Consider the following 69,238-nt stretch of genomic DNA (forward strand, 5'->3'; position numbering starts at 1 on the left):
TCTAATAACAAAGCAATTGATTTAATGGTTTTTCCTCTTGTTTAACATAATAAAATTAATACTTTCTCTGCCAGTGTAGAAAACTGGTGATTGCTAAAATAAAAACTTGAAACTCAAAGATGACAAGTCTAAGGTAGCATTGCCAATGCCAGCTGATTCCTTTCCGCTTTGCTATTGACTTCGGCTCTGTGCTGCTGGAAAAAAACCAGCCAGTGCTACTGGATTCTGCTAGATAGTGCTTTAATCCCATAGATGGGGGGTAATGAGAACTGACAGCCAATTCGCTAAGGAGTACAAATTGATCTAAGTCACAGTGCTCAGCAGGAAACCGCTGTCAGCAAATAATTGAACTCTATGAGCGCCAAAATTACTTTAAACTGGATCAAAATGACAGGTGATGGTAAGGTTAGTGGTGCTGCCTTCTAGTCTAGTCTCTTTCTGTACCACCATCGTCATGTCTCAGACCTTCTTTCTTGGCTTTAGCAGCCTCATTCCATACCTAGGATCAGTGTTTAAGTATGAAATATGATTTCATATCTGCACTGACAGCTGTAGCTTCTAATTATAGACTGTGTCTAATTCTATACCATTTTGTTCTCAGTTTCATACCTGTATTTATGTTGCACATTGCTGTAAGGCCTAAGCCAGCTCAGCTGACTCTGGAATTTCTAGCTTTCCAGTGCTATGTCCTTGCTGCAGGCTCAGCTCTGCACTGAAAACACTGATCTCCAGTGTACTCCTTACTTGATTGTTTGCTTTGTGCTCCTGCATTGCTCTAACCATGATAATACATCCACAACCAATATTTTTTTTCTCTTTTCCCCTCTCCCTGATTGATATCCTAATTTTAACCAAGTCGAGAGTCCATGGATGGACATGGGCTTTCATGATCTCTCTGTCCTCTTCCTGGTGGAAAACCTTCTGAGTCACTTGGTGGAGTAAGCCAGCTTGAGAGACATATTGTGACCTATGGTGTCTATCCCATGCATTGTTCTAAACTGTCCTTGAATGACAAATGGATCATCTTCTTTTACCATTGCTATTCAGATTATACACATATCATTTGTTTAGCTGGAAAGCTAGATGTGATAAAAGCAGAGGAGTCCTCTTTGATTTCTTATTTTTACATTTTTCATCTTCTCTGGATAAAGGTAAGTTGTACAAATAAGATAAGGCCTAAATATTTTAATTTTATGCTTATGCACACTATGTTAACTTCAGTCTGTTGTCTGGCTCTGGTTCCCTAAGAGTTCTCAGAAACAATCCTACCATACTCTTCAGCAAAATCATGTTTTTCCTTATTAAAGCTTTTTTTTTGCTTTGACTAAAGGATGATGCAGGCTTTTTTAATTCTATCCCATCTCTTTCCCAAACAGGACAGAGTGTGAGTCAGCCCTAAGTATAAGGCTTGTATAATATCTCATTAAAATACAACCTGGTGTCTGTAATATGGCTGTAGGTTGCTCACTGCTAATTCAGCTCTGTTTATTTTTCCTTTTAGTGCTCCTGATCAAGTACTTGAGTTTTAAGCAGGACACATTACAAAACTAACTTCAGTCCTCATCACCACTGGTTTCAGAACCAAAAAATGGAGTTCCATTCTCAGACCTTTGTGACATTATCTAGTTAATGAACTTACCACAATTTTCATTTATACTGAAGTCAATGAATCACAACATCTCTCAAAGGACTGGGTCTAATATTGTTTACAACAAATGCAAAAAGGCAGCACAGAAGCTCCAGGAATACCTTTTGTGCCAGATACCTGAAAGTCCTTCTCACTGATGTATGAGTACCCAGTTTTAGCCTAGGGCAGTGTCTGAAGGATGTCTTTTCCAGACATCTCCTGTGACTCATCTGCCCATGAGTTGCTCATGCTTCGTTCCATTAATAGTCAGCAGAGCTAGATGAACACTTGGGTAGCATGAGCCTCAAGTGGACATCTGAAGTACTTGGATAACTCTGCTCTGGAACTGCCTATTCTGTTCCACAATTCATTTTTATTAATGGATATTAATTTACACTTATTCGAGTTAAATTGCCCTTTTTCTGCATTGTTCCTGAAGGCACTGAGAACTCTTTGAATTCTCTGCCAATATGCATCCTTTTATGGCTGAAATGGTTGCTGTGACAAGCAGTCACTGCTAATTCTTTCTTCTGTCCATTTTCTGAGGTGACATTCTTCCTAACATCAGCCTTCCTGGAAATCATTCATCTATGTTGATTCTTTTAATGTTTTCTCATAATTCTTGATATTTTAAACTTATTTTTAACTATTTAACTAATTTTTAACCATTTTAAAATTTAATTGCAGAGAACACGTGCTACGAGGTGAAAAGTTAGGTCTGATTCCTCTCTTTCCTGTTTTGTTTTCCCCTAGAAAGAGGCCTCTCTTTGCTAGGCTATCATCTGTGCAACTATAGCCTGACCAAAAACGTTTTTAAAATGGTTGCCTACCAAAAGTCCTTTGAGAAAAACACTTCCTGTGGTGGATGGATACCATGGATGGTATGTCCCCGAATGTACTACAAAACACAGTATCGTACAGTTGAAGTCCCTGAGACCATCAACTTTACAGATTGCTGTGAAGGATATGAGCAAGTTGGGCTCTATTGCTCTCTAGGTAAGTTTTAGTCAGATTAATTGTTGAAATAAATGCTTTTTCTGAAAGAGAATTCACTTAAACTGAAACATGTAAATACTTATTTCAGTTCTGGGCAATAGATTCACTGAAAGAAGTAAATCTGCAAAAATCAATAGTAAATTTAGTCCAATGTGATAAGGAGTAGAGCTGGAAAACTAATGCTCATGGTTCTTCCTATATGCCACACTTATTCACAAATTCACCAAAATTCCAGGTGAGCAAGAAGAAGGTACTTGCTTGTTATCACTCAAAGGGCTCATTATTTGTCCTGATTCAGGCCAATATCTGCAGCCAAGTGGGGTAGCTCATGTATACTTGCAATGTGCTGTATCTGCTCTCAATGTGCTTGCATTTACTGCAGGAACTTTTTTCTTAAAAGTAATTTAGGATGCAGTTAGGATAGCATTTCCTTTGATTTGGAGCACTATCAGTTTCCTGGCTGCTAACCCAATTTTGGTGTTAATTTAAGACAACCTGAGGCTTTGGGTAAGATGTTACCACCTGCTTTCCTACCAAAAGTATATTAGGATCCATTCTCTCAGGTACTGCCTTGGTTACTTAGGACTGTTGTTGAAAACAGTGACCATTTTAGTGGATCTGATCTAACTTCTGAGTTACAGTAAAACTCTACTCTAGAGGACTTAAACACCTTTGACTGAAGATCGAAGCTTTTCCCACTTCCCACATGAGTATTACCACATTTCAACAGGAAATTCTTTACTTTTAGCAAGAATTGACTCAGAGTTGGAAGGGATTTTTTGAGTAAAATGGGTTTCTAGAGAATCTCCAATAGGTTCCTCTGACAAAGTCCCAGTATTTGTTGGTCTACCAAAGTAAGTTTGTGTAACTTGACACGTTTCCAATAGCATTAAAATGGAGCAAAATGTTTTCCTGATCCATTTTTGTAAAGCAGGGATTTACTTTGATTTATATTAAGTTCTTTAAGAACTTCTGTTATCCAGCTGAAGTTATGCTTGCAAAAAATTTGTTCAGGTAGCATTTTGCACTGGATTGTATGTATTTGCTTGAGAAGACTCAAGTTATACTCATATATATTATATATATTTTTTTAATTAAATGCAGCTTTTTCATAAAAATTGTATGATTTTAACCTGAACAGGCATGTTGGATTAGATAGGATAGTACTAGACTGTTCCAGCACCCAGAAAACTTCTATAAGACTGAATTTTGTCTCTGAAATTGCTTTTTCTTTGTTTCCCCTTTTCATGGGAATTTACATAATGTCATCACTGTGACAAAAGATCAAATAGGAAAGGTCCTATTGCAGCCCTGGCTCTCCTTTTGAGTCACAAGATTTAAGTGATTGAGTTCTATGGGAATGCCCCTGAACTCGTCCGTGCATTGGATCATATAATGACACATGAGAGGCTATGAGCCGTATGTTTTGTCATGGGATGTGTCAAGAAGAACGTGTTCATCCTACCTTAAAATTACTTCAGAGCACTACAAAATGAACCTCCAAACATTTTTTTTACAAGACTCTCTCAACAGTTGATAGAAGAATATTGTATCTAGCAGGAAAATGCTTTCAAGAGAAAGGTCAGAACCCAGAAGTAGTCGCTGTGTTTTGTTCTTTAAACAGTTTGCTAGAGAAGAAGAAAATCATAATGAGGCATACATCACCCCTTGCTATTGTATCCTGCAGGTTTTTTTTGTCTCAGTGACTGTGGTGGAGTGTCAGTCAGGGCAAAATGTGACCTGCAGGTTACAGTATTTCCAGGCAGTCTTGTTTGACAAGCAAAGGACTCACCCAAAATAACGCATATTTTCCAAACAGCAGTTCCAGGCTTGAGGAAGTCTCTAGTATGTCCAGTTAATGTTGAATAGTCACTTCAGTAAGGTCTTTTCTATATACACACATGTGCAAGTGTGTGTACACATGTATAGAGTAAATAAATTAACCCAACAAGGCAAGGTTGAGAAGCAGTTGGAGAAAACTGCTTTCTAATTCCCTACTGCAAGGAAATAACCATGTCAGCCAGATGTTGGAGAGTGACTGGCCAGTTCTGGTTGTCTCTATTCACACAAGAAACCCCCTGAGGAACCGTGATTTTCAAAATGTTTCAGAACCTCTGGTAATCTTCCTGGTTGGATAAAAACTCATCCTGGTTAACACTTTAAATATTTTCCCCCCATTAATTACATGCCTTTTAAAAGCATGTCCTCAGAAACTGTAGGCCTGAGAGGTGTCAGCAAGTTTATTTCCTGTAACTTTAACAAATCTCTAAATCTCCTGTAAAGTTTAGCTGCAAGATTTCTAATCTGCCCTTGCCACATTGTGGATATACACTCTGGGCAGGTTTGCCTGTGAAGCACTGTGGTCACCTTGACTCTTTTCCTGTCAAAGTTAATTTCGGAATATTTTAGAACATAAAAGGATTTGTCTGGCCTCTAGGTGATTTCTCTGTTTAAATTATTCCAGTATCTTTGCTTTTCAGGGCATTAGTCATATATATATTCAGTGAATGGTAATGCACTGTCTAGACATAGTCTTAAATAAATGATGAAAAGAAAAACTGTGACTGCTGAAATTACTGCACAGCATTCTGCTGAACTTCTGTCACTTTCTTCTTGATGTTATCCACGCTGGCATGCTCCCCATCCTACCAGGAGCTGAAGAGGCTGCAGCACCTTTCACAGTCGTCTGGTTCTGGCTGCCCCCAGCGTTTTCCTTCCAGAAGGAAACATTTACCCCTGCCTGGGATATGGCAGGCTCTGCTTTCTTATTTCTTTACTGTTGAGGCAAAAATAACTTAATCATTACTCAAGTCAGTCTGGTAATTCTCATTAACTGCCCATCAGTTCATTAGGATAGTATTAGACATTGGCATGCATACACAGAAACTGCTTCATTTATTTCTAAAACCAAGTCTCTAAAAGCGAGGAAGTGCTAGAATTCTAAAATTAGAATTAGATGAAAACAGCCATTGTTTCCTCTCCTTTTGCCTGTGCATGCAGACAATTAACCCTCTTCATTCCCTGACCTGCTGCCTTGCCCCAAGGACCATATTTCCAAGGGCAGCAGAATCCCCCTCAAGAGTATCCCAGCAGTGCTCTTGGTTCACTGTGTGGTTCAGTGCTCTGCTAAGCCTCTTTCTGAACAGAGAATTATTTATCACCTCCTGAGGTGAATCCCAGGGTGATGTCCAGACAGCACTTTATTTTCACACTGCAGTAGGAGGGAAAGGACGCTATCTGCCTTTTGCAGCTGCAGCAAGGCTTGGCTCTCATCATTGTGTGCCCACTCTGAGACACTCAGTATGTGATTCCTGTTTTTCACTTAATTATTTTTATCCCCAGAGCACTCAGTGCTGCCTTCAGCACAGTATGGAGTGTGAAGCCTGCTGCCCTTGACGGTGACAATGAGTGGTCCCCAGTCATCAAGTAGATCTTGAGGTTCCTCAAACTTTCAGAAAACAGTTGTAAAGCCAAAAACCCATTCATTTCAAGCATCCAGGTAGCTCCCCTGCGGGGCTTGGATCTTTCAGACCTGTACGCAGATGTCTGCTTGCTGGATGTCACTCAGACAGATAAAGCTATGGCATGGCCCTCCCCTGTATTGCCACCAGAAACCAATGGGATAGGAGTGTTACTGCATGCAGGCAATGCTGCAACATACCCCCAGGGTGGGCTGAGCTTCAAGGACATGCTCCCACATCATCCCACAGTTATGTCCTGGCCAAATTTTCTCTATCATGAGTGTGTTCTGGTAAATATGTTGTAGTTTTCATAGGAAAGGGCATTTATCAGATTCTGAGCTGGCATATCTGCATGCTGCCCACTGCCCTACTTAAGCCCTGGATAGGCAATCAGGATGGACAACATCCATCTGAGCAGGTAAAGCCTAGCAAGGTTTAAAGATGCCCAAAACAAGGTTGCATGATGAGAACCATTGGTCTGTCTATCATAGAATCATTAAGGTTGGAAAAGATCACTAAGATCACCTTGTTCAACCACTGGCCCATCACCTCCATGCTGACTAACCATGTCCCTCACACTTCCATGGATGGTGACTCCACCACCTCCCTGGGCAGCCTGAGCCAATGCCTCACCACTCCAACCTGAACCTCCCCTGGCACAACTTGAAGCCATTCCCTCTTGTCCTGTCACTGTTACCTGTGAGAAGAGGCTGACCTCTACCTCACCATGACCTCCTTTCATTCAGGTGGTTGTAGAGAGCAATAAGGTCTCCTCCAAGACTCCTCTTCTTCAGACTGAACAATCCCAGTTCCTTCAGCTGCTCTCCATCAGCCCCCTCCAGAACCATCACAGCTTCACTGCCCTTCTCTGGACACATTCCAGGCCCTTAATACTTTTCTTATAGTGAGGGGTCCAAAACTGAACACAGTACTCAAGGTGCAGCCTCACTAGTGACAGCTACAGAGGGATCTTTGCAGCAGACTTTGGCAGGAGCTTCTTCTGGAGCATCATATATTTGTCTCCCCCTTTTGATGCCTGAGAGGAATGCAGTGTTTTGGTCCCCAGCCCTCTGTGTGACACCTGTGTGGATGGAGGCTATGGCTGAGCCAGCAGTGTTGCTCAGCACCCACTGCCTGGGACATGCCTGCAGCTCTCCTGGGCACAGCCTGGTGACTTCAGTTGCTAAGCCTTGGATACTCTGTCTCTTCTTCTGCATGTTTATGCAGAAAATGAGGGAGGAAAGCCTATCTGTTTTCTGACTGACGGACCATTTGGCCGGCTTGCTCCCCAGCTTAGTGGATGGCATAGCTCTGGGTGTCCATCCCTGAGCTGATCGAAGGGAAAGTGTAAATCAAATTTGCAAAGTGAGTTAGTTGCAATTAGGTGGAAATGTGATGTGAATCCATCCTTGTTTTTGCTGATGCGAAAATGATGGCCTTTAGATTTTAGATAAATGGCTTGAATGGCACCCAGCCAGAACTCAGCAGTGATTTCTGAAATTGCATGTGACCCATTAGATTGCTTACACCATACATGTCCAACCCATTAGTTGTATGTGTTTATTGCCTTTTTTTAATTTTTTAAGAAATATATAGAATATATATTTAAAAAATAACTATTGTTACTATTTACATTAACTATATTATATATTTTACATGTGGCCCAAGGTAATTTCCTTTCACTCAGTGCAGCCCAAGCAAGCCAAATAGTTGTACACCCATGGTTTATACTGTGATTCAATATTGCAGAAGAGGACCTGGGTGGAAGAAGCTGCTTTGAACCTCAAACTTGTTCAAACTACAGCTGAAATCAGGAGGAGGCTTTCTAGCAGTAGGATCCTCTTGGGGGAAAAGCTTGTGAAATCAGTCCCAGAGTCAGCAGAGGGTCCTGGTCCATTCTGGGAAGTAGAATAGGACTACTAGACTTGCTGGACACAGAAGAAACTTGGGTCAGATTGCACAGGATAGAATTTCTTTAACTGCTGCCCAAAGATCTTGGGGATCTAACACTGTCTCTACTTACATGCTACTCACAGCCCCAGTAAAGTCTGTGTTCACTGATGGTGTGCACACAAAGTATACACGTGCAATATAAAGGGGTGGAAATGTGGTTTCCCATATATGCTGCGTACAAATCTTTAAAATACACATTCACTTAGCCTCTGAACTTCCAAAAGATCTCAGCTCAGTGCCTACACTCTTCTCAGCTTGTGGGCTTTGGCAGGTTTTTCCTCAGAGGTGTGGACTCTCATTAAATGATGTTTGTTTTTCTTAATTATCCTTGAGAAGCACATTATGGGATCTCCAAAAAACGCAGATTAAAATCATTGGTTATAATGGACTATTTATGCAAATACAACGATAACCCCTGTTGCAGAAATGGCTGAAAATTATACATGTTGAGTTTTGTGTGGTGTGTTTTGAGCTTTATCCCTGGACTGGAGATCAAACTGGGGATTTGGAGTGCTGAAAATGAGATCTGTTCTGGAGTGAACCACAAAGTTAAAGCTCTCCGTATGCAATAGGCTTCAGTCTACCACAGATTTGCTGAGAAGGGAACCAGGCATGTGCACGTAGCAGCAAGTGTCAGAGATTTAGTCTAAAACTTGACTAATCAACATAATTTGCTTATTTAAGCAGCTTACTTTGCTGAGGCCATAAGGCATAGATTCAGTATTCCCTTCTATTTTTTGGACACCTCAGATTTAGCTTTATTCAGAGCCTTCAGATAGCAAATTGAAAACCCACAGAAATGGCATCCATGACGGGTCTGTAATTTGCTATAGACCTTTCATTTACTATGGACTTTACTATGTCAAAAGTGGTTTTCCTGAACTGCAGCCTTCTCCTACAGTGAGAATAGTTCTCATTTTTCTCCAAGCTGACTTTAATTGCCTGATAAATTAATCAAGAGTTTATAGGATCAAAAAATTTTTAGAGCCAAATGAATGGAAACGGTTAAATGAAAACTCCAGATTTCTAGCATAGACACTACCTGTTCACTTTGATCATTATGTATTATTTGGATTAGTCATAGCTGGCAATGAGTATGTTTTCTGTCATGTAGTGCTCCAATTTCTCCACAATTAGAATCTATCTTTCTGTCTGTCTGTCTGTCTATATATTATAATTAATGGAAAATTATCAGTTAAAAATATTTTTATGTCCTTTAAAGGAAATAATGGCATTTAGACTGCTGTTTTTTCCTCATGAAAATCTCTTAGCAGAAGGACACATTTCTAAAATGTGAGAGGACATATTTGCTATAATTTATACAGCAGTTTTATGGAAACAATTTTCTATATTTTTGTCCTCAGAAGTGTTTTTGTTCCTTAGCGCTCAACAGGACCAGTGTATTTGCCTCAAGACCTGGTATTTGTCCAATGGAGAATATGGAAACATCTGATTATTCTTGCACGTTCGATGCTGAATGTCCAGGGCTGAAAAAATGCTGCAACTCATCCAAGGGAGCAGTCTGTGTGAATCCAAAGCCAGAGGGTATGTTACTGATAAATTCAAGACTGCTTCTAATAGAAATGTGCTTAATTTTTCCTTCTGAGGGTGGGAGTGGGCAGAACAACTGTTACCATAGCTCTTCATAAAGCAAACATGGGAATATGCCTTGGGTCAACTCCAGGAAATTTGGTTTCTGTGCTTGTGCCTGTGGGGCTGAACAGGGTGTGCTATAGGTCCATTGGACCTTGCATGGCTTCTCCTCCTCAGCTGGCACTGCTGCCTGCAGCATACTGGAGCAGAAGCCAATAGCTGCACTTGGACCCTTGGTAATCTCAAAGTTAAAGCTGGCTTTAGTTTCTCAGAGCCTTCCTACAGCTCTGTAGCTTTCTATGGCATCACATCTCAGATGACTTTGCTGTTTTGTTTTGTACACTTCAGAAAAGATGTTCTGGTACAACGTGACAGTCCTGGTAAAAATGGACTTTAATGAATTAATTAGAGTGGATTCCCACCTTCTGAATCATTCACGCCTTTTGCATTCCATGGTACGTATGAACACAAGCACTCTCTGTGTTGCTCATCGTGTCCACACATTTGTTACTCGCTGATTACCACTTACTTCAGTCCAGGAGGGAGCCCATGGTCGCGTGAGCTGGACACCACCTTGCCAGCTGCTCCCCCTATAGTTTGGGCCAAATGTATTCCTAATTGGTGAATGTCAGCCTCATCCTCATGCAGCTTAAGTAAAATTGATCGAGTATCTCCTTAAGTAAATTTTTCAGGTCTTTGCCAAGGAGCAGAGAAAGCTTTCATGTTCTCAGAGTTTTCTTCCTGTCTAAGCAGTGTGTGCTTCAGCTTAGCTTTGGATTTATGACAGACTGGGTCTGGATTTCACGATCTGCAGGGGCATGATGCTTTTGTAAAATGTGATAATAAGAAGTGCTCACGTTGCTCGAATACAGACCTTAATTTTGCTTATTTTCCGAATTTACCGAATTGGTGCTTTTTACACTCAGTTTCTGATGATGATCACTGCATAGGTTATGCCTCCTTGGCATACATCTGTACTGATGAAGGTTTGTTCACCTATTTTCCAGATTACTGGTGCCTTACAGCCCTTGAATACCTCTGTGCACCATATCCAGAGTAACTATGCAGAAATGTATGCTGGGACAGTGGCCTCTCGAGTTCTGATTGGACTGCATCAACCAGCTCCACTAGCAGAGGTTTCTTCTTCCTTGAAGAACATGGTTAAGCGTGTGTATGAAGTGATTGACACAGATGTGAAAGGTTATTTATTATAATCCTGGCCCTGGGGGAAGCCTTTTCAAGGAGTTTCATTGCACTTGGGATTTTATCTGTATGACTATCAATGTATAGAATCACAGAATTATTAAAGTTGGAAAAGATCACTAAGATCACCTAGTCCAACCATCAGCCCATCCCCACCATGCCCACTGCTCATGTCCCTCAGTGCCACATCCACATGGCTCTTCAGGGATGGTGATTCCACCACCTCCCTGGGCAGCCTGTGCCACTGCCTCACCACTCTTTCTGAGAAATTTTTTTTCCTAATATCCAACCCGAATCCATGGCTTCATAGTCATAGTGAGTCCTGTAAACTTTGCAAAGATTACTGAAACCACATGTTATAGGGTGAAGATAGATTTGTAATTAATTTTGGAGTGAATAGTTTGGAGGGCTTGATCATGCTTCCTCAGTTGTTTTTTTTTCCCTCTTAATAGGTATTCAAGTACTCATGTTTGTAGCACAAATGTTAGTTGTATTAAGCAGTCTCTTAAGTGTTTGCATTGTTCTTGGGAAGCAGATAAACTGTTTTTTTCAGACTTGTGATGCTTCCAGTAACTCACATTAAATAAGGAGTATTTGTGGTCTGCTAATTACTGCTGTTCATTAATCTACTTCTTTGAGCATTACATAAGTATTTAAATGTGTTTTATTATTGCATAATTATTTTCACCCCTGACACGCATCCATAAATACTGTTTGTCATTAGTTCTTATTCTGTACTGACTCAGTCCAGTTTTCAGTGTGATCTCTGGGCAGATTTTCTTCCTCCACCACTGACTTCACTCCGGTTTGAATGACACCCTGGAACTATCAGAAAGAACAGCCGCTAACTCTCATCTTAAACCAAACACACTGAGTAAAAAGTGGTGGGCTTATAAGTGAATGGGGGCTAGTTTCAGGAAAAGGCAGCATTCTGATTTCATAGAATCATTAAGGTTGGAAAAGACCATGAAGATCATCTAGTCCAATCATCAGCCCATCTCCAACATGCCCACTGACCATGTCCCTCAAATTCATATTTAACTGCATAGATATAAATCTGAAATTGTACCAGCAGTTACTACAGATTTACACTGAATTTGTCCTATTCAGAGGCAGATCAGCCTTGATGCTGCTATCAGTATCTGTGTAAGCTGTATTCTTCTTCCTAGATGTTGATGAATGCTCCTATGTGGAATTCAATGCTTGCCCTGAGCAAAATTCCTGTGTAAATCTGGAGGGTTATTACAGCTGCAGCCCTGAGCACCAAGAAGCATATGTCAGCCCTCTCCAGCTGAGCACAAGAAAAGATGGTAAGCAAAGTAGGTCTTACCTTGGGAAATACTGAGAATGCTTCTGCAGGAACCGCCTGCTTTTGGAACACACAGGGCCACTTCTCCTATTGGCAGGAGGTGCTGCATGAGCCATCTTGCTAGCTATGTCTGATTAAATGCAGTGTACTTATTTCCAAGATCCAGGCTGTTTCTCATACCTCACCCTCAGCTGTCCTTTCTCACCTGACAAAGCGTCTGGCCTCAGGCCCTGACAATATGTCACTCATTGTCAGTACACCTCCCCAGTGCCATGGGCAGCTACAATTAGTGACTTTACTTGTACTTGAAGTCTCCTTCCCATTTTATGTGACTGCAGCCTGGACTCTGGCATAGTACAAGCCCATCTTCAGCTGCTGCTCTGTTGCTGAGTCCTTTGCTGGAAGCAGCTGGAGTTGGGCAATGTGAGAAATAATTCTTTTCAGAAAAATACATAGGCATGCACAGACACCAATGGGCCTGCTAACAGGCTTAAAGATAATGGAATAAGTAAGCATTTGCAGATTCAACAATTTAGTTAGAAAACGATTTTTCAATCCTTTCAAAAATTAAGATAATGTATTGATTTATCCTTATGTGATATGAAAATATGTTTATTTTAATTTCTATTTATAATACTTCTATTGCTGCTTTTCAGCTGCTGGAAGTGCAAATGATATTACTTCGGATTTGCTTTGTTAGGAATGCTTTAACCCTTTGATAATGCTGTTTCTCCCTTAGGCACAGCAGCATCCAGTCCAAGCTCAGAGTTGGATCCCATTAACATCAGCAGTAGCTCTCCATCTATAAGTAATTCAAGTCTCTTGTCCATGACTAACCAATCTACTGATGCTGGATGCTGTAAGTGACTTTGGATTTGAATGAACATTGCCTTGCTTTAACTCAGGCACTCTGTGATCCCTTTTTTCTGGAGCTGGTTGAGTTACAGGAGGGCGTTCACAAAAATGGTGGTAGTTTTGGAGTGAATCTCCTCCTACAGAGAAGGAATGAGAAAGGATCCCTCAGTGGGAGATACAGAGCAGGAGCTGTGGTGCTATGAACTGACCCCTGGAGTAGCTCCACTATTAACCTCGTGACTGATTAAGGAGATTGGCCTCCTGGAAGAGGAGGTGACCACGCTGAGCTCACTGAGCCACTGATGCTTGGCAAGCTGTCCAATTGCAGGACCCATCATGGGACTTGGTCTGGGTAATCCAAATCCTGCAGCATGAAGAAGCATACTAGCAAAGGCAGTGGAAGGCTAGCACCACTTATCCCTGGGCCTGAATGCATGTCCTGAGCTTATACTGTATAGAGGTGCAGGATGGAGGTGCTTGTCCTGCTACCAGTGCAGGAGCTCCTCCTGGCCAAAGACTCGGGGACACAGTCCATGGAGATGGGTCAGGGAAGCTCTCCACATCCATATTACAATGGAGTTAGCCTTTGTGAATACTCTCTGCTATGCATTATGGCTGTCTGGGGGACTGTGATGGAAACAAAAACTGAAAGATTTATCTTTATATCAGTAACTTGGGTCCTTTCAAATGAGAATGGTCACAATCTTTCTTTAACATCCTGTTCTTCTTGTGGGAGGAAATAGCTGTCAGTGGTTCTTTGCCTAGTTTACAGAGACAGGCCAGGTTTTTTTGATCTTCATCTCTGCAGCTTCTGATCTGAGATGTAGCTAAAGAAGTTTGACTGAAGTCCCCTCTAGAGGAGGGAGGCATCACCATGTGGGTTTTTGGCAGACTCAGAGACCTGACAACAATGATGTCCCACTATAATAGCTGAAGAAAACAACCCATTTTCCTTAAGGTAACCATTAGCGTGAAGGAACAGATGCTGTGGCAGCAGCATACTGAGGTCTCCAGTTTAGTGTGTGGGCTGATGTTTGACCAACTTGACCCCATCTGTTTATGGGAAATGTGTCCAGTTTAACACTGTCATCTCAGCTCTCCCTCTAGTTAGTGGAGGTGGAACAGCTCTGCTAGAGGGCAGTTCACCCTGCCCCATTTAGATACCTCCTACTACTTCAAGGAGAGGAATCACCTCTGAAGGACCTTGTCTTTTCCCATTGACATGACGGTGATGGCATTGGACTAGCATGACATAAACAGGTAAAATACATGCCCATGCTTCACTCCCAGCTTGTAAAAGCTGCAGACAGTGGTGTTTTTCCAGGCATAAATCAAGGCAGCCTTTGCCTGAGGAGGTGCAATTTGATGATTTAAGTGACAAGTAAAGCAGATGTAAACTCACATAGAGTACACAGATTCACTCTTACAAACTTGTTTCTTCTGCTGGAACCTGCAGCAGTCTGCCTGATTATTAGTGTTACTACTGATTTAACACAAATATGTATGCTGAAGGGAAATAAAAGCAATAAACATCCAGCAATTAATCACTCTAGTGGGATGGTTCACGGATGAGCGAACTTTGTACTGTGAAAGGGACAAAATCTGTCTTGACATGATGTAAAGAGGAGCTTCCCCTATTGACTGTAAAAGTGCTTGTGTATAATGGATTTAGGATAGCAGTGTTTTAATGATTAAATGTCGTTTTTGATGTGTTGTCTTTTCCTGGGATAGATCCCTCTGCAATTACAAACCATCAAATCTTCAGCGTTACCAGCAACAGCTTTGAAATGTCCTGGCATGTTGCATCTACTCTAAACCATACTTTCCAAGTCCAAGTGTTCAAGGACAAGGAGATTGTAAAAAACATGAAAGCAGATGAAGTGAAAATGAGTGTATCTGGACTGGAAGCAGGTGTGATGTATTCAATAGAGATCAGCTACGAAAGTTGTGGAAAATCCATCCTTTCCCATCAAAATGTTAAAACAGGTAAATAGATCCTTAAATATATCTTTATGGGCCTGATATAAGTGCATGGGAGGCTATAGCAGAATATTGGCTTTATTTTCTTGGTTCGATCTCAAACTCACTTTCCAACAAAAGCAAACAAAATATAAAGAGGTGAATGAACTTCTTTTGAATACCTGTATTTTTATCCAGCTATATTTCTCTTAATACCTGCACATTCAGGTATATATTTGGGCCTAAAAAATGCCTGAAATTCACTTCCAGATTTAATCCTTTTACCCAATCTGTGCCCGAATCAGGTGTGCTGACTGACACCATGTTCTTGTGGACTCTCTGCATTTCATATTTTGGTCTGTGTGCATCCATTTTGACTGAACCATCTCCTCCTCTGATTTGTCGTTGTGCATTTTGATGTTGTGTACTACAGAGGCTAAGATATTTGGTGTTACTATGAGGATTCTCAACTACAACTTCACCGAAGATCTCCATGATCCCAGCACCTCAGCATATGAAGAATTTTCAAGGATGCTGCTTACGGAGGTAATGTTAAAATATCTCCGGGTAAAATATTTTTCTTCAATTTAGAATTTATTTAAGGTAATGGAGGATTTTGTGCCCAGCTGAAATAACCCTTGGAAACCATAATATTGTTTCCTTTGACCTTCCTTTTTAATTAACACAAAATCCAACTGATGAAAGAGATCAAATCCTTGGTCTTATTAGCAATGGAGACAAGAATTTTCCCTTACAGAAGAGTGAAGGAATTAAAAATCCAGGCATGCCATAAGGACTCCTTTTCTTGGATCTTTAGCAGTAAACTCTCACTAAATTGACTTGAGGCTTTTTAGTGGATTATTGAAATGACAGTGCTGGCATTTGTTTCAGTGCTCTCTTCTCAGTAAGTGTTGGGCTGCTTGCAAAGTTTTCTTTAAGGAAAAGTGACTGAGTCAGGCTTTCTTCTCCAGCCCCATTCACTGTATGTGCACATGCAGCCATTATCAACGGCTCAGGCCACCAAGAAGGCCTCAGTCATCAGCTCTGTTTCCAGTGCTCAGCTTCCTAAACCATAACCATATGTCAATATAAATCTGAGGGGAAAAAAAGAGCATCAACAGTGGAGCTGTATTTCCAAAGACAGTTCAAAAGAGGTGTTTACTCATGAGAAATTTCAAGTCTAACCTCTTGATGTAGTTTTATTTTCCATAGTGCTCGTTTTTGTTGCACAGGAGCATTTTTTTTTAGTGCATCTCTTCTGAGGCTGACTCAGACATAATCACATAATCGGAATTGCACAGTTGGGAAGGAAAGGCAATAATGTCTGTCTGTGTTGTTTTTTCTGCACTGGGAGCATGGTATCCCCTTCTCTCTTTTCTCTCTCCTCCTTTTTTTTTTTTTTTTTGTGTGTGTGTGTGTGTGTGTGTGTGTGTCTTTGCCCAGATTTGAATGTAGACCACTTAAATAGCTTGTTTGTAGGATTTTTTTTGAGCAAACTGGCTGAATGGGACCGAAGCTGGCTTGATTTATAGTGCTACTTTGCACATTCAAAGGCATGCTTTGAGCTGGAGATAGGAATAAAAAACTCAAGCACACACTCAGCCTATATCTGTGCAGTTGGGTCTTCTAGTCTTCTAGTATACGGTGGTCACATTCAGATTGCCTACTGGGAACAGCCCCTGGCCTGTGCTAAGTGTCAAAGTCTACCTGAATATTGCCTGAGGGACTGTGGCTGCCAGATGCCAAAATCACCAAATTCCAGCTCCTGAGAGTTGTCCCTCATTTCCTGTGTAGCTGAATATAGGAGAGTCTTGGGACATGAGAGCTTGCGTGACCTGCAGAGCTAACTTGAAGAGTATAATGCATGCAAGCTTACCTTGTAAAGAATGATTAGTTGGGGCAGAAGGAAATCTGCTTATCTGGAGGAGAACAGAGTTTGGTTTGTAAGATAAGAGGTAAGATGTATATCATTTTCAAGAGTGCATCAAGGAGATACACACTTCTATGTACCTAAATAATAACTGAAACACTTTGAAACTTTTCTTTTTACCACATTTCCTACTAATGTTTAAGAATGTAAGTCTTTAGAAATGGTACCACCATAGCTCAGTTTTAAAAAGCAGCTATTGCTGCTGAGTTCCTAATTGCCAATGTTTCTCTAACTCAACTCAGATTGGGAATTCCTTTCCACCCAACATTTCTGCTTTATACAAATCTGGGAAACTGAAACTGCAGATTGAATCCCTGCAAGCTGGGAGCATCGTTGTGAGACTCAGAATTACAGTGCAGGATCCTGGGTTTCCAGTTAACGCCTCCACCTTTGCCCCAGTGCTTTCATACTTGTACAATGGCTCCGTACTTTTGTTGGATCAGCAGAACTCTACAGTAGAAGGTAATTTTTAAATTATTATTATTTTAATAGCAGAACAGTGTTTGATATTTTGATTGTGTGCAGCATCATCAGCATTCTTCCTGAAAAATAGGGATACAAAGTGTGCAGAGCTAATGATGGTTTGTTGGAAGGGAAGCCAAGAAGGAGAATGGGCTGTCCTCAGGTATCTGCAGGCACCACTACCCTCCACAGTGCTTAAGGAGCAGAGGATTCCATTGTTTCCCCATTGATTTTCCTTTCCTCTCCCCTCTGTCAGCTGTGGGAAGTTTGCCATATCTTCCTTGCCCTGAAGTGAGGACAGGATTACTTTGGAGTATCTGTGGCCTTTAGATGCTCATGCCACCTAGACAGTTTTGCACTTCAAGGCTGTGGAGCTGAACTTGGGCCAGGGTTTAGGAAATCTAGCTGAAGAAATACCCAAATGTCCTCGCAGTGAATAGGACTGAAGAAGCACACATGGAATTTAGTTAAATTGGGCCTTTGTTTCATCTTCAGTAATAACGTTTTTATCTACAAAGGACTCGTTTCTGGCTTCAGGTTTCCCAGCTGGCAGAGCCAGACAGAGCCCAAAGAGTTGCCAAAGTCAACAAAATGGGCTATTCTTCTCTCTTGGTGCACTGAGCACTTAATAGCTTACTTGCTGTGATTAGGGAAAACTCTCCTTGGAGTTGCAGAGCATATGGATGACAGGAAAAAAACAGAAGAGAAACTGCACCTGAAGCCTACAAATATCACAGCACCAGCAGGAACTGAATTGCAAGATGCAGATGTGCGCCAATATCCCTTACAAATATTATTGATATTCTCCTGGCTGCACATGGAGTCTAAGTGTCCTGGGGAGTGTGCAGGAGTAGAGAAGGCAATACTTTGGGGATGTTTTTTAATGGCAGGAAGCCAGATGGCTTCCAGTAGCATCACTCTAATTCAAATTCTCCACTCCTCCTTTATCCTCTCTAGAACTACATTAAAGGCAACTATTTCCTAGCTCTGCCCAAAGAAGCACTTGTTTGACATGAGTTTCTTAAAGTCAAATGTGGAAAATAAGACCAAGGAGTGCAGTGCTTGAAGAAAACATGGAATCACACAATGGCTGAGGTTGGAAAGGACCTCTGGGTCTATCTGGCCCATCCCCTGCTCCAGCAGGGATGCCCACAGCAGGGTACCGTGGGCCATGTCCAAGCGGCTGCTGAAGATCTCCAAGGAGATATTGGAAGATCTCAAGGCTGTATCATTTCCTTGCCCCTGAGAATCCTGGTGTGTGGCCTCTAGTAGTAAGACCACACAGTACATATGTAGAGCAATGCCACCTGGACCTCTGTGGAGCCTGGCCACCAGTAGGCTAGTGTGCTTGGCTTAGTGGCAGTGACAGAGCAGGGAGTTTGCTTTGGAACTGCAAAGATGAAAAGTCAGGAGGGACTGACTTTTAGAGAGCACAACTGCAGGGAGTGGAGCAGTTGCATCCCTCTTTGTAGTCTCATACAATTATGAAACTTCCTGCCAAGATTAATTGAGACACTGAAGAGGTTGTCTGTTGTATGAGGCATGACAAGGAAAGAGAAGGAGACGTGTGGAGTCAGGCCCAAGGTCAATATAGCAATATCATGTCCTGGGTAGCACAGGAGTCAATTCCCAGAGAAGTGAAACAATATGGCAGGTGCAGGAAGAGTGTGTGTGTGTGTGTGTGTGTGTGTGCATGTATACAAGTGCATGTATATTAGCACCCTGGAGGACAGAGGAGACAATATCAGTGTTTGGCCTGATGTGTAGTTGAATATGGTTTCAGAAGTAAAGTTTGCTTAAAAAGCCCTACTAAGTAATGGGAAAGGAAACCCTCAGAGCCAGTGGAGCCAGTGAATGTAAGTTACTTGGTATTAGCATTTGAGCATCTGTCCGGTGGTGTCTGAAGCCATCAGGAGTCACATTTACCTCATGGCACAGTAAGTCATGAGGGAGAGCACTCCCACTGCTGTTGTTTGAGTCAGTCCTGTATGCTCTTGCATTCCCCCGAGTGGTTCAGGCTGTAAATTAATAGCCAGATGCTGGCCACAGTCACATGGAATTACCTAATGGAAACAGTAATGGATACACCAACTATCTAATGAGAAAGAAGGGGAAAAGAACTGAAATATTAACTTGGAGGAAAGAGGAAGCCTGCGTGCAAGCAAAGAGATGCACGTCTGTACGTGCATGCACACATGCTCTGTGCTTTCTCTTTCTAGACTGGGGCTTTCCTTTGTTTCTGAGAATTAATCGCAGTGACTAATCTCTGCATGTTTGCAGAACAAGCACTTACAATAACACATTGTTCAGAACAATATTCGAGCCTCTGATCAAAATTATTTAACCCAAGACACGGCACTCAGACTAGTTTTCTGCTTTCCTTCACTCTGCCCAGAGGCAGCAAATGTATATGCACAAATGAGTGCACACAGGGAGTGGTCACATGGAATTCACTGGGATTGTTCATATGCAAAGCGTTAACTCATCCTTTGCCTGTGTGCTGGAACAGTGTGCAAGTGGTAGTATGAGACTTCAGAGCAAAATTCTTCAGGAGTGAAGACACTCAGCCATAAAACTGATCTGTGACCCTATGGAAGAAGCGTCTCTAATGCATTCACAGTGGTGGAAATTAGACTTAAGGAACACTCTTATAGCATATTGATGCCTTCATGAGCTAGGACGTTTTTTTCTGAGACTGTCCCAGAGGGAATCACATCTGTTCAGTGTTACCTGTGAAAATAAATTATTTATAAAAAGAGTTTTTTTCTCCTAGCGCTTCCTCTGATAAGAAATGAAGAGTGCTTATTATTTGCATTTACCTTTTATTTGAAGCAGAAAATGATTTGGATTCAGTCCCTATTTACTATTCTAGCTCATGAGAGCTAGTGGTAACAGAACTATCCATTACTAATGGAGTTATGCTATGCACAACTGTGTATTTATGAGGTAGCCCTGGTACAAACACACAGAATTTTTCTCACTACAACTAAGTGTTTAATTCTAAAACAACAAAAAAAGTCTGAATAAAATCAGTACCTGGAGAAAATATTTTTAAGCGTACAAGGACAAAGGTTGATCTTTATGTGACAGGACAAAAACGCCGTTAGTGTTCTGCATTACTTAGAGCCTGTCTGTCAGGCAAATGACAGATCACATTCTTAAATTTGAATACTGAATAAAGGATTTCTTGTGATGATTTCTAGCTCAATGCAGACAGGGGGCTGTCTGACTGATCTTCTCATTTTTATCTTACAGACTGGGATGAATGTGCTTCTCCCATGGACAATGACTGCTCCATGTTTGCACATTGTATCAATCTGATGGGCTCATACCTCTGCAGATGCAGGACAACCATGGACACCAATCCATCCCGGCCTGGAAGAAACTGTGAGGGTGAGCAGAAGACTGCCATGTCATTTCCCTTTGCCGTGGAAAGTTGAAATAAGTTATAATTTTCTACCTGTGCTTTTATTGCAACTGTTTATAGAGCTCACAAAATATACAGAGATGCACCTTTAGAGTCTCTGGCCAAAGGAGAACCTCTGTATACATGCAAGTAGGCCTCATACATTGGTTGTTCTGAAAATAATGCCTCCTATTTGTTTCCAAGAAATACACAAAAAGCACAATAACACTGTTTGATAGAGCAAATTCTAAGCTACACAACACTATTTGTCAACACTGTCACTGACATTAGCTCTCATTTTTGCCAGCAATTAACAACAGCCCACATGTGGCACTCATAACAGTCTGAACCAGCAGAGATGACACACTGTCACTGTCACTACTACTGAAACTCACCACACACCCCTCACTGTGCTCACATTCATTGTTTGGTCAGCAAGCATCAGTGAATGTCAATGGGTGCCATTTTTTCCACTGTATAGAGGAATTCAGTGACACACCTTAGCTTCATATGCCCTTCCATGTCAGACCCTCTGCTGCCATCTGTCACATGGCAACAACATGTAATGGGATATTGGCAAGAAGGTTCAGCCTCTACTGCCTCTTCCACAACATCCTCCTCTGAAGTCATGGGCCACCATAATAAAATAGGAGGCATTTGTTTTGGAGCTGCCTTTGCATCTTTGCATGTAGTCTCTCTGAACTTTTCCTTGATAAGCCTAAAGACTGACTGCAGATAAATATTATTTTGGTATCTTTGTGGCTAATTTCTTCTCCTGCATTGATCCACGGCCTGCTAACCAGAAGAGATTCAGGACTCGAATCCGCTTTTATGTGTATGCAGGTAAAGAGGTTCAATGCCACAAAAATCACGTGGGTTACAATGCAGTTATGAAATATCCAATGTTTCTGTAAAGCTATTGTATGTGGCTGTGTGGTTTCAGCCCAATTTCCAGGTCAGACACAGCATGCTCTGATGCCTCCTTGTCCGGTTTGAGGTTCCAATGCTACATCTATTGTGTTGCAGGTGAGATTGTGAGCCCTCTGACTGAAAGAACAGCCCTCGAAGTAGCAAGCAGCACACAGCTTGCTCCTGAAGCAAGCTCTGCAGCCTCTGCCTTCCCCACCATCACTACAGGCTCTGAGATGAGCACCATTGCACACCACCTTGCTATACTGCCACTGGGTGAGAGGCAAGCACCCCCTCACCATTCTACCACCAGCACTCCTCCAGCTCCTTGGAATAAAAGCCTGACTCCACACATGGCCAGAGACAATAGCCCCACAGCTGTGACTGCAGAGCAGCAGACCACCACAAGTCCATCACAGCAGAGCTCATTGGTTGAGTCTTCCCCTTGTACAACACAGAAAGTGGCCATTCTCACAAATGCATCCATTGACACAGACAAGCAAGAACAACGTAGTTCTCCATTGCCAATGTTATCAAACCAAACAGCCTTCGATATCTCTGGAAGTCATGCAGCTTTTGAAGAGCCTCAAATCCACTCTCAAGATGGCCCCATCACAGCTCTGTCAGCCACAGGGGATGCAGGAGCTCCCATTCTCATTGCCACTCTCAACACACACACAGAGACACAAAGAGAGAACAGCTCTTGGGCTGAGAATCACACCACAGCCAAGGGGTCACCAGCTTTGCCAGGCTTCTCCTTGCCTCCCAGCTCAATGCCAAGCCCAGCCATGCACCACAGTGAGTATGCATCCAGCTGGGCATGCATGCATGGCAGTTTGACTGCATGAGAAGGAAAACTCACCCAGACTCCAGAAAGATGCACAATTATCTCAGTGATCTAGGATGAAGGTGGCTGAAATTAGTTTGTCTATGTCAGAATTATTTCCTTGCAGGAACTGGCACTTTTTTTCTAAATTAATATGTCATAATAATTTCACTTACAGGTGATAGCTTTATCGATGTTACACTTCCTCTTCCCAAAGCAGATGAAGCAAATCATACAGTGTTCTAAGTGTGGCTCATGGAAATATACACTATTTGCTCTGCCACTACTTGCTCTATAGCAGCAGCCCACAGCTACCTCAGAGACCTAGGATAGCACAGCACTGCCATCCTGTTACCCTTCATGGAGCATGGACTAAGCAGAGCTCTGCAAATTTTTCATGGGATTTCCAGGAGCTATGTGACAACCTATAAACCATTTTTTCAAGAGAGTAACTGGACTGGTAGGGAGGGCTTCATCTGCTTGGGTTTGAGCAGATGTAGTGTCTCTCTTTAGAGGATTTTTCTGCTGATTGGAGCTGAGTCATATTTCAAAGTTAGAAGTCAGATTTGATCCTTAAATTATGATTTTTTTAAAACTTTTTTATTTATTTACTTTTCTTTCTTTCTTTCTTTCTTTTTTTTTTTTTTTTTTTTTTTTGCTATAGGGATGCTACCATGTCTGCTTGTCACTGAAAATACTTTTTCTTTAGTGAATTAGCTACTGGTACCTATTTATGTTTTGTTACAGCTTATCCTTGTTCTTTCCATCATGCCTTCCACATCTCCCTGGCCCCAAACCATACTTCTCTGTTCTTTTCCCTTCCCTACAATCTCCTGTTCCTGGAGGCCTCCATTGACCCAGCCCCACTTCTGGTTTCTCTGTGTTCTTTTCTCCTTGGAAACTCTGTTTTTTGGCTATGCGGAGCCAACTCTGCTACTTCTCCAACTATTCTTGTGCCACCAGCACATCACCAGTCCTGATCACTGGTGCCACAGAGTCCACATATCCCATCCTGCTGTCTTGGACAGCAGCCATGCCAGTGTCTCTTTTCTTCTCTTGCCTTCACTCTTGTTGTATCCTTTGTTGCCCAGCACTGGCAAGACCAAGGTACAGAGCCAGGCATGTAACTTGTTTGGGAGCTGGCTGGCCAAATGGGGGAAAGAATAACTTTGAATTCAACATATTGATCTCAATTGAAAAGCTCCATCTACTGCTTAAGTCTTTTAGTCTTTCTTGTTCCTGGGGAGCAAGAGGAACACCACAGGGGTGTCCCACCAGCTGGAGGCAGGAAATTGAGAGGGCAAAGCCCCACATTTGGTGAAGTTTAACATAGAGCTCCTCCTTGTGGCAACATCTCTGACCTGGAAGATTAACAGCCAACCCTTCATAGTCTGTTCATGTCTTTAAAAAACCTATATATATATCTGTATATAGCCATTTGAAAATTGTTCAGAACATTTTCCCTTCTCTCTATTAGATAAAAGTGGTTTATCTCCTAAATACCTATGAAATACCTGCGCTTATGGCGCAGCACAATTCACAGCAGAAAGCAAACCCCAAGTCTTGCTTGTGGTGGTGGTTGTATGGGTTCCTTTGGAGATCAGAAGTATACTGGGACAAAGGAACCCTATTTTTGTGGCTTCTTTAAGGAGGCACGACTTTCCTCTCCTCTGCAATGCTTCACTTGATGACAATTTATTTTCTTCCAGTGCTTGTCCCAGCTCAAAAACTGTATCCAGTATGACTAGGACTGATTTTGATACAGTGTGATCCATACAGTCTATGGAGAACCCTGCTTTTCCATTATTGTTTCTTCAGAAAAATCAGTTAATATGGAGAGTAGAGCTCAGTGTAGGAGTCTGACAGTATCAAGGCTGGAAATTGATGTCTTATGCACTCTTGAAATCAGGACAGAAATATGTAAGGAGGAAAGCAAGATGGTACAAAAGAAAGTAAAACTGGTAACTTGATTCAGAAAGAATTTTAAGGTGAATCCTTAGCTAGATGGTTGTGTTCCTGGAGTCTTTGGTGAAAACTATCCCATATTCATAAATGACATTATTGTATTAGAACTCGCTAAATCTAAGAGTGATTTGTTAGCAGATGGAAGGCACTGTGAAGGTAATTGGGTGGTGATGGTCATGGGATTGGGTGATATCAGTCAGCTTTTTTGGTCAGCTAATAAAAGGATGCTAGAGGTATGAATCATGTCTTCAGAAGTGCTTTCTCTTCTGCCTGTGATCACCTTCAGTGTCTGTGGTAACAGTGCCAAAACCAGTGATATCAAAAAATGACCTAAAATATTTGAGACCATTTTAATGTGATTCAACACACACAGTTTCAGAGAGGAGATGTTTACTCTGTTGGATTAATCTTATTTTACACTGTCTAAAATGATGCAGTCTAATCCCAGGCAGCTGGCAAGCCTTCCTGTGAGGCTGGAGGGAAGAACTTGGAAGGGTTTGCCCTCCAGAGGGGCTGGTGTGTTCCCTTTACAAATAGAGAGAGCTGAGATAGGAGCTGAGGTTGGAAGAGAAGTTCAGTGCCCAAGCATTGCCATAGAGAAACATTCCAGAAGGCCCACAGCATGTGAGGTAGAACTGACAGCTCCACGTCATATGGGAAGTCTGTCCTTCTTGAGAGGCATCCAGAAGCCAGAAAAAGTAGACCCTACTGCTGGACACCTGTGTTGAGGCTATGTTTTAGATAGCTGGTCTTTGGCAGTTGTGTGTACTCATGTGGCCAGGCATGCTTGAGACTGTCAATAAACCATGGAATATGTAATACAATTGTCTTCTTTTTTACTCTGCAGCTGTCCAGAAACTTAATGGAATGGTGCGGATAACAAATGTGAAATACTCACCAGGCTTTAGCAATGCAAGCAGTGAAGAATATCAAAACTTTGCACAGCTCTTTGTTGATGAAGTAAGTGGCTAAGAAGGATATGACCTTCTACTGGTCACCATGTGGTAATCTTCCCATGAAGGGTGTATGCCACATAAGCATCCCTCAATGCACCTATGAGATCTGACTCCCATTGAGTGAGCCTGCAGCGGTGTTTTAGGCTGAGGTGAGAATCTGGGATTCTCTGAAGCCTCTGTTTCCTCTGCTTCCTGTGTCTGGTTATACAGGTTTATTTATTTCCTCCAGGGATACACTGAAATGTTAATGAATATTTGCACAGTGCTGCATTAACCTTGCCCTGTGCATCACTGTATTAATGAACGTTGTGATCATTATTACCCTTTGTCACAGGCTGACATTCCTTCCAATCATCCTTTGTTGTAGCCCTGTATCTGCAAAGGGTGTGGTTTCTTGTGAAGTCACCTCTGCCCTCGCCTCTAATTAGAGCATAGGACATCAAAGCACACAGCCATGTCAGTTCCTCCTTCAGCACACTCTTAATGCCTGGGTATTGCCTCTGACAGCATTGCTCTTATCATTTCTCTGTTAATTTTATCAGAAGTGTGTTCCTGCTGATGTTTGCTCAAACACATCTGTGCTCGGAAAACCTCTGGTTATGCTGGGTTGCTTTATTGCTTTCTTTCTCCTTTTTTCAGAGGACTGAAGCTGTGATAATAGATCCAATACTGACCATTGTTTGCCTCTTCAAACACTGCAGAGGTCTCCTCAGCCTCTCACTGTGGTCAGGGCTGCAGTCTGACAGCAAACACAGCTGTCTGCAGGACACTCACTGGCAACTCTTGGTAGTCAGGCAGAGGTCAGGCCAACATGAAGTTGGAGAATACTCTAAGGAGGAAAATGTGTGCTCTGTTTAGCTGTGCATGGTGTTTTCTCAGATATCATATAGGTTTCCCACTGGTTGTTACTGGTTTGCACCTTTCTGGATGTGTTAGCACACCACAGCTTTCTCTGTGTTGTTTCAGCCCCAAGCTGTCACATCAGAAAAGCAGCCACAGAGTGAAAGGGATGTGATTAACAAAGTGAAGAGGGAGCAGCTCTCCACTGACCTCACTTCCATTTAGCATCACTTGCTGCCTGAGGCTATTTTGCAATAGCACGTTATTAAAAAGGGCTAAAATGAATGTATTTTCTTTGTGAGCTGCTCATTCAGATGCCTTAATCCAGCAAATCATGGATCCAAGTTGGTATGGAGAATCTGTAACATGATTATATAAAGGAACCAGAGTAGGTTTTGTGTGGGTTTTACCCAGTTCTCAAAGTTCCAGTTGGAAAAAGAATACTTGTGATTATAAGGCACCCTCTCCTTTTTATAGCACTCCAATTCTGTGGACCAGCCACAGGTGAGCTGTGTTAGTGATGATTCCATCTACCCCTGAGCCACTGTCTATTGCTCTGACAACCTCAGAGGAGTTCAGGTTGGATATTAGGAAGGATTTCTTCTCAGAAGGAGTGCTAAGATACTGAAAAGGCTGCCCAGGGAGGTGGTGGAGTTCAAGAACTGTGTGGACATGGCACTGAGGGACAAGGTGGCTGTGTGGACAAGGCATGGTGGCTGATGATTGAACTAGGTGATCTTAGTGGTCTTTTCCAACCTTAGTGATGCTGCGATTCTATGAACTTTGTCAAAACCTGCCATGAGTGTTTTATTACAAATGTTGTTTGACACCAACGTAAGGGAAGTTCAGGAAAAAAAGGTCAGCATATTTCTTTCCCGGATTACAAGGGCCAGAAATTGATTCTTTTAAAGTAGGAAGGGAAAGTTTTAGAGATTTTAAAAGCACTCTCAAATTCCAGTTAAATAAATTTTGCTGAAGATTTTACTTAAACCTCTTTGGAGTTACCATCTACAATTGAGAGGATTTATAAGCCTTAATGTGTATAATGGTCTTCTGCGTAGAGCTGCCCTAGCACTTAAATGCCACGTGGTTAAACTGGCAGCACAACAAAAAGAAATGCTGTTCCTTAAATAATGTGTAGATGAAAGCAAGGTAATAACTTGATGTGACAATTTGCACTGTCATTATCCAGACTAGCTCCATCATCCTACTTGTACTGCACCTGAAGAACAACGTAGCTAAGGGTAAGAAAGTGCTTTAGTCTTTGCTACAGCCAAGAGGAAAATCATGAGAACTAAGGCTTGCCCCCAAGAAAATGAATGAGGAATACAGAAAGTCTGAATTGAGAATGCGTTCACTGATGGGCATTAAATTCCTGAATGCAAAAGCTTGATTCAAATTCTAGTGTCTTAAATACTGTCTGACACGCAGTGGGAAATAACTGGCAATGCCTTGTCAAGGTGACCTCTCATTTGGAACTGACACAGCCTTCATTTTATGTAGCTTAATGCATTTAAAATAATTGCATTCAAAGCTATCTGAGTGTGGAATGAAATTTGAAACAGGGATTAAGGCATCTACGCAATTAGAGTGTAGATGTCTTATTTTATTAGGGTCATTCCCTTCCCTTGGTGCTGGCATTTGTTCTACTGGTGTTGCCTTGCTCTCCTAGGGGTCTCTTCTGGCACACCTGTTTCTCCTGGTTTGTGTGTGCTACAGAAATAGTAGCAACAACAGATACAATATATTTCATTTTTCTAGTGAGAAAAACGGAGGTTTCTTCTAAAAAGTTCTCTCTTTTCAGTCTTTTCAAGCCCTGCTTCATCAACCATTATGTTGGTAGCCCAGGGTGTGGTACCTGTAGTGAAGTCCTGCAGTCTTCTGAATAAAGGGTTTTGCAGTGTCACCTAGTGGCTAAATACAAGTACAGATGAATATCACAGTGAAGCTTTTTGAGCTGAGTCCTCAGTAATGAAAAATGTGGATAAGGGTAGAAACAAACAAACAAAAAGCAAGCAACAAACCAAACATCCCAAACCTAAGTCACAGGGAAGCACCAATAAAATGAAAACTTCAGGAGAAAGCTGAGAAGAAAATAGAGGTGAGATTGGGAATGAACTAAGAATTCTCTCTGAAATCAGCGGATGTCCAGAAGTTCAGAAAAAAAAAATTAAAATACAAAAACTTAGGGCTTACCACCAACCATTCAGAATGGATATTAGCAGAAATTTCTTCTCAGAAAGAGTGGTGATGCAGTGGCACAGGCTGCCCAGGGAGGTGGTGCAGTCACCGTCCCTGGAGGTGTTCAAGAGCCGTGTGGATGGGCACTGAGGGACGTGGGCAGTGGGCATGGTGGGGGTAAGCTGGTGGTTGGGTTGGGAGATCTTAGAGGTCTTTCCAACCTTAATGATTCAATATGAAATTGTTGTGAAAGGGCAGAAAGGAGAAGGGACTGTGTCCTGAAGCCCTGTGGCCTAGGAGATCAGGGATTTTGGAGCTGCCCAGGCTTTCCCAATGAGGTTGCCCCTTGCATTCTCCCAGCTCCGCCTGCACACCCCCATGGGGCACTGCAAGCTTTGTTGCATAGGGCTTATTGGTATGTGGGAGCCCTCTTGTGGGTGCAAGCAGAGAGTTTGCTCCATCCAATGCAATTAATTCCAGCAACTCAAAAAAGGGCTACAGCATGCCTGCAGAGCCTGTTCTGCTTGGCTGGATAATACACAGTGGACAGATGCATCTGCTTTGATACATGGAGTTGTAGTCACCTGGAACAATCCAGGGGGAAAAACAACAACAACAACAACAAAAATGCACATGGGCTATATGCACAGGTGTGAGAGAAATGAGGATTCTGACAGTTCTCTTGTCAGCTCCCACAGCTGCCCCATTGACTCTCCCTAGGCTTTCTCTGGCAGCAATCATGGCCCATGCCCTGAGCATTGCTCCACTGACACCAGATCTGTTTGAACTCATGGCTGAGCTCCAGCCCTTCTGCTGCAGATATTTCCTGCAGGAGATGTATAGAGGAAGAAGGGGTTGGAGGTGATCACAGCACAGTCCCCACCCACCCCCTTAATGCTCTAGAAAGCTGAGCAAGGGAAGGAAGTGCCTGTTGTATCCTGAGGAGATGGTCTAAAAGTTGAGCAGGGATGTGAGCTGCCAGTTTACTGTTGCACTTCTGTTGGCAGTTTCTAAGCACGATTAAAATACTGACAGCTCAGGACCACCTGATTCAGGCTTGGAAGTGATGAGCCGCTCTTTCTTTTGCTGCACCTTTTAGTTGTAAGTGTGGAAATGATGCAGTAAGACTTCCCAGACGTGTGGGGAAAAGATGTTATGAAACAGAGGGGATCTGTGAGCATTCCCTAGACCTAATGGAAAAAGTCACAGTTTTGATGGGTGGTATCACACAGCCTGTGCCTACCCTGGCACCTGACCTTCAGGTGTGCACTGCACTCTGCATGCAATGTGTTTGGATGCTGGAGCCAGACAGGTGTGCAAGCCTCTGCGTGTGTGTTCTCTGTGTCCCCCTGGGGGACCTCTGCAGGTAGGAAGGGAGTCCTGTTCAGTCAGTCCTGTGAGGCTCCTTGTGTGGGCAGTCAGATTAAAACAATTAAGGGAGGACCTGTGGATGTTTTCCAGTTTCTCTGAGACAAGTCTGTCCTTCTGTGTAAAATGTTTTCTCAACATACTCTTTACAGCTGTACTCTTATTATCAGCCTTCTGTCTCATCTTGGGTTGGTCCTGCTAGACAATGCCATCTGCCCTGTGTCTGCTCTTCCTCTGACTGGTGCTGAGCCTGGAGATGGAGGACAATGATACTGCAAATGCCAGAATTGCTGTGTGTCTCTGAGCTCCTATATGTGCCTGACAGACTTGTCCCATTGCCGCTCTAATGCAGGAGGAGATGATCCTGTGGATGGCTGCCCTGCGTAGGCACCAAAAGGGGCAGTTCAGGTTGGATATTAGGAAGAATTTCTTTTCAGAAAGAAGGGTGAGGCACTGAAACGGGCTGCCCAGGGAGGTGGTGGAAGTACCTAAGTGATTTTACAATTCTGCATTCCTGCAATTTCTTTTCTCCTGTTATCAGAGGCCTTTGCAAGGAGTCGTGCCAAATGACAGATGAAGTATCTTAATCACTTCTTTAATGCTCACAGTTAAATATATGCCCTATCCTTCAGCTACTATAGAGTGAAAATATTATAAAACAAAGAGTAATTTTTAATGCTGTTTCCTCTCCAGAGTATGAAGCACAATCATAATGCATAATATTCTTTTCTGAGCAATGTACAATGCCTAAAATATAATTGCTTCTATCTACTCATTTTAATGTGTACTTTGTTTTCATTCCAGATACATAAATCTCTGCCCCTTGACGTCCTTCAGCAGATGGATGCTGCTCTGATTAAAGTGTTGATAACTGATATTACTAATGGGAGCACTGTGGTAAGTTTCCATTTACTGATTGCAGAAGATGTGGATATCGACTACATCATCACTGCTTTTCATGATGCAATTGAACGCAGCTCCTATTTCACAGTTGACAAGAACAGTCTCTCCATAAATGGTAAGCAGCTGCTTATAGCCCAGTTGTTCTTCAGAACTAGAAAAATCATAAAGCCTATTATTATTATGTTTTTTGATAGGTGAAAATATCTGTAAAACAAATGGATGAGAAACCATTCTCTCTTTTATATTGCTTCTGCTTATCCATCCAATAAGCTTCTTCAGAAAACATCAAAGGATAAGAAGAGAGGTTCACCTGATCAGAACAAACTCGTCTCTTTGTCTCTAGCTAGCAATAATTTTATAGAGAAGAAGATATGGAGTTATTAGAAACTGTAACAAACTGAGGGTTTTATTAGCCACCAGTGGAAACGTGTCATTGTACACAGACATAGTTAACTTCATTTAAAATTATTCTGAAACACATTACTCTCTGCACTGCACTGATAATTTTGAATAAGATAGAAATCCAAGGCACAAATAAATGAAGATTCCTGCACGGGGAGTATGCGTTTCCTTTGCTCACCTGTGGGCCGGGAGTTCAGATGAAAGTAAACAGTTTGTCAAGATGAGCACAATGGCTTATTGTTGAATCTCTTTTTCTTTGTGAGATCGAAGTCAGTAACAATAAACAGTAGTCTCCTGACTAACTACTGTTGAATCCTGTTCCACAAACTGATGCGTCATCTCTGAAAACAGTATCAAATTATATATCCTGAATGTGATTTGTCCAAATGTTATTGTTACAAGCTGCCAATTAAAATCTCAGGCAAAATGACATCAAAAGCAAGTACGTGGCCTGTTCTGTACATTCCTGCTGCCTGTTATCCTTGCAATTGTGAATCTGGGAAGTTGCACCTTAGGTTAATTTCTAAGATCGTGGCTAACTCATGGCGGTGCTTTGCGGGGTGCCTACTCCTTGAACCTGCTTCAGAAATACCACACTTCCATTTATACACTCTTCACCTTTGCCTTTTGCTTAAATATACCCAACAGATTATGATGAGTGCAAGAGCGAAGAAGATGACTGCTCCCCAGATGCATCATGTTATAACACACTTGGATTTTACCACTGCAGTTGCAATGATGGATTTGCTGATATGCATCCAGAAAGACCTGGAAGAAACTGTGCAGGCAATTTTTTCTTACTATCTAATGGCTAACTGAACTCTGAGCACTGTCTGTTGGATTAAGGTCATTCTTGCCACAGGCCCTGAAATTTTGCCAAGGTTGAATTCGATTTGTTGTATGCATGCTAATGGGGAAAGACTTGCAATGGAGTTTATGTATTTCGACTGCAATAATCCCCTGTTTGATTATGTTAATGTTTAATGCTATCTTTGTAAGAGTCTTCTATTAGTTCTGTTTTCTCATTTTTGCAATTAGAAGTATGTTATTTTAATTGGCAGTAACAGAGAAGGGCAGAAAAGGTAGAAGAAAGCAGTTGCACGGTGTGACCTATGTATTGCCTCGGGGATGAAAAGTTAGTACAGTATGACAAATGACTGTTTTGTATTAGTTGATTCATCTAGCTTCTTCTGTCTTTCCTTGAATCATTTGTTAGCTGACATATAATCAGTTTTTGAGCTTCTAAATCCTTTTAGGCTCCTTCCGTATTTTGTGCTTGTTTTTGTAACCACAGTGATAAGCTACTCATTGGCTGAAGAAATCACAAGGGTCTGTGAGCTGATACCAACTTTTGCTCTGTTTTGTTTAACTATCACATTTATTACGATAATGCTCTTTTGGGAAATTCAGCTTGGAAAGAACATAAACTTCACATTCAGCTTACATTCAAATCCACAACTTTTCAATTTGGGGCATTCCTAAAAACTGGGAAGCTCCAGAGGATGTGTGCATACATATACATCTACATTGCTTGGGAAAAAAAATGTTATTTGCATTTGCAACCAATTAAAAACTGATTAAGAGAATTTTTGTGCAATGAGACACATCCTGTTCCACTGCAAACTAAGTTTATTATATAGGTGCTCTAAGTCTTTTGGTGAAGTACTGGCACAGGTTGCCCTGAGAGGTGGTGGATGCCTCATCCCTGAAGACATCCAAGGTCAGGCTGGACAGGCCTCTGAGCAACCTGATGTAGCTGTAGGTGTCCCTGTTCATTGCAGGGGAGTTGGACCAGACAGCCTTTAAGGGTCCCTTCCAACTCATACCATTCTCTGATTCTAAGTAAGACACAAAGGTTGTTTCTAGTACCAAAGTGCCATGGGGTAACCCCAGAGTCTGTGCTGAAAGCAGTGTGTTTGACATAGATGGAAAACCCCTGCTTGCCTTCTTCCTAGAATCGTAATAGATTCCATCCAGTGTCTTCCTTAATTGCCAAGTGTCTCTCTCCAGGCAAATGTGTGCAAGATGGAACTGCTGCATGAAGTTTGTCCTGCATGTCCCTCATAAATGGTGTTTCCAAAGCACTCAGTATAATATTTTCTAGATAAAATTTAAACAAATTCTGCTCCTGTTTATACCCCACAGCCAGAGTGTGCTATGGAACTAGGGAAAAAGATTCCAACACTTGCTCAGATGCTTGCAATTGAGGATCTCCTGCAAGTCCTGATCATCCAAAACTGTGTATATGTTCTTTGCTCAAGCATACTAGTTATTGCAGCTCTCATGAGATACAACACTTTGGCTTTTCTCACAAGTGCTTTACATATTTCATGGGTTATTTCTTAAAAAACAAAAAAAACAAAACAAAAAAACAAACCACAGCTGTGGCAGTACTGGTTAAAATATAGCTGGTTAAAAATACAGCTACTTCTGTATTTCCTATCTTTCTGCCAGTAACTGTGAGTTTCCTCAAATAGGTTTGCTTTTATGTTATCAAATCTATCTGAATCTGTTAATTACTTTAGTACCTTTATTTCTGTTACTCTTCAGCATTTCCTACGAGCCAAGAGGGAACTGTGGTGGACAGGGAGCCTGTACCCAGTGCAGTTTTACCTGTGGCATCTTTGGAGACTTCAACTTACATTTCCTCCTTTGCTTCACTGAACTTCTCTGCTACTCAAATCAAAGATCTGGAGGACACCCCATTCTCCAGTGTGACGCTACCTCTTCTTACCATGGGTTCTGGGTCAGCTTCCAATGTTCCTCCTCAAGCATCTCCTACCCCCCTTGTTAAGCCTGCCCAGGAGGTTTCCATCAAAGATGCAGTAACAGTGTTCTGTGAAATTGAGAAGACCATTCTTGCCATCCAAAAAGGATTTTTACTTCAGGAATCCATCCCTGAGTCCTCTCTGTACCTGGGGGAGCCTCTTTGCAACGTGAGCATCAGCAATGGCACTCATGCTGTGCTGCAGGCTGGCTGGAGTGAATGTGGCACTGAAGTTGAGACCGTAAGTCCCTTAATCCAGGGAAAGCCAAGAAGGCCCAGAGCACTCACTTTCCCTCTCTGGAAGTGACAATGGCAGTTGCCTATCTAGGGGTACAGTCTGTTCAAGTGAAGTGTTGGGCAAAGAAATGTCTTTGGAAAAAGAAAACCCTTTAATGCAAGTAGAAAGTTGTCCATGTGTTTGGGGCAAAGGGGAAACAAGAAAGAGAAGAGCATGTCTGGGGTTCAGCAGGAAAGCTCATGAGCCTCTCCAAACCAAAATCCCCCTTTTCTATCTCTCTGGGCTTCCTCTGCAGCTGCCAGAATCTTCTTTTTTCTTAAGAGCAATTTCAGCAGCATACTTAGAAAATACCTCAGTTCCTCCCAGTAATTAGAAGCTGCCTAATGCCTCTATGGATCCCCAAACAAATTTTTTGCTCAGACCATGCCAAAGTACAGAAATTGCCTTGTGGAGCAGTGATCAAGTTATGCTTTCTTTTTTCCTGTGTTCCAGAATGTGACTAACACCATAGTGAAAACTGTGCTACGGAATGATGATTCTGCTCAGGGAGTAATCCACCACTTAAAAGTTGCCAGTCCTATTCACTGTGTGTTTCAAAACAATCTCTTGACTTCCTCTGGATACACTGCAGAAGGGTAAGGAGTATCTGTGCTTTGAAATGCTGGCGTGCTGCATGACCATTATCTGGCCAAGCCATAGATGAAAATAAAATTTTGGGAGCTGTCTCTGGGAGATGGGATTCCTGTGTTTTGCCTTCCTGGACAGTCACATGTAGCCATAAGTAGCAGTAGTATACTAAGATGGAACCAAATCTACTATTTATGCTCTCAGCAAAGGCAAAAGTTCAAGCTTTGCTCTGCTGGTTAATGTTCTCCCTTCATACAAATCCTTCTCCAGCTCCTTCTCTTTAAGCTGTCTATTTTTCTGATATCTTTCACACACTGTTCAAATTTGTTTCTTTCCTGCTGTGCTAAGCTTTTTCTGTCCTTATTTGGGCCTTATTTGGGCCTTGTTGCCCTTCAAGACTACTCAAATATCTATCTGCTCTATTTGTGTTGCCATGACATTCTACACTTAGAGTTCTTCCTCTTGCATTTACGTGCTTCCTAACACTCCAACAGAAAACTTGATGCATCTTCCCCCTTTTCTCTTGAACATTTCCCTAGTATCCTACATTGCAGATAACTTTTCACTACTTAAATGCTCAAGAGGTTGATGCACCATTTTATGACTTACTGAAGCAGTCAAACTTGTAGTCTTTAAAAAAAGTCAAATTGTTTTTTCAGAATTTATACTATTTTTGAGGATTTACATGGATCTGGACGCTTCAGAACAGAAATGCAGTTATTTATTGGAAACTCCCCAATACCAAAAAATTTCAGTATCTCTGCCAGTGATGATGTCCTGATTGAAGTGGGGATTCAGAGGGATGACAGCAAGCTGAAGGTGGTCCTCACTGACTGCTGGGCAACTCCAACCAACAATTCAGTGGATCCCCTCTCATTTTCTTTTATCAAGAACAGGTACAGAAAATGTCACTTGGAAATAATATGTGCCTACCTTGAATCTTCCAATGGCATTGACTGTGAATGTGTTTTATTTAAAATATCTTTTCTGTGTGTTTTCTTCATTCATATGCACTATCCCTTAATGTTCAACTGGTCAAACATTAGAACAAAGTACAAAGTTTTTTTAAAATGCAGTGTGGTCATTTTTAGAGTTTGGCTATCTTCCCTATAGTTTTGTAAAGGCATTGTACCTTTGACAGGAAGGAATAGGTGATTTTCATGGACAACAGTGAAGGAATATTTGAAATGTGTGCTTTACCCATATCTCTATGATTGAGATATTAACAAGATCTTATGTAACTCTCATCACTGAAAGTGTAGATTGATTGACACAAACAAGATTAATGCAGGCTCTGGTAAAGGAGAATGCTTGTTCCTGTCTGGATCCCCAAATTCACCTTGACATTATGTTCCCTATGTTCACTTTCCATCTGAAAACTCAGGATGGTCATTTTCCTTAGTAACAAAAAGTATTCCAAGTTGTTGTTTCACTTTGTGTTTGGTGAAGCCATCTTAAGTGCTCTCTGGCACTCTTTCTCTTCCATCCCCACAACTACTCTCATATCTCCTATTCTATTTGCTGTCTGTGATAGTAAAGCAGCAATAGTTCCTTATCCTTCCTATGCAATATCCATAACATGACTCAAGTTCTTTACAGGGAGAGTGGTGAGGTGCTGGCACAGGCTGCCCAGAGAGGTTGTGGATGCCCCATCCCTGGTGGTGTTCAAGGCCAGATTGGGTGGGGCCCTGGGCAACCTGGTCTAGTATTAAATGGGGAGGTTGGTGGCCGTGCATGTGGCAGGGGGTTGGAGATTTGTGATCCTTGAGGTCCCTTCCAACCCTGGCCATTCAGTGATTCTGTGACTTCTATAACTGCTATGTGTGATTTTCTTCTCCTTTTCAGCTGTCCTATTCCAAATACATACACCACGCTTCTAGAGAATGGAAATTCAAGCAAAGCACAGTTTAAGATGAAGATTTTTTCCTTTGTCAACAACTCTGTAGTTTACCTACATTGCAAAATTCGTATCTGCATGGAGACACGGGGGGCCACCTGCAGGACGGTAAGGTTTTGCTATATGCTGTTATTCTCTGATGTGCCTTGTGTGGTCCTTCTATGTAACTGAAGGAATCATGTTTCCAAACTGGGTTTAAAATACCTCCTTCATCCTTCACTGAGAGCATGGAGGAATGGGGAAGAAATACAGCCATATGGAAGTTTATCCCTTTCTTTCTATTTCTCATTCTTGTAGTTAGAAGCGTGGATTGTGCACAGCAGTGGGTGTTAAAAGGCTGGGGGGCTTGGGGACTGAACTTTTCACCTTATCCTAGGGGTGGCTGGAAGGCAATGAGCAGAAGTTACTGCGAGAGAGGCTGTTAAAAAATGTGTCAGATCACATAGGCATGTCACAAACAGTTACCACCCATATTGGCAGTTTCAGTGAGAATGTCTAAGCAAATGGATTTGGGATGCCTTTCTGTCCTTTCTTCTTCCCCTTGAGATTTGTTCCTCCAGGTCAGGGTTTAGGTGCCAGGAGAGGAAGCTCCACGGCATTAAGATTCTAGGGCTGTGAATCCAATAGATTTTAACAGGGCTTTTAGAAACTCTACTGCTTTTATGAGTAGTAAATCAAACAATGTTTTCATAAAAAGTTCATTTTCCAATCGTCTTCCTCCAGTGCTTCAAAACATTGTTTCCTTTTAATTCTGCATGAAGATTACACACTGCTTAATCTAAAAATGTGTTGCTACCATGAAAATGAAATAATAATAATCAGGCTTTGCTGATAGCTTTTTTTCCTCCCTTTTTATTTTTTCTTCCCCTTTATGCCCTTTACACGGGAGTTCTCCCTCCTGCCAACTTTCCTGTTTCTTTTTTTTTTTCTTTTTCTCCCACTGAGGATGTTTTCGTTAAGAGTTTGGTACTCCTCCATTGTTTAACACCTTCCTCTACTCTAAATAACTCAGCTTAAGCTCATTATAAAGTAAAAGATCTCTTCCTAAAAGATTAAAAATGGCAAGCTGAAGATACTAGTTTCCTTCCTCAAGCTATAAAGTTTCCCCCAGATTAAAAAAAAAAAAAAAGAAAAAAGATAAAAATAAAATAAGTAGGGTTGAGAAATCTGACAGATGGAAAGATGGCTCCAGGTTTCACAACTGATTTAGAGCATCACGTATCAGTATATGAGCAACCCTCAGGCTATGCCCCACTCTGGGGAGCTGGATCCCTCCCCACGTTCAGGGAAAGGTTGCACAAGCAGTGTCCTGCAGAGCTGAGGAAGGATGTGAAAGAAGGTGAGAGGCAGGGGAAGAAGAGGGATAGGCAGGACAGGATCTGACTGGGCTAGTATTGCTTCTGTGAGGAATCAAACAGTTGCATTTCTAGGAGCTGGTAGGTCTACTGATAGAGCAATTTAGCTTCTTGGGTTTGAGTTGAGTAACAGACTTACTTGCTCTGTGTTATCTTCTTATTCACTCTTTATTCCTTGTTTTCTTGGAGAAGAGAGTAAGATGCTCTAAAAGATTAGGGAGTATGGTAGTAAGAAATGAGTAGGAGACGTGACTTTGGATGGGAAGAAGAAAGCTGTGCTGCCACCAGCCATACACTTGGTGGAACAAGGCTGCTTCACCACCAGCAGGGACTGACACCAGGGATCAGCTGCGTGAGCGTATTGTCTAGCTGTGGATCTGTCTGAATGGGAAAGCTGTTCAAGGATAGACCAAAGTTACACCCACAGGGGTATTTTTTGGTAGGCTGTCCTGGCTATGGATACCTGCTGGCAGTGGATTATAGAGGTGCGTCAGCATAACCAGGTTGGTAACACTGGTGAGACATTCTTGTGCAGTCAAGCTTGGTGAGACACCAAACACCTCCCTGCTTTCTTTTGTTTCTCTGTACTTATATGCAGTTCTGGGAAAGCCACAGTATCTTCTGAATAACCTCAGCAGTCTGCTGTTCCCAGTACAGACCTTTAGATTGTGTCAGGACAGGACAGCAAACAAACTGAATGGCACTGCCAAGGATACGTGCAGAAGAGGAGCGTGCTGTGTGTTGTACACATAGAGTGAGAAGCTTTATTCCCCTGTAAGGTTTCTCCAAAACAGAGAATTAACAAAAAGAAAGAGACTGTCTATGAGAAATCTGTTCACAACCATGTCTTCCAGTGTATCTAACTGCAGATTTTAAACCAGTATTTCTGATGCCATTTCCTTTGAACTTTGATTTACTGGCTTCAGTGAAACAAAGCATAACATTAAGGAACACAAACTTCCGTTGGTCAGAATAGCCCTGGGCTTTTACATACTCTCCAAAAGGTTTTGTGTTATCCATTAGTCAGCCATATGACTTGCTGAATTGATTGTTGCAGAGATGCCATGCAGCTCGATCCCTGAAAACCGGTGAAATCGTCGCTACCCACAGAACATCCTGGGGTCCTCTGTGTAAATCTGCCGGTGAGTTACGAATAGATGTTTGCAAAAAGGCAGGCAGGGAGTAACCACCATCTTAAGACTCTTTTTCACTGCAAAGTAACCTGAAAGCCTATGAAACAAAATCCTCAACATATTTTTCTGAGGAACAGTTCTTGCTGAAGCTGTGTGACAGCGTGAAAAAGTGTGTGCCTTCTGGCAAAGAGACTATCAAATTGTCAAGGGAATTAAAAGGAGAGGAAAAAAGTGTAGCTATTTCACAGGACAGCAAGCACAACAGCCATGCAATCAAGCAGCAATTAAACTTGCAGAGTGCAAAAGTGGTTTGTGACTTAGATTGCAATCAGTTTTTCTAGTGTTTACATTGTACTTAGGTCACAATTATATTGAGCTCTGAATTCCTAAATCAAAGGATGTCGGACATTGTATTGCTGTTCTTCCTTAAACTTCCTGATGTTGACTTCATTATTACTGCGAGGGAAGGCGGAGAGCCTTGCCAATGCACGGCACTTTAGTCAACCTGGAAGAGTGGTGCAGCACAGGTTAACAGATGGTCAATGCCAGCTCTGCATACAAGCAATTTGTTATGCTTCTGCCTTTTCTGCATTTATCCTGAGTTGTTCTAAAGGGCAACCGCTGCTGTTAACATTTGCAATTATTTGGCCTCCTCCAGCCATTTGTATTCATAATGTATTGGCATAAAGCACTCACTGAGAGTATTTGTACACAACAACACCATAGTTTTAACACATGGCTACTGGGAATAGACAGAAGTCATCCTCCATTCTCACTGATTGCCTGTTTTGCAATCGCTGACTGTGGGCTGGTAATGGATTTGGGGTATTTTTTCTCCAGTACTGTGATGGTTGCAATATTTGTTTGGAATTTGAAAGAGACTCTGATTCAGCACATTTTATTTTTCTTCCCCATGTATAGGTAGGAGTCTGTTAGAATAGACCTTCAGTGTTCATTTCTCAATTAGTTCTTCTTTTAAAACTTATCAATGAATACAGCTTTCTTTGTAAAGCACTTGCATCGTGTAGGGCTCACTCCCACTTGCACTGGAGACACTGAAACACTTATAATACAGCAAAACAGCCATTGCACCTGTGGAGATGGGAGCTTTGTTTGGGTTCCATGTTATCAGTGCCTAGGCAAAGCTGTTGCAGTGTGGTGCTACAAGACATTGTCTTATATTTCCATATTGGATATTCACATTTCATTTTAAATATGAGGCTAGACATACAGGCTGAAAGAGCTGGGGCTGTTCAGCCTGGAGAAGGCTCTGAAGTGACCTCATAGTGGCCCTTCAGTATCTAAATGGGAGCTAAAGGAAAGAGGGGGACAGAGTCTTTAGCAGGGTCTGTTGTGATGGAATAAGGGAAAATGGTTTCAAGCTTGAAGAGGGTAGATTTAGGTTAGATATTAGGCAAAAGTCTTTTACAATGATGTGTGATGAGGTACTGGAACAGGCTGCCCAGAGATCTGATGGATGCCTTGACCCCTGGGGACTTTCAAGGCAAGGCTGGATCAAGTCCCTTAGCAATCTGATTTAGCTGTGGATGTTCCTGTTCATTGCAGAGGAGTTGGACTAGATGGCCTTTAAAGGTCCCTTCCAACTCTAGAGATTCCATGATTCTACAGACAATGATTTCCAGCGCTGTGTTGAAGTGGAATATGAGCTATTGTGGCAGGTAATCTGCTGTAGTGAAATATGAAATAATTTATAAGTGCTCTACCTATACTACTTGCCACATAGCAAAGGCCACTGATGCAGGAAGTCCTGTTTTGTCTGTGTTGGGCTACAGGGTACCATTTCCACTGCCTGTCTTTTTTGTTTTTTACGTACCAAAATTCTAACTAAAAATAAATGTATTGTGCAATACTGCTTTGGCCTGTCTTAGAATGATGTCCTGGATATTCTGTCACTTGGACTGTTATCCTGTGCCTTAGATCCTGTTTCTAATTACTGACACGTATGTATCCCTCCTTGTCTTCTGCACACCCTATGTACGGTGCAGGTGCGTGGATAGATGAGAGTTATCCTGGAAGCATATGCAAGCAGATATTTTTGTACATACATCAAACACAATAGTGAATTAGAATCATATAATAGTATAGACACAAACATAAATAGAGGTACAGTGTTACAGGAGAGGGGAATTGCTTGCAAATTTGGACAATGATGAGGAAGTGCTTATATGCGAACCAGGTAAACATGTGCCGATATTGTAGAGACCCTTGGGCTTCTCAGATGGCACTAAATGTCCATGCTACAGAGTTGAGTGTCTCCTTCAGTGTGGCTCCATTGGCTGCAGTGGCCAGATCTCTGCTGCCTAGAAACCCTGCACACATGGATAACCTTTCCTTAAATATTTTGTGTTTGAAGAAGGATTACATAGGAGGCAAAGGCAAATCAACATTTTTAATAACTATAGATGGATGCGGGCAGGATTAAGATGGAAGAAGACTTCATCTCTGGGGACATTCAAAAGTAAGATAGCATATCAAAGTCACCAATCCTCATTCTTTAACTCTTACTTTTTCAGAATATTGTAGAGTCAAATTCCCAACACATACCAGACTAATGTCTGTAGGGACACTACATAGACAAAAAGAGAACTTTGACTTCTCCATGAGAATCACCTTCCTTAAAATGTTGTATCAATGTGGTATCACAGTTCTATTGGCTAATCTGTAGGCAAGGTTATACTGGTTGACTGGCTTTGTACCCCAGAAAAAGACTTAAGAATTTCAAAGCTTTTGTCTTTCACTTTTTTTTTTTATTTTATTTTTTTTTTAGCATCTGATTCAAAGAGAGAGAATGAGCCTGGTGTGGGAGTTGGATATATCATCCTTATTGTTATTGCTGTGTTTGGCTTTGTGGTGGCAGTTGTGAGCCTTGTCATTTTCCAGTGCAAGCGAAAGATGGGAAGATACAACTTCAGAATCAAATCTGACAACTTCAGCTACCAAGTGTTCTATGATTAGTGACTTCCACGTTACCTGATGTAAGTATTGAATCATGATAAGTTACTTTCTTTAACTGTTTAGTTCTTCATGAAATGGTTAGATACTTGCAGGTGAACATCCTCTGTGTAAGGGTATTAAACCTCCTAACCTGTTTGCTGTGGGTGAAGATCATAGAAATATGAAATTCTTACAATTCTTGCCTTTTTTCAGATGCTGCAGAATGTGGAGGAGGATGATAGCCTCCTTTTCCTTCATGCCTTCAGTCTCAGGCACTTTGTCACTTTGAAAGTGCACAATTGACCACTTCCACAGAAAGTATACCTTTTTGAGATTTAGACCACAGATTAGTATAATAGAAGAGGGAAACTGCCCCTCTAAGTCATAGAATCATAGAACCATAGAATGGCTTGGGTTGGACAGGACCCCAAAAATCATCAAGTTCCAAACCCCTGCCACAGGCAGGGCTACTGCAGAAACTAATTTGATTCAGAAGTTGTCCCTTTTTGAAAATGTTTGGGTTTAACTTTATTTCTCAAGCTATTTAAAAAAAAAAAATAATGGTGGAATATTAGACATAAAAAAACTGGAATGTTGATAATGCTCAATTGTTCTTGCAAGAGTCTGCAGAGACTGTATAGACAGCTCTGAGGAGTGTTCATCACTGTAACAAGTTCTGCTTCTGCAATTTTGGAATTTAATGCTTTTCCAGATTCAGGAACAGATTCAGTACAGGATTCAGCACTATTTTATCTGTAAAATCTAGATGCTCACACCTGTTTGTATGTTTGTGCGTCAGGGGGAAGTTCTTTACAGAGAGAGTGGTGAGGTGCTGGCACAGGCTGCCCAGAGAGGTTGTGGATGCCCCGTCCCTGGAGGTGTTCAAGGCCAGATTGGATGGGGCCCTAGGCAGTCTGGTCTAGCATTAGATGGGATGGTTGGTGGCCCTGCGTGTGGCAGGGGGGTTGGAGATTCATGATCCTTGAGGTCCCTTCCAACCCTGGCAATTCTGTGATTCTGTGCCTTTAAGAACAGAAAAGAGAGGTGTTGAAAAATAATACCTAACATTGCTTCATAATTCATGGCTGTTTGCTGTGGATCCAATTGCATTTTATTCTTGGGCAGGGGCTTATCTGACGTTGTTATCACAGTTAGGAACTCCTTCCTGATGGAGGTTTCATACACAAGAACGCAGCTGCCATGACCACAGCAAATTCGCTAGATTCATCATGATGGTATTTGCAGATAATGTAATTTGCTTCACTGAGTGCAGAGTTTCTCACCTAGAAGACAAAGAACAGGGAAGACTGTACCCTAACTATCTGCAACAGTCACTATAAGCTCAATTTCCCCTAGACTTATGTTACAAAGTCCATGTTCCATAGTCAAATGCAGCAGCTTCTGTGAGACCTCTGTAGGTGATGGTGATACTCTGATTGCTTCCCAAAGTCTGGGCAGTCTGTCCAGTCTGGAGCTCACTGGGAAGGTAACTTTTCTTCCAGCAGCTGTACAGTTCCATCAATGATACAGGTCCCATAACCCAGTATAATAACATATCTAAGACTATTAAATTAAAAGGTGCATTTAAAGACTCTGAGTCTTTACTCATTCTGCTCTCTTGAGTGGTCGTGAATAATTGCAACACTTGATATTAATGGCAATTACAGAGTTGCATAATGACATTGTAGCATAAAGGATATTTTCAGGATTATATTTATATATATTATATTTATATATAATAAGCATGTTGGAGTCTCAAACAATGCCTCCTTTTAGATGCTGAAACAACTCAGCTCTTTTTCCCTATACATTTCCCTTTCATTGCATTTCTTATGATTTTTTTCTTTTTCTTTTCTAGTTGGATTGTGCTTCATCACAGAGAATTGCAGCTTTTCTTTATTCTGCATTTGGCTTTCGTTACGCTTCATGATGGTGGCCACCAATGATTCCAACACTGGCTCTTAACATCACAAGTAAAAGACTTCCATATCCCTCGTTTTGTTTTGTTTTGGTAGCAACTTGGCCTTTTCCTAATGTTCAAAGAGCTATTTGTGTTTGCAGCTCCAAGTTGAAGTCAACTTCTTTGGCAGTTTTACATGGAAAAAAGTATAGAAGAAAAAGGAAAGTCCTCATGGTTCATGGTTCTCTGTTCATGTTTCGAGACTGGGTTGGCCCACTGTGCCACACTGCAGTTTTCCCCTCTTAGCATAATTTGTACCATTACACAAGTTATATGTTTCTCTAAATATTTCAGGAAGTAAATCAGAAAAATGTTAGAGATTTCATTTTCATTTTGTTATTCACTGTATACTTAAGGTGAGGTTTAAACTTTGAGATGCAGCAACGCTGAAGACCTAATTGTGCTACGCCTTAAGTATACAGAAGCTGGAGAACAAGTACTTGATTTATCACCAAATAAAGAAAATGCACAATGAGTCTGTGACTCAACCTGCATGGCGTATTCTTCGGCATGAGTTTTGAGGTTTGACTGTAAATTCTTTAATTGAGAAGGGCTTGGTGAAAACATAAAAGAAGTAAGTTTTGCTACTAATCCATAGTTTTCCATATAATTCCATTGTTACCTACCTGCTCTGTTTAATTAGACCAGAGTGATTTTGCAGTTGAGGTACAGTGTGCTGCCCAGCAGAGTGAGAGCAGAGCACTCCAACTACACACAGTATGTATAAATTCGACCCATATTTTGGCTGCACTGCAAGACCCTACCATTACTACAGCAGCAGAGGTTTAGTTTTTGTGCTTCAGTGTATGCCACAACAATCTGTTCAGCTGGATAAACTGGAACAAAAATATTTTTGACACACGAAGTAGCCCTTGCAGGACTTTTCAGTAAGTGTTTTGGAAGATGGAGAGTGTGGTAACCCATCCCTACCACTGCCGGGTTCCAACTGCTGCACACACCTCCTGGCCAGTGGTGGAGGCTGCTGGGTTGGCATCACAGTAATGCAGACATTTTCAGTGAACAAGATAATTCCCTATTAATTGAAATGAACACTATTGTACACAGCTCTCTAGTGGAAATTGGCCATTAGTTTGAACTCACAACTACTCATATCAGCCACAGCATTCAGGTGCTGGTACAGAATAGCATTGAAAATCTGCTTTTCTAGCCCCTCTATCCAACTGCTGTTAGGTACTAAGACTGCTGGGTAAAAGATTTGGCCTGTGTTTTGCAAGAGGACAGACTGATTGATCTTAGAGGTTATACACAGCTTAAAGATTCATAAATTAATTTTAGATATATCTTTTCTATTCTGTTTTGATTCAAGTGGATCTGTAAGAAGTAAAAAACCTTTGACTTGTCTTTTTGTTGCTGAAATATCAGTTCTCAGATCCTGATTAAAAAAATCAATTTGGTTACAATTCATTAATGAAACTGCAACTTACCTTTGTAATTTTAAAGTCTGATAAACACAATCATTAACTTTTTATGATGTAGGTGTCTCCTCACTTTTGCTGTTTGCTGTCAAATATAGGTTTGTTTTCTGTACACAGTGAAAGTTCAATCTATTTTACTAAAAATATCTTTATAGTCTGTGGTGTGTGCACTCTTCTTGTGGCAGGGCTAGAGATTTGCCTGTTGATTTCAGCAAAGCTATACCTCTGATGGAAGCTGAGCAGTTGCTTCTGTTTGATGCCATGCAGGCCCAGCAGAAACTGATATTGTGACTATCTGAATAGCTGTGTTGTAGTGTCTTAATAAAAGCACTCTCATACCTTATTCTTGGGTTTTGTACTGTAATTTTTTCCTCTAATGTATTAGTCGCAGGTATTAAGGTACGTACTGTGTGGATGCAGCATCTTCTGAAGAGCTATTCAAGTGTCAGTACAATATTCAGACCACTCAAAACACAACACGTGTCCTTATCAACTGGTCTGCATCTACCGAGAACGAAATGCATACACTTATGCTTATTAAGGGTCTATTTCTTGAAGGTTGCAAAGAAGAAACATATTTTCAGTTCCATGCTTTGCAATGAAGATGATGAGGAGTATTCATCATTCACAGCCCAATAACAGAAATCTAATAATGCGCTGATACAGTTTGAAACTACTGTCTCTGAGGATTCTAGAAAAGCAGGGAAGAGCACCAGCACTTTTTCTCTCATCTGTGTGTAGGTGTTGAACAGCTGCTGAACATTTTCTTTATTCATCAATTTTTTTCTGTCTGCTTTCTTCCAGCAGTCATTATTTTCTTGTTGCTGTGTCCCCTTGTGTCTCCTTTTCACGCTGAGGCACAGAACAGATTGTTTGGTGGAGGTAGTACATACAAGGTGCAGTCTGGTCCCTCTGTCCTTACTTATTTCATCTCGTCTGCTGCTTAGACAAGGCCTGAGTGCTTTGGGGGGCTCATTTAAGACACTGTGGTCAGTCCTTCACACCAGTGATCGGGTGGTTTTACTACATAAGCAGCTCTGCAACCAAGAACTCTTCTGGTAGAGTAGCACTGACCATCCCCCCTTTCCAGTCTCCTGCTGCCCATCTTTTGTTAATATTTCTCTAGATAATTATTTGAGATAGAGGTTAAAAAGGGTATAAAAATAAAATCTGAAGATTTAGCTTTGACCTCTTACATTGTTTCCTAAGAGCCACTTTAGACTAGTGGTATGCATGCCTGTTGTCCCCATTGTTCCTTGAGAACACTACAATGCTGACACCTGATGCAAAACATGCAACATTATTCTTTTCTCTGATATTATAAAGTTGCCAAACTTTGGTCCCACTGGGTTTGGAAAAAAGCTGAGGTAACTGGAAAACTTCCTTGTCCATTAAAACATAAAAGAGTGGACTTTTTAATGCTTGTTCGGAAAGTTTTCTTGTAGGCTGAGGAAGGAAACAAGTTAGAGGAGCTGACAATATTTAATTGCAATTGGACTAAAAATACGATGTTAGCTACAGTCTAATGGAAAAGTCTAGAGCACAGAACCGCCTAATGCCTGCTTTGGTCTGCTCAGCACTCTCTTGGGGCCTGGATTGCAGGCTTGTAGCAAATATACAGCTGAGTAGTATCCTCATCATAGAGGTGCTACCTTTCAAAGCTGCTCAATTTTTTGGCAGACTTTTCCTCTCCCTTTGCTCTCTCCCAGTGCTGGCAGATGACTTCAGGCTAGGGCTTTAATGGCTTTTTTTTTTTTTTCCCAACAAAAGGGATTCTTTCTCCTCTGAAATTCACAGAAAGATAAGTTTTAGAGACTTAATACAAATGGAGTCACAATGATATGTATGCTGTAAGCAATCACAACTGCAACTATAAAAGGCAAAATGAAAAAAACTTGAACATTTGGAGATGGCATAGAGAAAAGCAGTAATGTGCCAAAACAATGAAGTTCCAATGTAGTTCCTGTGACAAAGTGTCAGTAATAAATCACTGGTGTAGTGCTTGTAGTGGATCCAGAAATGCCGCTTATACTGTTCTCTTTAAAACTGCTGGTGCTCAGCCCTACCTGTAACCAAAGCTATAAAAGTATTGGGACAGTTAGGGTAAATGTGCTCTGCTGCCTAGTAACTGGTTTTGTTAACTAGAAGGAATGAAAACAGGTAGTAAACGTATCGACCCACCTTTGTTCTTGTTTGGGTGTGTGACAGACTGGATTTCGACTGATTAGGAATTGTATTGCAATTGTATCCAAAGTACCAAAAAATCTTGCTCATTTCACAATTCTGATGGTGCCCTCTACATGCCAAAAAAAAAAAAGCCTTTCTAACAGAGACAGTTGGGTAAAAATTTTCCCTTGGGTCAAACTTTTCCAGTATCACCATATCCTTGGGAATGTGCTAGCAGCTCACAGCAATATTGGCAGCGCGAGTTCTTCATAGCTTACGCTCAGTAGTGTTTAAACTCTTCTAATCCACTCAGAAAGTGTCCGGCTTTGCCCCTCACACTGCCTAGAGCTTTGATATGAAATGCTCACATCAATGGGAGGCAAAACGGTGCTTACATTTATTAGCTGCTTTGGCATCTGGCGATTTGAAAGGATGAAGGAGGTGCTTCACCGCAGTATTTTCAACAAGTCAACAGCTATTACCAGCACATATAGATAGAAGGGTCTTGTGTTTGTTCTAGTGCCAACTCTGAGAGGCTCTCTCACTACTGAGTGTTACATATGAATAGCCTTATCCAACTTAAATTTTTACAGAACAGCTTTTGCACAGCACAAAGCCAAACCAAATCCCACAGCTCTCATCTTTTTCTATAAGGCAAAAGTCAGGAGTAACAATTGAGCAAGATGTGCTTGCCTTCTTAAGCTGTTTCGCTTATGTGCTAGAAGATGCTCAGCTAATATAGTTTGAGGCTGCATGACACAGCCCGTTTAAAAATCACTTCACTTTTTCTCATGGTATTATAGATAGCACTACCTGTTTCATGAGTTTGCCAGCATCAATTTGACTCTGCTCTCCTCAGTTTGGCTTCAGCTGTGACATCTTATTCCTAAACAGAGGAAGAAACATCTGCTAAACTGAAGATGCTGAACCATTAACTATCCAAAGTAGTTTGAAACTTTGATATTTAATACCGAAAACCGAAACTTTGTAGGAAAAGTTAATTTTCCCTTTCTAACACTATCACCTTTAGCATCACACTTAACAAACAGTGGAGCTGAGTAGGGAAGAATTCTCACACTGCTAAGAATGGGGCTGTCTGCTGTGTCTTTGTATGGCTTGGAAAAATGGGCCCACTCCTAATGAGAAATTTGCTAATCAATCCTAAAGGATATGGAAGAATGTTGTAAATTGCCTTTAACACTATTGCTGACAGGGATGTTGTGAGCATTCTCAAAAGCTTTGTATTAACTCAGACCCCAGGAAATGCTCAGCCCCTGCATGCAAATTCCTTTATAGTTCATAGGTGCTTTGTACAGCACTCAATGGATGCTAGACATAGATACTAAGAAATGGGTTATCATCACATTCTTTGCCAATGAACAAAATTTTTTTTTTTTTTTGTACTGTGAACATATTTAATATTTCTAGTATAAACTACTCCAAATATTATCTTTTTTGCAAATTTTAAAGCTTAATGACTTGGCATATCTTGGCAGCATGTTTATTGCTGCAATGCATACGCCGTATTCTCTTGTGTCACAGATATATGTGTATTCTAGATACGTGCCTTTAGCTGTCAAAGGGATTTATGGAACCATGCACAGAAACTGTATCATCAGTAGACTATCCATGTGCAATACAGGAGTTGCACACAAATCAAATAAAGAGCTTTCTCTCCAGCTGCCTCTTCTGTCTCATCTTTAAGGTCTGTGCTGGTGGTTTAGACCTTAGAAAGGAGCTCATTCCTTCACACCTTTCTAGATTTCTTCATGTAGCAACAGATATCATAGTTTAGTTGTTTGCTATTTGTTGCTCTTGTGTGCTATTGTCTTATAAATACCCAGTGCCTATTATATTTTTCTATTGCTTTTTTTTTTTTTTTTCCTGCCTTTGGCCAACAGCAGATTCTATATAATACCATACAGATCCAAGCCTTCTTTACAGAGCTGGGTACTGAGTCATTTCTATGCTCATTCTTACATAAATAGTTTCTGTAATACAGACTCTGTTCTACATCTTTAAGCCACCCAAATAACTCTTCCCTTACTGCAGCCAGTAGCACAATTTGAGCATCTATGGTCGTCTGGGGTGGTGTTGGAGAGGGAATGCATTACTGTTGCACACAACAGTTGTATTTGTATGACCTCCAGTAGAAACAAAGGGCCACATTTTGGTGGGCATGGGTAGTGTGGGCCTTCCTTCAGATAGCTTTGTATGTGCTGTGTTGTCAGATGTATCTCCTGCTCATCTGCCTGTGCCCTCTCTGTTTGGAAAGCATGCCCTGGATTAAAGAGGGCTTGAGGGCTGATGAATCTCTGGATTTTGGTATCCACACATGTATATGAGCATGTATTATAATTTATACAATAAATAATAATAAAACATTTATTTGTCACTGACCTTTAGACATGACAGAATTAGTCAATTTTATAGTTCCACTTTTCCACTGATAAATAAACAAGCAGCAAAGCTGTTAACTGTCTATGTTTTCACAAGAAATTGCCCTGGTTAAGAGAACAAGTGGAGCAGAAGTATTAGCCAGCATCAAGATTAGGTGAGTTGTTAGCTCTGTCCTATGCCTGCTGTTTTTTTTTTTTTTCCAGTTTTGTTCAGCTAGAAGGTAAGGGGGAACTATATCTCTTGATTAAAACTTGCATTTATACTTGTATCTCTGAGGTATCCTGCAATGTGGTTGCACCACTACGGATTTATTTATTTATTTATTTTTAAATTCCTGGTTCAAAGATGTTCCCTTCAACCAACATCAGTTTGGCTGAAAATATCTTGAAAAACTACACTAGTGAGCTACTGGCAAGGCTGGAGTTTTTGAGGTAAATTTGCTGTACCTGCCAAATGGACCCACCCATGGTGGCAAATGACCACAGTCTGGTTAAATTCCACAAGAAATGCCCAGTGGTATTGTTCTTCCACAGAAAGAAACTTGGAGAAGCAAAGGTTTTCCTTACTTGGAGGAAGGAGGAGCAACTTTGGGGAGTTTCAGATGTTTGGGCAGCCAACCAAAATGAGCCAAATCTTAGTCTTTGTGGCAGAAGAATAGCTTCTTCATAGGATCCTGGGAGAGCATGTGCATGAATGAATAATTTATCAAAGATAAAACCACCCTAAGAGAGAAAGCATGTTTTTCGAAACAGAAAATAAGCTTTTATGCCCCTCCCTGTACTTCTGGAGTACCAGCAGGATTAGTAAATGCTAATTCCAAGCAGCATGAGTCAAATACGGTTTGGGCAATTGTTGGTTCCTGGTGCTAGTACAGAGGAAACAAGTTAAAATGAGAAGCCTGTCTATAGTTATAGGCAGATAATCATGCTGTAAAGGAAAAATTTGTAAGTAGAAACACAAATAGTCGTGGACTAAGCAGTGCCAGTGTGGATTAATCTGTCTATTTTAAAATACCAAATCAAATAGACAGTTTCAGAACAAATGAAGAAATATGAGTACATATTTATAAGTTCAATCCATGCATGTACTGACTAATCCAGAAAAATAGACCACTTTTTTTTTTTTTTTTTTTTTTGCTGGGTCATACCTAATCTTTGTGCTCTTGACAGCTCTTCTTATTTGCTCTCTGTGGGAATAGGCATGACTTCCAGTCTCATGTTGGTCACAGGTAAACATGGGGGAAGAGGGAAAGAGGAAGGACATGGGTACAAATCTCATAAAAACTTGTTTTTAGAGAGTGATGGTGCCTGGGAAACAGTAGAGGTCTGATAGTCGTTTCTGACTAGCAATCACACATCTCCCAAAACTTTTGACAGTGAATACACCTCCTTGGGCTCCCTGCTGTCTCCAAACACGAAAATGCCCTTTTCTATAGACTAATATTGCCACATTTGTTTATTTTGAAGTAGTGATAGTAGATGTCCCCCATAGAGGATGCATTCATACCAGAATTAGTGAGCTGCATAGCGAAGGGCAGTAGCTTTTCCAACTTAAGACACCATCATGTTAATCTAACCACACTTGCATTATAGACTCGAAGAAGAATATATCTCTCTTGGTTAAAAAAGGAATACATTAATCTGACATCATTTGCCAGTACAAGCACAAAGCACAGATAAGGCCAACATCTTTAGCAACACAGAAAGACACAGTTTCCATCTCTCCTTGTCTGTGGCACGCAAGCCAAAGCACTGCCTGGAGAGCTACGGGGAAAGCAACCTGGATTCATGTGTGAATGTGTTATTCCTGGACAGCCTTAATCCAGGGGGACTTTCTCCATTAATCATAGAATTATAGAATAGCTGAGGTTGGAAAAGACCTTAAAGATCAAATCCAACTGCAACCTAACCATACTACCCTAACTCTAACAACCCTCTGCTAAATCATGTCCCTAAGCACCACATCCAAAGGGTTTTTAAACACATCCAGGAATGGTGACTCAACCACCTCCCTGGGGAGCCTATTCCAGAGCTTAGCAACCCTTTCTGTAAAGAAGTGTTTCCTGATATCCAATTAAACCTCCTCTGACACAACTTGAGGCCATTTCTCCTCATCCTGTGAGAAGTGAGAAGAGACCAACCCCAATCTTGCTGCAGTCAGGTATTTGAAGAAAGCAATAAGGTCTCCCCTCAGCCTCCTCTTCCCCAGACTGAACAGCCCCAGTTCCTTCAGCCTCTCCTCACAGGCCATATTCTCCAAGCCCTTCACAAGCCTTGTTGCCCTTCTGTGGACCTGCTCCAACACCTCTATGTCCTTTCTGTACTGAGGTGCCCAAAACTGAACACAATACTCAAGGTGAGGCCTCATGTCCCCAGGATTAAGGTGCATCTGACCTTGGACTCTTATTTCTTGCTTTTTTTGAAAAGGAGCCTTACATATATGTTTTGGAGTTTTGGCAGCTCAAAGCTGCTTATCTGGGACAGCCCAGACTCCCTCTTTACCTGCCTTCTGTATGTAATTCATTGAGGTAGAGCAGTAACAACAGCATTCTACAATCCACTGCTCTCAAAAGCAATATTATAGAAGACAGAGGTGTAGTCCAGGCACAAAGTATTTAGGCAACTCTTCTTCTAAAGAATCCACATTTAAAAGATTGGTGATACATGAGGGTAAAGGGGATAAAATATTGATCAAGTTGCTCCAGAACACTGAAACTAGATGAATGTTCAGCAAAGGTGTCTCCAAACCTGTAGCACACTGTAGTGGAAGTTTTGCTCCTATCTCCAGTGAGGCTTTTGTTCAATACGAGAGGTTGCTACACAGGTCTGAGACTAATAAGGCAAGTGCTGAAGCTTGTGTATGAGCGTGTCAGCTCAGGTCACTGGCTTACAGACTTCCATTTCAGAGGGTTGCAGAGCTCACTCCTAAACGCTCAGCCCACTGAGAGCCTTTTTCAGCCTGGCCTTGTGGAGGCCGGCTGTGCTACTTACTTAAGCCAATGTTTTTTCCCAGCTTTCTGTGAGACCTGCTGGTTCTGGGAGCTAATCTGGTTACCTGACTCCTGAAACCAACTGTGACAGTGACTCAGAGCACAATTTCCTGCCTACATGTGTAGCAATGAGAAGTGCCTTTGCAGAGCAAGCTTTTCGAGAGGGGAAGGATGTCTTTAAATGTCTGAACATAGGAGTACAAAATCAAGTGTTTATAATATGACTAGAGCTAAGACACTTAGCACTCAGCATAACTTCAGGGTGTTTTTCCTATCAGGGTGCTTTTAGCCTGTTGACTTGTTTCTCGTAGTGTTTAGGAAGGGATGGAGGCAGACTGTCTTGCTCTCTCTCTTCCACTCACTAGAGAGCACAGGTCATCCTGGACATGCTTTGACTGTACTGAAGATCTACCCCCTTGTGCTTGGAGGAGCTGGGATGTGAGTGAGCCTTGGTTTCTTCCCGAACTTCCTCTTAGGCAATGTAGTCTCAGGCCTCTCCTCATGTATCTGGTGCCAGCAGAGTGCAGATCGCTGCAGCATTCCACCATAGTAATGATGGATGATGAAAAAAGCCCTTAACAATCCTGGTGTCACACTGTGCTATTAGGCACTTACACACACCTCAGCCCCAGGAGCAAGCACAAAAGAATGTTCTGAAGGAAAAAAAACACAGAGCCACAATGATAAGATGAGAACTTGCACTTTCTTTTTTTTCCTTATTGAACAAATGCAGATTCTAACAACTGTAGGTTCATTTTATATAGTTGAATAGGTGGAGTTTGGTTTATAAAAATATTCTCACTAAACCAACAGAAAACAAAGTTAAACAAGAAACCCATAAGGCTGTATGTTTCAAGGTTACTTGTATCATTGTATTTGTTTAAGCATTCTGGCTGTGTACTTTTCTTTACGCTTGTATATAAATCTTTCCCCATAAATCTTACTCACGCGCTGTTTAAGTCATCAACAGGGTGACTGGAGGCTGGAAGGCACTTCTCATCTCACTATTAGCACCACAGGGTGCATTCTGGATCACACAACAGAGGAAAGGTCCCTTCCTTGGCTGTTTCTCATTCCCTTCGCCTCACCCACCAGTGTGCCTTTCCTTCCCCTTGTTACCCAACAGAGCTGAACAGAGAGCTCTCAGCCAGCAGCCAGAGGCAAGACTGGTTCGGAATCATCTGGTTTGTTCAGCCTGGTTTCGATTCTTGAGGCTGAGTTCACACTTCCTTTCATCTCTTCAACCGTAACTAGAAGAAAGGGTTGACACCATGAATGCAAACAGCCATGAAGATCCTCATGCAAGTTTCTGTTGTGTGACCAAAGGACAGTGCTCCTCAAACATCCAGGGCCTGTGGTGTTGCCCTGGCTCAGGATGCACAAACCAGTGAAGTGATTCTCAGTTATCATTTTCGGAACTTCAAAAGTGGTTCTTCACGGAAAGCTTGTCAGGAAAGACAACTTCCAAGCTTTATTTCCAGACAAAATCAGGAAAGAAGTAAGAGGGGCCTGCCATCAGTATCTGTATTTTTTTTCTACTTTCCTTGGTGGAAAATGCCAGAAAGTTGCTAAATGAAGAGAAAGATAATAGCAATCCAAGATTGAATAAGTGTTTTCTGAGGGCCAGGAGATCTTATTTTAATCCCATGTTATCATTACCTTTCAGAAAACAGCTGAAAGCGAACTGATGGCAGACATGTAGGTGAATGGGCTCTCTGCGCAGAGGCAGAGCATGCATGGGGGCTGCTAGCTTTGTTCTGATGTCATCTGGCATAATCTGATAATCGCATCAGTAAGAAATGGTGGGGTCCTGACTGAAATGTCCAGTGAAGAATTCTTGTCTGCTATTAGTGTAACCAGATGCATGAAGAGCCAAGGTTGATACCAATTCTAGCAGAAATGCCAGCCTGGTCTTACATAAAATGCCAGAGAGGAACAGATTCTTGTAATAGGATGTTTATGCTGGCAGTCATGTAAAGAAATGCGCAAAACTTTAAGTCATTCAGCCGTTTCACACTATGAGTGTAACACAGACATCACAAGGAAGTGGCAAGACTTTCTTTTCAAAACCTAACAAGGGGCTTAAAATGTTATTCCTAAAGTTTCTCTGACTCCGTTCACCTACCACACAGTAAGAGTTTCTACATACACTTCTCACCAGCTTACTCTGTTTGCATTCATGTCAGTGAAATAAACCAAGGGGATATGTACCTGTACTTTATTTAACCACATATATTTAAGTGATTTAAGTTTTCTTGAGGGGAACAGAAAGTGTCCCAAGTGTTTGAAATTCCAGCATACCAGTCCTCCACCTCTGTGCCGTACCAGTTGCTTTGCTGCACCCATTCACTTGAACAGTATCTCTGGGAGAAGAGATCCCAGGCTCTAGACTTTGAGCAGCAGTATTCATAGTCCTCAGGGACTCCTTTGTGTAAGTACTTTGAACAAGGCACGTAAGCACAGAGTTTCTCTATTAATAAAATCAGGAAAATGATACTCAGCAAAACCCTCGAGGCAGATATGCTGTAAAATATACAATCATGTATAAATCATGTTCATAAAATGTTCTGAAAATCCCTAGTAGCAGTTACTATGGAGATGCTTAGGCACTGAAGCCAAGCAACTTTGCCTGTGTCAGTAAAGGCTTAGAAGACTTGGAATTTTCTCTGCTTAGTTTGAATATTTTTAATGATTTTAATATTGTTTTATTTGCCGAGAGTACTCTTGTTGTGTGCTCTCTACCCTTGAGTTGTTTTCAGCTTTGTGTTGTGAAACTGTAATCCAGCCATCACTTATGTACCTGCTTAGTTGTAACTGTGTGCATGTGGCCTTTCCTCCTTGCTTAAACACTTCAGTGATCCTCACTATCAACAGCACGTTGCCATGCAGGATGTCTGGGTCCTTAAAGGATTGGCATTGTCAACAAACTGGTAGGACTTTTCAAAGTCACAGTGAGTGCAATGAGCACTGGGTATTCAGTATTTCTATTAAATGACCACCAATTCCAAAAGTAGCAAAATGCATAGATGCATCTGCTCAAAATAACATCACTTTACTATGTCTATAGTTTCTGGAAAAATCCTTGCTAGATAAAGTTGGTAGCTTATTCTTTATGTATTTTGAAGGTTAGGGCCAGGTAGGGTTGGTGGAGAAGGTCTCCAAAATTTAGAAGAAAGGCTAAACATGTAGTCAGTTAACAACACTCCAAAGGGCAAATCAGACTCTGTTAAAGAAATTGAGGAAAGAAAACAGTATTCTCAGAAGAACAAATGCAAAGAAATGCATTATGCAAAGAAATAACATCAGGAGATAAATCTGAGCTCTTGCTTTCACATTCGAGACTACAGAGGAAGACAACAAAATCTTTGAATACATTAAATTATGAAACTGAACAAAACCCAAGAATACCTGCACCATCCTTCTCCCATTAACTTGGGTATGCCCCCAAAGAGTGATTTGTATTCCAGCTAAGCCCTTGCTGTTGCTCTATCTGATGTTGGAACAGGCAGGGCTAGCAAAAGCCAAGCTGCCCTTGCCCTAATGTTATATTAACCTAGAAAGGAGATTGAAGTCTTTCTCATTTTTTCATATCCATACTACTTTGAGGATGATCATTATGTTGTCACTTACCTGATCTGTACCCTTATTTGCTGCCTGTATGCATGAAGGAATTCTCACCCTCTCTTTCTGGTTTTGACATCTAGATCTTGCATGTGTCAGTGAGACAATGGAAAAGGCATGATTGGAGCCTTTCACTGCAAAAATAAGATAAAAACTTTCACAAATATCTTCTCTATACAAGAGGAGGTAATGTTCTCAACATTTAATTTTATGCTTCTAAACAAAGGTGAACCAGTTGGAACTTTCATCTTTCACAGTACTCACCTGTTATTTCACTCCTTGATTCTCTCTAAGGCAAGGATGTGTGAGAGGGGTGAGGTCCAAGCAGCATAATTTTGAGCCAGCTAATTTCCCTGGCCTTGGTGTTTAGGAGCAGTTTGAAACTCTTCTGTTTAGGAATATTTGAGTTGTTGATTATCTTTTACCGTCTTTTTCATTTCCCATTATCTCAGGAAAGAAAAGACTTTTCTTTAAAACCTTGACCTAGTGCCTTCTGTCTATTTTCATGAAGCTAATTAACAGCTCTTTAGGAAGAGGGCTATGGAAGACTGGAATCCTCGGTTTAGCTGTGGAGGCATTCTGTCTGTTGTTTTGTAACAGAGCTAATGCTTTATATGGAAAAGCATATCAGTACAAAAAAGGTGTGTAAGCAGGCAACGTAAAAATGGAGCAAGGCTTTCGTGCGTCGTTATTGCCCATAGCATGTAAAGGAAGATAAGTTAGAAGTGTCCCTGGCAAAAAGTGCTATTCCACTGAAAGGTCTTTAACATCTTTTGCTGACTTGAGAATAGAACTTTTGAGAAAAAAATTGTTTCTGTGGGATTACCTGGGAGAAGTTACCACAACACTTCTCTTGAAAATAGCGTTAAGCAGGTTTTATTTAGCCTTCACCATGTTGCATTTTAGATCACATTTCAATTTAATACAGATGGAAAATCAAAGGGTTTAAATTCAGATAAGAGTAAAAATAAGGCCATTCAGTCTTACTGCAATTGAAAGTTTAATTAAGACTGAAAATTATTTTTACAAATTCTGGGGAATGGTGACATTTCTGTCCTGAGTCAAGGTGAAGTAAAAGTTCAAAGCCAGAGCCCAAAGAAGTTAAAAAGATTGTGTGGCTGATTTCTGGGTACTATGGCTGGTAAGTGGAGAAATTGAGTTATAAAATACTTTTCTCTAATTCATGAAATGTTATCTGTAGCAAAAAGATGCTTATCAAATGAGTTCTTGGTTCCAATATGTAGTAGGTGAGATAAAAGTATTGATCACTTATGTAGATAAAGAGTATTGCAGTTCTGGTTTTGGGCCAGATGGAACAATCATAGTGAGCTCAAAAATTTTTGGACACATTTTGCCAGTTTTGCACCAGGAACTGTTTCACAGAAGATGCTGAAGCTGTGATATGGCAGTGCAGTCATGTCAATTTAATACCTGGGATCTGCCAAGAAGGGTGGTCACACCCTCTTGATCCACTGTGTCTTACGTGCCCATCTCTTGTTTCAAATCCCACGATTCTCTGGCCTCATATAGAGTCAGCTCATGTGTAGATCCTGTTAAAATGAATCCTTAAAAAAAGATAAAAAGCTTTGAAAAGAATTTTCTGATACATCAACCAACTCAGCCAACTTCCTTTTATGGCTGTATTATTCAAACGGTGCCAAACCAGACAGCAAGGGAGCAGGACAGCCCTTTTCAGCAGCAGTTCAGCAGCTCAGCTATAATAATAAACCGCATGTTGAACATAAGAAATCTCCTATATGCTAATTTTAGCAGTATAAAACAACTGCCCCTCAGTGAGTGGGCACCTGTAAGCTTAGGGTGTCTATATGCTCCTACATGGAAGTGCAGCTGTCTTTTCTTCTAAGAATAGCAATATGAACAGCCCACATTATGAAAGTGAGTTTTCATCTTGCAGTGAATGGATGGTTGTGATGGACCTGGGAAATGAATTAATTGCACAGAGCTTCAGTCAGGTTCTCCTGCAGTTCTCCCTGGCAGCTATATATCTGCATATACAGGAGGTTTAACATACTCTATAAAGTCACAAATGTTATACTACAAAATGTACATTTCCTACACATAGGGAACTTCTTGGTGTTGCTAGGAAGTTCTATTTAGGAAAAAAGGAAGAAAGAAAGAAAATGTGTCATTCTCCTAATCCTAAAATATGTAGAGGGAAACAAACATCAAAACATTGAGTATCAGTAGTCAGACAGCAGCCTGCTCTCTCTGTGTCTAACATAATCCTTCTGTTAGTTTCTGAGAACAGAATTAGATATCCTGCAGAAAGCCTCAAAGGCAGTATGATCTTCCTTGGAAAGTTGCTGTTTTAGTTTTGCATGCCAGCTCTATGTAATGAACTTACATGGTTATTGTTGGCAATAATCCCTGGCTGAGCAACGTCTTTTGAATTCTACCCTGGAAACCACAGCTAATTTCTTAATTCTCATCTGTGGTTTATGATTAACACGGATATTTGTTCTCTGGCAGTAGGCTATTGGATGTATTTCTGAAGCAGATGCTGTGTGAGTGATGCTGCATGGTAGAGAACTGGACTTTCTTGTTTAGAGTCAATTTCTTTTCTTCCTTTTCCTGGTCAAACTGAAAGAGACAATTTTTCTACACAGCATTATGCAGTACTGTGTTACAGATCCTTTGATATACCTATGACCAAATGTTCTGCTTTTTAAAGCCTCAAAATCCCACAGAAACAAAAGTCTTCAGTATTCATATTTCTTCCATTTTAAATTTCTGATCACTAGAATAACAGTAAAAAGTATCTCAACACGAACATCAGTTTTGCAAATCCAGGAGGCAAATAAAATACATATCATGCCTTTGTTTGTTACCTTGTTGTTTCAATCTTGATTTTTTTTTTTTTTTTCAAACCAAGACCACGCCTGCATTTTGGATAGTTGGGTATGGAGAGATGAAAGTCAAAAGAGTTCAGGACTCCTGGGAACTGTTTCTCTGAATTAGGTCTTCTGGGTTTTTGTTGTGATTTTACAGTCAGGAGCCAGAAATATGCTTTTGCATAAGGCCCACTTCTCCTGTTTCCTTCTCCTGAGCATTTCAGATATGGTAGCATAGTTTGACGTAATTTGGCCTGAGAACTCATAAATAGCTTTTGTAAGCAGTAGAAAATATGTTTCATATCACAGAATTCTGGGCAAGCAAGTTTATGAGGGGTATATTTTGCTCTTCCTTCAGTAGGGACAGAAGACTCTAGTTGGCAAGGGAATTGACGCTCAAACATTGTTAGTAGATGAGTAGGACCTGCATATGCCGTGAGAGAAGATTAGCTCTAAATTAGTGATTGCTTACAAAACATCTGACTATGTCAGGAGTTCCTACAACAAACAAAGCATGAAACGGAAATCTGCTACTCTACCTCACATGAAAGAACAACATGTACAACAAAGTACCATTTACTTGGTTCATTTCAAGGACTGTTTGCCTTGGTCTCACTTCCTTGTCAAAGGAAAACCAAAACAAAATGAAGTTAAGAAAACACACACGCTTAGCAAAATCTAAAAATCGAAGACTTACGTTGTTACAAACGTGTTAGGACTTGAAAACTTGAGAAGTCCTCAAACAGGTAATGGTCCTGTTTCCTCAGTTCTATGACACTAACTATATAACATAGGGTATTCTTGATGGGAAGCCAGAGTGACTGTCCTGATAACAGTGAAACAGATTGATTTCCTCATTCTTTCCTTAAAAAAAAACAACATATATATATATATATATATATATATATATATATATAAGGTGAATATGTTGGAGAATTAGTGTCCTAACTTGTGTGACTAGGAAAACAGGACCCATTTAGTTTTAAAGAAGCAAAAGAAAAAAATAGAATGAAAACCACCCAGGGAGATGTAGGAGAAAAGAAAGACACAATAATACTGCTTACAATTGAGGAGAGGAGATTGCAGATTAAAGCCAACTAATGTGAATACGTGTAATACATGTATTAGGCAGATAATGCAGAACTTCAGTTTCACAGCTCTGGCTGTACCAACAGTGGCAGCATCCCCCAGAGACACAGGTATTAACTCCCTCTGAGCTGCAGAGTAAGAGGGAACCCTTCACACTGCGAAGAGCCACAAGTGCTCTGAGTGTTTAGCAGCATTCCTCTAAGTACGTTGAGGCTGAAAACAAACATGAGCCAGGAAAAGATATTAAAAATACTAGATAACATAAATGTTTAAGTCTTTGATGAGTCTCTAGGCATGGAAAAGTGGGGGGTTTCTATTACTAATAGTCACTGAAGTGAAGGGAGATGGGTGTAGTCTCATCAGGATGAAGATGGAGCTCAGGGCAGGTGACCAGCAGACCAGATACACCTGTGTATCATTAGGAGAAAAATTTGGACAAATGCAGCTAAGAATGAGTGGGTAGGTTATTTGGTATTTTCCACCTAGCTCAAAGAGGTGAACTAGCAGAGATGCACAGTTGCTCCAGCCTGTCTAGAGTGTCAAAGAACAAAAGGCTGGTGCATTTGTAGTAATTTGGTATCCAATAAAAATCCAAGTTATTACCTCAATAACTACTTCTACAATATTTCAAAATATGGAAAATATTTGTAGAGGGAAGTTGTATCTCCAGATTAGAGTTAGGTTTTTGGGCTCAAGGCAACACAGGACTGTATCATAGTCATGCAGTCTCAGGTTGTTAAAGTGTCCTGCTAATCAAATATTGAACAGTGTTTGGGTGTGATGCCCATGAATTCCATAAGTCTTTCCTTTAGATGCGCTGGACTTTGAATCACATTCCGACTGTGTTCTACTATAGAAACGCAAGCATACTTCAAGTGAAAACTTTGGAATTTATGATACTAGAAGTCAGGTGTGAGAATTTCATTACATTGGCTGTGATCCCACCTGTGTGAAGGATTAACTGCAGCTGAGACGTAACAATGAAGCCTCACCCTCTTGGAATTACTGACGCCTTCAATCCAAAATGTCAGTTTCACAAATGGGGAGAGTACTGTAAGGAGGTGAAAACTCATCATGGAGATTTGGAATTACCTCTGGCATTTCATTTTCTCTCTTTTTCTGTGTAAGTTAAAATCTATTTGACTATTTGCATTTGCAGTATTTTTTAGAGGATGTCCAGGAGATAGATTTGAAACAATAATTTGGTAGAGGGCTGGCTAAAAATCAATATAAAATAAATATATACTGTTTGTAGATAAAATTTATTTATCTTAAATGTGTATATTTCAGTAGGCATTTTAGTAGCACATAAGCTGCAAATGAATAAATGAGTGAGAGAAAAACATGTGGATCTAAAAATGGAATGTGTGGTGTATGAGCAGATTTTATGATATTTCTTGGCCTTGAATCTTAAATTCTATAATTGTGAGATCAATGAATGCTCTATTTTGCCAATTATTTTCTCCTGAGAGACTCTGTAGATTGAGAAAGATAAGAAAATATGGATGGGTTATATTAATTACACTGTTTTCCAAATGTACTGCAAGAGAAGCTTGAAATAATATCTAGAAATTCAAAGGTTTCTCTTATTTATTCCTACTGTCTAGTTCTTTGACATTCAGTGCAGATGAGTATACATTTCTTCCATGTTTTTTCCTATTTTCTCTTAAGAGTCAAAAGAATACATAAAGAGAATCATAGAGTTTGAGCTGTTTTGGGATGCAGAAAAATTACTGATCTGTAGGAGGAATTTTGCAGAATGCGTATATGTTATGTGCTGTTATGCCTATGTCAAATTATATGATGAATGCAACTTTGATTTTAGAGATACATAGAGCCAAAACAACTTAAATTTTGCTAGAGTTATTCCAGTGAACCCGTGTGAGGATACTTGAAGCTTTACACAGCTGAAAATAAAGAGCTAGGATAACAGCAAAGTGTTGTTAAGGAACAGTATTAAAACAAAACGGCAGATGATGTGTTTCTAGAAGGAACAAAAGCAACACTTAAAACCGAAATAAAACTAGTGGGGCACGTAAATGAAATGGATTTGAATTAGTCTGTACACAATCAGAACTGAAACAGGACTTGTTTTTTCTTTAAGGAGTATAAAAATATTACTTTTCAGATTACAAACAGAAGTAGCGATTATTGTTTCATAATTAGAGATACAAGAAAACACAGGAAATAAATGAATTTTGTTTCAAGATAATCAGTTATTTGGGTTATAAAAAAACACAACCTCATCTTCCTTGCCTGAAGCCAACTGTGCAATGACGATGTATATATCTCACAAAACAGAGGAATTTAAATAATGAATACAAAGGACTAAAAAAGAGAAAATTTTGCAAAAATAATGGCAGTCTTTGGAAAACAGCAATAAAAACACTACAAAATTACAGTGTAATGACATATCCAAAAAATGTAGTTAGAGAGATTAAAGACATTAAAACAAAAAACAACATAAACAGGAGGCAGATCAATATAAAATATTGGTATAAATGTAAAAAAAAAAATGATGTATAAGGCTAAAAGGACAACAAAATTAGATACATTAAAAGGGAGATAAAAGAGAAATCCGGGTCACTGGAGAAGAATTAAAAGAATTAAAAAAAAAAAAAAAGAAAAAAAAAGAACAAACACTGAAGATAAAAAATAACTTAAAACATCAGTGTCCAAACTTTAGGTTTGCCAGCATTGCATTGAGTGAAGAGGAGCTGCCCTGGGCTGCATATACGACATATAAAATAGTTGATGTATCTAAGTAACAACCCTTTTATTTTTAACATAAAAAAAGTATTAAAAAAAAAAAAAAAAAAAAAAAAAAAAAAAAAAAAAAGGAAGCAACCGGAATTGGAAACTTGTGGGTATTTGATATATTTTTGGTGAAACTAATGCATCCGACTGGTTAGATGAAAGTGGTTGTGATTCTTGGAAAATTTCTCAGGTACGACACTAAACAGAGAGGGGGGATCTGTCAGCACCCAGACCACCACGGCCGCTTCCACAACACTGAAGCCTGACACCAGTTCCACAAGCATTGCCACGGCGAGTGGCAGTGTTGGCTCTGGGTCTCCAATGCCCAGCTCGGCAGCTGCCAGTGACTCTTCTTCGCTGGCGGGCTCCTCACCTGGGCCATCCAGCAGCACGCCAAGCAGCAGCAGTGAAAACACTGAGGCTGGGCTGACCAAGACATCGCAGCCTTCAACGGCAGAACCATCCTCTGCTCCAGCGTCCTCTGCTGGTACTGCGGGTGCTGGGACTGCAGGGCAACCACCGGGGCAGGCCACAGCTCCGATCACGTCCACATCACGGTCCACAGAGAGCCCGTTGTCTTCCCCAGCTCCGACGTCAGCTCTGAGCAAAGCCACCACTCAAGCTAGCACAGGTGCAATTCCAACTGCAACCCAGCTGAGCGGCACGACGGCTGGCCTGCAGGACCAGACATCCAGGTTCCTCTTTACAACATCTTTGACGGCTGTGTCCGTGGCCACGACGGACGGCAGAGGAGCGCAGACGGAGTTCAACCCCACAATGCTGTCTGCGACGGTGAGCTCACCGGGGGGATCTGGCGGCAGCCAGACCACCACGGCCGCATCCACAACACTGAAGCCTGACACCAGTTCCACAAGCATTGCCACGGCGAGTGGCAGTGTTGGCTCTGGGTCTCCAATGCCCAGCTCGGCAGCTGCCAGTGACTCTTCTTCGCTGGCGGGCTCCTCACCTGGGCCATCCAGCAGCACGCCAAGCAGCAGCAGTGAAAACACTGAGGCTGGGCTGACCAAGACATCGCAGCCTTCAACGGCAGAACCATCCTCTGCTCCAGCGTCCTCTGCTGGTACTGCGGGTGCTGGGACTGCAGCGCAACCACCGGGGCAGGCCACAGCTCCGATCACGTCCACATCACGGTCCACAGAGAGCCCGTTGTCTTCCCCAGCTCCGACGTCAGCTCTGAGCAAAGCCACCACTCAAGCTAGCACAGGTGCAATTCCAACTGCAACCCAGCTGAGCGGCACGACGGCTGGCCTGCAGGACCAGACATCCAGGTTCCTCTTTACAACATCTTTGACGGCTGTGTCCGTGGCCACGACGGACGGCAGAGGAGCGCAGACGGAGTTCAACCCCACAATGCTGTCTGCGACGGTGAGCTCACCGGGGGGATCTGGCGGCAGCCAGACCACCACGGCCGCTTCCACAACACTGAAGCCTGACACCAGTTCCACAAGCATTGCCACGGCGAGTGGCAGTGTTGGCTCTGGGTCTCCAATGCCCAGCTCGGCAGCTGCCAGTGACTCTTCTTCGCTGGCGGGCTCCTCACCTGGGCCATCCAGCAGCACGCCAAGCAGCAGCAGTGAAAACACTGAGGCTGGGCTGACCAAGACATCGCAGCCTTCAACGGCAGAACCATCCTCTGCTCCAGCGTCCTCTGCTGGTACTGCGGGTGCTGGGACTGCAGGGCAACCACCGGGGCAGGCCACAGCTCCGATCACGTCCACATCACGGTCCACAGAGAGCCCGTTGTCTTCCCCAGCTCCGACGTCAGCTCTGAGCAAAGCCACCACTCAAGCTAGCACAGGTGCAATTCCAACTGCAACCCAGCTGAGCGGCACGACGGCTGGCCTGCAGGACCAGACATCCAGGTTCCTCTTTACAACATCTTTGACGGCTGTGTCCGTGGCCACGACGGACGGCAGAGGAGCGCAGACGGAGTTCAACCCCACAATGCTGTCTGCGACGGTGAGCTCACCGGGGGGATCTGGCGGCAGCCAGACCACCACGGCCGCTTCCACAACACTGAAGCCTGACACCAGTTCCACAAGCATTGCCACGGCGAGTGGCAGTGTTGGCTCTGGGTCTCCAATGCCCAGCTCGGCAGCTGCCAGTGACTCTTCTTCGCTGGCGGGCTCCTCACCTGGGCCATCCAGCAGCACGCCAAGCAGCAGCAGTGAAAACACTGAGGCTGGGCTGACCAAGACATCGCAGCCTTCAACGGCAGAACCATCCTCTGCTCCAGCGTCCTCTGCTGGTACTGCGGGTGCTGGGACTGCAGCGCAACCACCGGGGCAGGCCACAGCTCCGATCACGTCCACATCACGGTCCACAGAGAGCCCGTTGTCTTCCCCAGCTCCGACGTCAGCTCTGAGCAAAGCCACCACTCAAGCTAGCACAGGTGCAATTCCAACTGCAACCCAGCTGAGCGGCACGACGGCTGGCCTGCAGGACCAGACATCCAGGTTCCTCTTTACAACATCTTTGACGGCTGTGTCCGTGGCCACGACGGACGGCAGAGGAGCGCAGACGGAGTTCAACCCCACAATGCTGTCTGCGACGGTGAGCTCACCGGGGGGATCTGGCGGCAGCCAGACCACCACGGCCGCTTCCACAACACTGAAGCCTGACACCAGTTCCACAAGCATTGCCACGGCGAGTGGCAGTGTTGGCTCTGGGTCTCCAATGCCCAGCTCGGCAGCTGCCAGTGACTCTTCTTCGCTGGCGGGCTCCTCACCTGGGCCATCCAGCAGCACGCCAAGCAGCAGCAGTGAAAACACTGAGGCTGGGCTGACCAAGACATCGCAGCCTTCAACGGCAGAACCATCCTCTGCTCCAGCGTCCTCTGCTGGTACTGCGGGTGCTGGGACTGCAGCGCAACCACCGGGGCAGGCCACAGCTCCGATCACGTCTACATCACGGTCCACAGAGAGCCCGTTGTCTTCCCCAGCTCCGACGTCAGCTCTGAGCAAAGCCACCACTCAAGCTAGCACAGGTGCAATTCCAACTGCAACCCAGCTGAGCGGCACGACGGCTGGCCTGCAGGACCAGACATCCAGGTTCCTCTTTACAACATCTTTGACGGCTGTGTCCGTGGCCACGACGGACGGCAGAGGAGCGCAGACGGAGTTCAACCCCACAATGCTGTCTGCGACGGTGAGCTCACCGGGGGGATCTGGCGGCAGCCAGACCACCACGGCCGCTTCCACAACACTGAAGCCTGACACCAGTTCCACAAGCATTGCCACGGCGAGTGGCAGTGTTGGCTCTGGGTCTCCAATGCCCAGCTCGGCAGCTGCCAGTGACTCTTCTTCGCTGGCGGGCTCCTCACCTGGGCCATCCAGCAGCACGCCAAGCAGCAGCAGTGAAAACACTGAGGCTGGGCTGACCAAGACATCGCAGCCTTCAACGGCAGAACCATCCTCTGCTCCAGCGTCCTCTGCTGGTACTGCGGGTGCTGGGACTGCAGCGCAACCACCGGGGCAGGCCACAGCTCCGATCACGTCCACATCACGGTCCACAGAGAGCCCGTTGTCTTCCCCAGCTCCGACGTCAGCTCTGAGCAAAGCCACCACTCAAGCTAGCACAGGTGCAATTCCAACTGCAACCCAGCTGAGCGGCACGACGGCTGGCCTGCAGGACCAGACATCCAGGTTCCTCTTTACAACATCTTTGACGGCTGTGTCCGTGGCCACGACGGACGGCAGAGGAGCGCAGACGGAGTTCAACCCCACAATGCTGTCTGCGACGGTGAGCTCACCGGGGGGATCTGGCGGCAGCCAGACCACCACGGCCGCATCCACAACACTGAAGCCTGACACCAGTTCCACAAGCATTGCCACGGCGAGTGGCAGTGTTGGCTCTGGGTCTCCAATGCCCTGCTCGGCAGCTGCCAGTGACTCTTCTTCGCTGGCGGGCTCCTCACCTGGGCCATCCAGCAGCACGCCAAGCAGCAGCAGTGAAAACACTGAGGCTGGGCTGACCAAGACATCGCAGCCTTCAACGGCAGAACCATCCTCTGCTCCAGCGTCCTCTGCTGGTACTGCGGGTGCTGGGACTGCAGCGCAACCACCGGGGCAGGCCACAGCTCCGATCACGTCCACATCACGGTCCACAGAGAGCCCGTTGTCTTCCCCAGCTCCGACGTCAGCTCTGAGCAAAGCCACCACTCAAGCTAGCACAGGTGCAATTCCAACTGCAACCCAGCTGAGCGGCACGACGGCTGGCCTGCAGGACCAGACATCCAGGTTCCTCTTTACAACATCTTTGACGGCTGTGTCCGTGGCCACGACGGACGGCAGAGGAGCGCAGACGGAGTTCAACCCCACAATGCTGTCTGCGACGGTGAGCTCACCGGGGGGATCTGGCGGCAGCCAGACCACCACGGCCGCATCCACAACACTGAAGCCTGACACCAGTTCCACAAGCATTGCCACGGCGAGTGGCAGTGTTGGCTCTGGGTCTCCAATGCCCAGCTCGGCAGCTGCCAGTGACTCTTCTTCGCTGGCGGGCTCCTCACCTGGGCCATCCAGCAGCACGCCAAGCAGCAGCAGTGAAAACACTGAGGCTGGGCTGACCAAGACATCGCAGCCTTCAACGGCAGAACCATCCTCTGCTCCAGCGTCCTCTGCTGGTACTGCGGGTGCTGGGACTGCAGCGCAACCACCGGGGCAGGCCACAGCTCCGATCACGTCCACATCACGGTCCACAGAGAGCCCGTTGTCTTCCCCAGCTCCGACGTCAGCTCTGAGCAAAGCCACCACTCAAGCTAGCACAGGTGCAATTCCAACTGCAACCCAGCTGAGCGGCACGATGGCTGGCCTGCAGGACCAGACATCCAGGTTCCTCTTTACAACATCTTTGACGGCTGTGTCCGTGGCCACGACGGACGGCAGAGGAGCGCAGACGGAGTTCAACCCCACAATGCTGTCTGCGACGGTGAGCTCACCGGGGGGATCTGGCGGCAGCCAGACCACCACGGCCGCTTCCACAACACTGAAGCCTGACACCAGTTCCACAAGCATTGCCACGGCGAGTGGCAGTGTTGGCTCTGGGTCTCCAATGCCCAGCTCGGCAGCTGCCAGTGACTCTTCTTCGCTGGCGGGCTCCTCACCTGGGCCATCCAGCAGCACGCCAAGCAGCAGCAGTGAAAACACTGAGGCTGGGCTGACCAAGACATCGCAGCCTTCAACGGCAGAACCATCCTCTGCTCCAGCGTCCTCTGCTGGTACTGCGGGTGCTGGGACTGCAGCGCAACCACCGGGGCAGGCCACAGCTCCGATCACGTCCACATCACGGTCCACAGAGAGCCCGTTGTCTTCCCCAGCTCCGACGTCAGCTCTGAGCAAAGCCACCACTCAAGCTAGCACAGGTGCAATTCCAACTGCAACCCAGCTGAGCGGCACGACGGCTGGCCTGCAGGACCAGACATCCAGGTTCCTCTTTACAACATCTTTGACGGCTGTGTCCGTGGCCACGACGGACGGCAGAGGAGCGCAGACGGAGTTCAACCCCACAATGCTGTCTGCGACGGTGAGCTCACCGGGGGGATCTGGCGGCAGCCAGACCACCACGGCCGCTTCCACAACACTGAAGCCTGACACCAGTTCCACAAGCATTGCCACGGCGAGTGGCAGTGTTGGCTCTGGGTCTCCAATGCCCAGCTCGGCAGCTGCCAGTGACTCTTCTTCGCTGGCGGGCTCCTCACCTGGGCCATCCAGCAGCACGCCAAGCAGCAGCAGTGAAAACACTGAGGCTGGGCTGACCAAGACATCGCAGCCTTCAACGGCAGAACCATCCTCTGCTCCAGCGTCCTCTGCTGGTACTGCGGGTGCTGGGACTGCAGCGCAACCACCGGGGCAGGCCACAGCTCCGATCACG

At 42.6% G+C, this 69,238-nt stretch overlaps 1 protein-coding gene across 1 annotated transcript; it reads left to right on the top strand.

The window, feature by feature from the left end:
- The first annotated feature begins 2,490 nt into the window (after positions 1 to 2,490).
- UMODL1 (uromodulin like 1) lies at positions 2,491 to 45,287 on the top strand. The gene is made up of 21 exons (XM_031612597.2): positions 2,491 to 2,623; positions 9,421 to 9,582; positions 9,979 to 10,085; positions 10,638 to 10,830; positions 12,003 to 12,143; positions 12,882 to 13,001; positions 14,729 to 14,983; positions 15,390 to 15,502; positions 17,129 to 17,348; positions 20,604 to 20,741; positions 21,781 to 22,461; positions 25,302 to 25,414; positions 30,604 to 30,817; positions 31,753 to 31,890; positions 33,655 to 34,112; positions 34,602 to 34,744; positions 35,396 to 35,632; positions 36,582 to 36,741; positions 39,046 to 39,130; positions 41,910 to 42,117; positions 43,935 to 45,287. The coding sequence occupies exons 1-20, from the start codon at positions 2,506 to 2,508 to the stop codon at positions 42,095 to 42,097; spliced, it is 3,984 nt and encodes a 1,327-aa protein (XP_031468457.2). The 5' UTR covers positions 2,491 to 2,505; the 3' UTR covers positions 42,098 to 42,117; positions 43,935 to 45,287.
- Positions 45,288 to 69,238: the final 23,951 nt, after the last annotated feature.

Source organism: Phasianus colchicus, chromosome 1 (assembly GCF_987193195.1).
Source record: "Phasianus colchicus chromosome 1, bPhaCol1.hap1.1, whole genome shotgun sequence".
Classification (NCBI taxonomy): Eukaryota; Metazoa; Chordata; class Aves; order Galliformes; family Phasianidae; genus Phasianus; species Phasianus colchicus.

Coding starts and splice junctions, on each gene's coding strand:
- UMODL1 (XM_031612597.2), top strand. CDS start 2,506: ATGGTATGTCCCCGAATGTACTACAAAACACAGTATCGTACAGTTGAA. Junction 9,583..9,978: donor TGTGAATCCAAAGCCAGAGG/GTATGTTACTGA, acceptor TGTACACTTCAG/AAAAGATGTTCTGGTACAAC. Junction 10,086..10,637: donor CACGCCTTTTGCATTCCATG/GTACGTATGAAC, acceptor CCTATTTTCCAG/ATTACTGGTGCCTTACAGCC.